The 56,736-nt window shown below is 40.5% G+C and overlaps 1 protein-coding gene and 2 pseudogenes across 4 annotated transcripts; 2 read left to right on the forward strand and 1 right to left on the reverse strand.

Moving 5' to 3' along the window:
• Positions 1–616: 616 nt before the first annotated feature.
• LOC308339981 (small ribosomal subunit protein mS31-like) lies at positions 617–36,313 on the reverse strand. Of its 2 annotated transcripts, XM_080799099.1 has the most exons (8): positions 36,038–36,313; positions 30,963–31,247; positions 27,209–27,493; positions 17,776–17,934; positions 16,842–16,979; positions 12,946–13,025; positions 8,857–9,000; positions 617–925 (listed from the first exon to the last, which is right to left on the reverse strand). In XM_080799099.1, exons 1-8 carry the CDS (start codon positions 36,151–36,153, stop codon positions 696–698), a joined length of 1,437 nt encoding a protein of 478 aa, XP_080655225.1. In that variant the 5' UTR covers positions 36,154–36,313; the 3' UTR covers positions 617–695. The 2 variants fall into 2 exon arrangements, with proteins under 2 accessions (XP_080655225.1, XP_080655224.1); XM_080799098.1 differs by lacking the exon at positions 27,209–27,493 and having other exon boundaries at positions 36,038–36,286.
• LOC308339806 (ubiquitin-ribosomal protein eS31 fusion protein-like) lies at positions 27,675–28,497 on the forward strand (annotated as a pseudogene). Its single transcript has 2 exons — positions 27,675–27,695; positions 28,055–28,497. The product of its transcript is annotated as a ubiquitin-ribosomal protein eS31 fusion protein-like (transcript).
• Positions 31,429–32,251, forward strand: LOC308339807 (ubiquitin-ribosomal protein eS31 fusion protein-like; annotated as a pseudogene). Its single transcript has 2 exons — positions 31,429–31,449; positions 31,809–32,251. The product of its transcript is annotated as a ubiquitin-ribosomal protein eS31 fusion protein-like (transcript).
• Positions 36,314–56,736: the final 20,423 nt, after the last annotated feature.

The following is a 56,736-nucleotide window of genomic DNA, read 5'->3' on the forward strand; positions in this document are numbered from 1 at the left end:
GGTTAGAATAAGCCACTTATCTCTACAAGGTTACTTCTTGTTCATGACCTAGACTTCGATAAGGGTAATTAATTTAGGGTGAAATATATAAAGATATATAAATAAAAATATGTGTGTGTAAATATACATAGTCAGTGCATATAAACCTGTCTATAAACCATCTCAACTGTTAGAGCACTCTGATGTCATCAGATATGTGGCTAATAATTGTATTTCAAAGAAGCATAGTCACTGAAAAGAAAAAGAAGTTGTCTTAAACTTGTAGTAATTCTAAGATATTCTTCTTGTTACGAATTACCAGTTGATGGAGCGCCTGGGTGGCTCAGTTGTTAAGTGTCTGGTGCCTTTGGCTCAGGTCATGATCCCAGAGTCCTGGGATCCAGGCCTGCACTGGGCTCCCTGCTTCTCCCTCTCCCACTTCCCCTGCACTCTCTCACTGTTTCTCTGTCAAATCAATAAAAATAAAATCTTAAAAAAAAAAAAAAGAATTACTAGTTGAATCTGTAAATACTGACAACTTTTCTCGATGCAAGAATATTCTTCAGTTACCACTATATACTTTAAAGCATTTTAACATTTATACCATTCAAATCAAATGTAATAATTAACACAATATAGGAAAACTTCTAGTAAAATTATTTTATTTAGTTTTAATATCCATCACCAACAGCTTGAAATAAGAATTTCCATGGTCTTCAATTAAGCCGTATCCCACTTTCTTTTAGAATGTCTTGTTTTTCATTAAAATAATTTCTAAACCACTCTATGTGTTCAATCTTCTGTTTAACACTCAGGTATGGGTTTTTGGAAAGGCCACAGGTCACCAGCTCCATGAAGTGGCGAATTGGTCCTTGTTTTGGAAAATCTTTCAGGTGTTTATCCAGAAATAGATGTTCATGAAATTCTGAACCATCATCATCAAATCCTAGGAAATGAGATAAAATACAATTTTGAAGTAAAATCTCTATTGTAAAATCAGCACTAATGACTATTACAGTTAAAGCCATCAACTTTGGAGTTAGACCTATGTTTGCCCACCAATTTAACAACTGTGTGACTGGGCAAATTAATTAACTTCTCTGAGCATCAGTCTTCAGGTATAAAATGAGGATTAAAATAGAACCTTCTTCATGGGGTTTCTGTAAAGATTACACAGATACAAAGCTTATAAAACTCTTATATAATGCCTAGCACATTATAAATGTTCACTATAAATGTTCACATTATGATTCATATTATAAATGTCCAAAGCATAGGAGCAGTTACTGCTAATAAAAACTTCAATTCTACAGCAACCACTAAGAAAACTACACAAACTACACAGAAAAAATTATGTAAATAAAACAAAATAGAATCTTAAAACATGTTCAAGCAGCTCACAGGGACCCCCCCCAAAATGTAACGAGAAATAGAGAAAATGAAAAGAAAACAAGTAATAAAATTGGAGACTTAAGTCCTAACAAATCAATAATTACCTCAGATGTAAATGGTCTAAATACACCAACCAAAAGACAAAGATTGGAGAGTGAATATAAAATCATGCATCCAACGATATGCTTTCTATATGAAACTCGCTTCAAACACAAAATCAGAAGGTTGAAAATAAAAGGATGGAGAAAAATACATCTTGTTAACATTAATTTTTTAAAAAAGCAAGCATGAGTGGTTATATGATTATCAGACAAAACAGACTTCAGAGCAAAACAAACAAAATAATTACTAGGGAGAAAGAAAAACATCTGAATTAGAAAATTAGCCAAGATAAAGAAGAACTGAAGAACATCAACAAACATTATCAAACTGACATCTACAGAACACTCCACCAAACTACTTCAGAATACAAAATCTTTTCAGGAGTTCATGGAGCATTCACCTAGCTGGACCACATCTTGGGTCACAAACTGCAACACATTTAAAATAACTGGAGTAATACACAGTACATGCTCAGATCATAATGGGATCAAACTAGAAATCAGTAACAGAAAGACAATAGGAAACAGTTAAAGATCAAGCAATATACTTAAAAAACACTCGGAATTGAATGAAAAAGAAAACACAACAAATTAAAATTTGTGGGACACGGCCAATGCTACGAGGGATACATACAGCACTGCATGAATACAGATGAAGAGGAAAAGTCTCAATCAATAACCTAAGTTCCCACCTCAAGAACTAGCAAAAGAGCAAAATAACTCTAAAGCAAGCAAAGGAAGGAAATAATAAAGATAACATCCAACATCAATAAAATTGAGAATACAAAAATAGAGAAAAATCAACAAAACCAATACTAGTTCCTATCAAAATCTCAGTAAAGTTTTACCAACAAATTTATTCTAAAATTTATATGGAGAGGCATAAGTCCTAGAATATTATAACAATCTTGAAAGAAGAATAAAATGGGAGCGATAATGCTAAGATTTACTGAAATAGCTACAATAATCAAAAGTGTGGTATTGGCAGAGGGACAGACACACAGACTGATGGGACAAAAGGGAGGGCCCAGAAATAGACCCTGTTATGGACTGAATCGTTATCTCCTCAAAATTGATAGGTTGAGGTCCTAATCCCCAATGTGACTATATTTAGAGACAGGACCTTTAAGAAGGTAATGAAGGTTAAATGAAGTTTTAACAGTGGAGCCCGGATCCATCCTATCGGGGCTTGATCTCACAACCCTGAGATCAGGACCTGAGCCACAATCAAAAGTCGGATGCTTAACCGACTGAGCCACCCAGGTGCCTCAATGCAACCAAAGATTTAATAAAGGTCTGGTGTCTAGAATATATTAAATATATAAAAAAAAAAACAACCTCCCAAAGCTCTATAGTAAGAAAACCAAACAATCCAATTAGAGAATGGGTAAAAAACAAGAACAGACATTTCACTGAAAAAGATAAATAGATGGCAAACACACATAAGAAAAATGTGGTCAACCTCTCGACCCACTAGGGAAATGCAGATTAAAACCACAATGAGCTATCAATACACATCTATCAGAATGTAAACACATCTAAAAGAAAAACAGCGACAACATCAAATGGTGGTGAGAATGAGAAGCCAGATGGTTCACACATTGCTGGTGAGAATATAAAATGGCATAGCCACTCTAGAAAACAGTTTGGAAGCTTCTTTAAAAAAATTAAACATGCAGGGGATCCCTGGGTGGCTCAGTTGGTTAAGTGTCTGACTTCAGCTCAGGTCATCTTGGGGCCCTGGGATGAAGCATTGTGTCAGGTTCCTCCCCAGCCCTGGGCAGGGAGTCTACTTCTTCCTTTCTCTCTTCCTCTGTCCTTCCACCTGGCTCATGCTGCACTCTCTCTTTCTCTCTCTCTCAAATGAACAAATAAGTAAAATCTTTAAAAACAAAAACAAAAACAAAAAAACCCACACAGAACTAAACATGTAGGGCGCCCCGCTGGCTCAGTTGGTAGAGCATGTGATCTTGATCTTGGGGTTGTGAGTTTGAGCCCCATGCTGGGGCTCAATAAATAAATAAACTTTAAGAAAATAAAAAATAAAATAAAAACTAAACATGCAGCTACTGTATGATGAAACAATTTCACTCCTGGGTATTTACCCCAAGGAAATAGAAATTTACATTCATACAAAACTCTGTACAAAAATATTCATAGTACCTTTTTTCATAATAGCCCCAAACTGGTTAACAACCCAGATGTCTTTTACCAGGTGAATGGTTAAACAAACTATACAGCACATTCAAATCATGGACTACTACTCAATTAAAAAACAAACAAAAAAACCTCAACCAACCAAACAACAAAAAACAAGGCACAAACATCTGATACATGCAACAATTGGCTAAATTTCCAGGTAATTAATCAGGCTGAGTGAAAAAAAGTTAATTCCCAAAGGTTACACACTCTATGATTCTATTTGTATATATTTCTTGCAATGATAAAATTACAAAAATAGCGAATGAATTTAGTGATTGCCAGGGATCCAGGACTAAGAAGGGGAGGCAGTGGAAGGCAAGCAGGTGTGGCTTAGAAGGGCTCTAAGAGGGCTCTGAGATGATGGAACCGTGTATCTTGACCGTGGTGGTGGTCTCCTGAGTCTACACATGTGATAAAATTGCACAGAACTAAATACACATGTATAAAGGAATACTTGTAAAGCTGGTGACATCTATACACGGATGGAGAATTGTATCAATGTCAATTGCTTGGCTGTACTACGGTTCGGTTTTGCAGGAAGTTAACTATTGGGAGAAAATGGGTAGAGGCTATCTAGGATATTTATTATCTCTTCAGTGGCATGTGAATCTACAATTATCTCAAAATATAAGGCTTAAAAGCTTTCTACTCACTTGGAGTTAGTTTATATTTACTGAAAGAGATTTTAAAAAATTTATTTGGATACTTAAAGATCTATACACTATTTTTATTTATTTTAAAAGATTTTATTTATTTATTGGACACAGAAAGAGAGATCACAAGCAGGCAGAGAGAGAGGAAGGGAAGCAGACTCCCCGCTGAGCAGAGAGCCTGATGAGGAGCTTGATCCCAGGACCCCCAGATCATGACCTGAGCCAAAGGCAGAGGCTTAACCCACTGAGCCACCCAGGTGCCCCTATACGTTATTTTTATTAAAACTGAAGTAAATAAAAAATAAATCAAGGTGGTAGACAGATAAATGGCCACATATCGTATCACTCTCATGCTTCTAGACATTCCCCTTCACAATGTGATTTTGTCATTCTTTGCATAAATGGAGTCTGTTTCTCAAACCCTTGAATTCAGGGTTGGCAAGTGAACTGCTTTGGTCAACGGTATATTACTCAACACAGTGCAAACACAGGCTTGAAAAGTACCTACACATCAATCCTTGCTCTTCCTTGCTGTTATGAACTCTACTACAGTCGTGTGAAGAAGTCCAAGTTAGTCTTTGAGATGATGCGTGACATATAATCCAGTTATCTCTACCTCCGCTGACAAGAGCCAGCACCCACAATCAGACATGTGAGACAAGCCACTCTAGAGAGAACTACCTGCAGCTAAGCTGCCAGAACTAACCAGAAAACCCATAAATTCAGGAGCAGTTGTAAGTTAGTTATTGTTTTACTAATTTTGGTGGTAGCATGTTATGTACCAAAAACTGATACATTTCCAAACTTATTGTACTTAACATTTTTTTGGTGGCATGTATATGGCTAAAGAATATTCAAGAGCAAGACTCTGTTAACTGCGTAGTAGTAAAAACATGATTAAATTTAAGGTCAAAGTTAAGGCTAAAATAAAAATGCTTTTATCATCAATCCAATATATAATAACTACTACAAAATCTAAGTGGGAATAATGCCATCTAACTGCTCTTACAAATCTCTATGCTGGCAAACAAAACAGAAGGGACAAACCAGTTCTTAAAAATAACAACAACAACAACAACAACCTGGAAAAAAGCTACTTCAAAATGGAAAATAATTTATATGTTTTATGTGGTAAAACAACACACTGAAATCTTTTATATAAATGAAAAACACAACACTGGAAAGTAAAGCTGTCAACACAGGACACGTCATTTTGTCATTTTCAGTATTATGTTCAGAAACTGGCATGGCCCACCCCTGAAAACAAAACACTTTTCCCTCAAAGTATCAGAGTAAATCTTCATGAAGCTAACTATTAGTAGAGAGAGCATGACATTTTATTAATCTTAAAATTTAAAAATAAGAAATACAGAAGAATATTATTAAACTGTTTAGGCTTCAAATTCTAATGCCACTCTCTTAAAGTATTCTCAGGTTCCAAACTGTATACTGAGGGGAATGATCAAAGTGAGAAAGTTTCCACAGTTCTTTTCCTGTTTTTCATTCCAATAACAATTGCCTCAAGGAGCTGGAAATGAGATACCTCCCTTTCCCACCCTGAAGCATCAATAATATGTACAAGTGTATATGGAAACTTGTCACATTTATCTCCCTAACCTGACCAAAAGACATGTTTGGTTTTTTTTTTTCTTTTTGTAAAAATTAAACTTGCTCAAAACCCAGGTCAAATTTAAGATAAATTTCTTTGGAGTTTGGACATTCAAGATTTTGACGAACTGAAGTGTTTTATTTTTGATGACAATGTATGCTAACCCTTACTTTCCTGTTATCCTATTTGGTGGTTCCTAGAATATACACATCCTCACTAACAGTTTAAGATTTAAGATCCTTGCAGGATAGTAAAACCCTCTCATAATATTGTTATAGGAACAGAGATGATGATGGTTGATGATGCTTTACTTGTATAACCTCACTTGATTTTCAGAAGAATCCCATAAAATAAATTTTATTTTTATTCCCATCATTTTATAGACAGGGGAAGTGAGGCTTAGTGAGATTAAGCATACAACTCACTCAAAACTTGAACCCCTAACCACTGTCTCACCTAAATAAAGTCACATGTTCAGGCACCTGGGTGGCTCAGTTGGTTGAGTCTGCCTTCCACTCTGGTCATGATCCCAGAGTCCTGGGATCAAGCCCCGAATTGGGCTCCCTGCTCAGAAGATAATCTGCTTCTCCCTCTGCCCCTCACCCCGTTCATGCTCTCTCTCTCTTCTCTCTCATAAATAAATAAATAAAATCTTAAAAGAAAAAAGTCACGTTATTCTACCTCAACATTTTGTTTTAGAACCATATTTTTAATTACGATGACTCAGAACACCCATGTTTCATCAAATAAGGAAATTTTCCCTTAATATCACCCACTGCATCCTGCTAATTTTTTTCTTTTAAAATTCTGTGTTCATACAGAAGGGACATGAACTAACATTTATTTACATGTATTATACACTAAGAACTGTGCTGAGCAACTCAAATAACTTTGCCTTAGTTCTTACATTCTTCCAATGAGGTACCTTTAATTTTACAGATGAGGAAACTGATCTGGTTTTTTAACCTCAGGAGGTTAAATTGTTTTCTCAAAGGCAAATGCCTAATCACTGAGAGAGCTAGATCTGTACTCTGGTTTGCACAACTGAAAAGTCCTTGGGCTTTTTTTTTTCACCCTTCCCTGATACCTACCAGAGTATGGGAAGCATAATACTTTTTTTTAAAACTTTTTTTTAAAGATTTTATTTATTTATCTACTTGAGAAAGAGCAAGAGTGAGTGACTACAAGCGGGGAGAGCAGCAGAGGCAGAGGGAGAAGCAGGCTCCCCGCTGATCAGGGAGCCTGATGTGGGTCTCGATCCCAGGATCCTGGGATCGTGACCTGAGCTGAAGGCAGATGTTTAACTGACTGAGTCACCCAGGTGCCCCTGGAAAGCATAATACTTTGAGAAATATACATTTTATATTTAACAGGTGAAAACACAGCAACATAGCATCCTTTATGACTGCATATACCATACAAATCCACAAAATATTCAGAATTTATTAAAGGAATTATCAGTCTCTAAAAAGTTTTCCTACACAAAGTAATAATTTATGAGGATATAAGACAAAATATTTCTGATACTTAAGCTTCCATTCCACTTATTAATCCAAACAAATGAAAGATTATAAAAAAATAAAATGTTACAATGACAGCATACTACTACAAAGGTTAAAATATGGACTACATTTTCCTAAGACTTACGGCGATGTTTACAATTCCTAGCTAACTGTACCATAAAAGTAAGTGAATCTCTTCTAATTGAAAATACACCTTAAAAAAAAAGCATAAGAAATAAACTGCATAGTAATACTGTTTTCCTTTTGAGTGAGGGAAAAGTAATATCTCCAGAATAATCTTCAGGAAAGTAGATAATATAGCGTCTAGCAGTTCGAAGAACCTAGGTATGGAGCCAGAGTTCCAAAAAATCTTGAAGTCTTCTAACATTTTTGCTTTGAGTAGCATTTAAGCACAAGAACCTTACATCTCATTAGTGCAATAGTTTTATGAGTAAAAGACAACCAGCATAAAACTTAAAGAGTTGTAATGTTCTCTAAAACTGAAATATCATCTCATACCCAAGATTTAATGTATGAGAAGATTTTCCAGGTAATCTCCTGCTTAGCAATTAGGAAACTGTCATCATTTGTAGTCAACACCTTCACGTCACATAGAAATTCATGACACGGGGCACCTGGGTAGGTCAGTCATTAGGCATCCGCCTTCAGTTCAGGTCATAATCCCAGGGTCCTGGGTTCGAGCCCCGCATCAGGCTCCCTGCTCGGCAGGAAACCTGCTTCTCCCTCTCCCACTCCCCCTGCTTATGTTCCCTCTCTCACTGTGTCTCTGTCAAATAAATAAAATCTTCAAAAAAAAAAAAAAAAAGAAAAGAAATTAATGATACATTTCTACCATATGATTTTACTTGCTTTTTAAATTTATATTATTTTTTTAAAACAGACTCCATGCCCAACGCAGAGCCCAACACAGGGCTTAAGACCTGAGCTGAGATCAAGAGTTGGACGCTTAAGGGCGCCTGGGTGGCTCAGTCCGTTAAGTGTCTGCCTTTGGCTCAGGTCATGATCCCAGGTCCTGGGATGGGAGTCCCACATAAGGCTCCCTGCTCAGCAGGGAGTCTGCTTCTCCCTCTGCCCCTCCCCTCCCACTCGTGCTCTCTCTCAAATAAGTAAGTAAAATCTTCCAAAAAAAAAAAGAAAAAAGAGTTGGACCCTTAACCAACTGAGCTTCCCTGGTGCCCCTAGTTTTACTTCTTTATTTTTCTTATCAAAAACCCAGAACTAAGTGAAATTCTAACTTAAAAAAAAAAAAAAACAAAACACTGTCAAATTTCTTTTCAGATACCACAGAGATATTTATACAAAGTTTTGAAATTCATGTAAATACCAAACTCTATGACTGAACACCAACCAGATTTAATCTCCATACGGAATTTTATAAACCTCTGAAATTAACTTACGGGCTTCATTGTTAATTGGAAACTCCCACAGCTTCCCCTCTTTCGTCCACTGGATCATCTCTGCAAAACCATTCTGAAGGGGCTGTTCATTTACCATGGCTAACTGCTTTGCAAATTCCACTTCCCAAAGTGAAGGTGCTGTCTCTACAATAACATTTCAAAATAATCACAAGTCAATATATACATCTTTATTTTTTAAAATGTTATAATCAACTCTAAATTAGTAATACATTTCAGCATTTCAGGCCCTGAGGATTAAAATAAACAGTATATAATGAAAGGTCACTCACTGAGAGCTAAAGCTAAAGGAAGATGACAAAAAAGCCTACAGCAACAATTCCTGCAAGCTTTAGCATTTACTACACTGCTAGGCAAGCAAGCCCTAAAGTCTCACCACCCCCTCTACTGGAAAGGAAAAGGAATGTGTATTTTGTTTAAGAATGTTTTCATTAATGTGAGTATTTTTTTTAAAGATTTATTTATTTATTTTAGGGGCCCCTGGGTGGCTCAGTTGGTTAAGCATCTGCCTTCAGCTCAGGTCATGATCCCAGGATTCTGAGATCAAGCCCCACATTGGGCTCTCTGCTCACTGGGGAGCCTGCTTCTCCCTCTCCCACTCCCCCTGCTTGTGTTCCCTCTCTCACTGTGTCTCTCTCTCTCCGTCAAATAAATAAATAAAATCTTTGGAAAAAAAATAAATATTTATTTATTTGAGAGAGAAAGAGAGGGAGAGACCACGTATGCAAGAGAAGGAAGCGGGGAGGAAGAGAATCTTAAGCAGACTCTCCCTGAACACAGAGCCGGCCAACCAGGGCTGGATCTCACGGCCCTAAGAACATGACCTGAGCCAAAATCAAGAGCTGGATGCTTAAATGACTGAGCCACCAAGGTGTCCCATGAATGTCAGTATTTTTTATATAACATGTGACTTTAATATTTAAAGTCCAGCCTGTTTATCTTTAGTCTGTCAAGATAAGTCACAATGTACTACTATTAATGACCAAAGAAATTAAATTAACATAATACTGACGATACTACTACTGGATAAGGAGCACTTACTCTGCTAATGCTTTTTATGCATTAGTTCATCTCATCCTCACAACCAACTCTATGAGTAAGTTCATATAAGGTTAGCTTATGACCACCATCATATCACATTTCAATCATTTATTTGCTCTGGAAATTGAAGACATCTTTCAAGAAAGGATCATATTTCCACCAGTCACTGCTGGTGGGAATGTAAAATGGTACAACCTCTTTGAAAAATAGTTTGGCAGTTTCTTAAAAAGTTAAAAATACACTTAGCATACAATTTCACTCCTAGATATTTACCCAAAACAAAACTATGTCTACACACAGACTTGTATGTAACAGTTCATGTACGACCACACCTAGGCTTAATTAGCCACATTTACAGAATAATCATAACAACAAAATAATTATCAGTCACATTTTATAGATTTATTCAGTAGACAATGATCAGCCCACATCTTTTCTGTGATCACAATCATCACCACCATCATCACTGTCATTGCTAACGGCTGCAACTATGTCCTGAATGTCAACTGTGGTTTTGGCACTGTGCCTGACAGACACTTAATTACATTACTTCATTTAATCCTTGAGAGGTATGCACTAGCCCTATTTTATAGATGGAGAACGAGAAACCCAGAAAAGTTAGTATGACAGAATCTGAATTTGAATAATCCACATCTATCAAATACCAAAATTCCTTCCATTAAGCTATATTGCCTCTCAGTTCTAAATTACTGCAGGGTAAGTAGAAAGGTCTACGACTACATCCTTTACAGCAGTGGAACAAACCTGGAGGGAAGCAAAATGTGGGAATCATGGGACAGAAGAATTCATTCATTCTGTCAATAAATAATTACTGAATGCCAACTATACATCAGGCATTATTTTAAGTGGTAGAGAGACAGCAGTGTACGCGGTGGGTATTGTACTTAACTGGAACAAAAGACATTCTTTAGACTCAATCAAGTATAACTTATTAAAACAGTACCTTCATTGAATTTTTAAAAAAAATTTTACTTACTTATTCTTACTTAATCTAGAGAGAGAGAGAGCAGGGGGAGTAACAGAGGGAGAGAGACAAGCAAACTCCCTGCAACTTGGGACACATCAGGCTCCATCCCACAACCTTGAAATCATGACCAGAGCTGAAGAGTGGGATGCTTAACCAACTGAACTACCCAGGCGTCCCCTAAGGTAAATGTTAATAAATTTACCTTATGAGAGTACAATCATTTTATATTTTTTATAGAACACATAAAACTTCAGTGCTTCCTTGCCAGCTAATTTCAGTTTTAAGAAACAGGATTTCTGATTTAAAAAAGCAAGCTGGCTCCTTCAAGAATCCAAGTGCCTCTCCTGGCTGTTCATTAGGTGGACAACCGCAGCTGCCCTGACAATAAATGCCCCCCCCCCCCTTTTTTTTTTTAAGATTTTATTTATTTGACAGACAGAGATCACAAGTAGGCAAAGAGGCAGGCAGAGAGAGAGGAGGAAGCAGGCTCCCTGCTGAGCAGAGAGCCCAATACGGGGCTCGATCCCAGGACCCTGGGATCATGACCTGAGCTGAAGGCAGAGGCTTTAACCCACTGAGCCACCCAGGCGCCCCAATAAATGCCCTTTTGATGCAAGTGTAATAGCTGCCACATCAACAGGAGACAGGTGATCTATTCTCCATGACTGCACATTTTATTTTGCTTTTTTCAAGTAGCTTGTTAGAATCATCTAAGTGTGTGTGTATGTGTGTGTGCATTTTGTATTTCCCTTTTTTTTTTTTAAGGAAGTCTCAACACCCAACTTGCGGCTTGAAACCACGATCCCAAGATCCAGTTACATGCTCTGAGAACTAAGCCAGCCAGATGCCCCTTGTATTTCCTGTCCATCATACAGGACAGAAAGCAGTTTTCGCAATAAGAGCAGGCAAGTTGTTCTCTTAGTTTTTCCTTTAGTTTAAAAGAACAAACACTGATTGAATTAACTCCTTTCCTCTATGGATTGATACTTCACATCTCAATTTGTTCAAAAAAAGCATTTATTAAAAAAATTTTTTTAAAGCATTTATGATTTAAGGTAGTTAATTCCTATGATTCGTCAGCCACTGGCTAGGTGTTGCTGGGTATACAAAAATTAGTGAAACCCAGCCCCTAATATCTAGCAGTTTACTGAATAGTGGGAAAAATCAGATGTTTATATAAGTAACTATGATAGATTAAATGAGCCATTGGAGGCAGGCCATGGAACTTAAATATCAATTACAAAATTATCAAGCCCAAAAGCTAACTTATAATCTTTGGAAATGAAAGCCACTTGTAAGCTGAAGACCATTTGTATTGAGCTTCCCGTTTATCTGAATTTATCAGTAAACCATACTTAATGTCAAGCAAGAGGACACTCTTACATCTCTTTTAATTAGACTTAAATGGTGATTATGAAAGATTTGACCTCTTACCCAAAGGGATAAGTACATGGAAAAAGGATGGTGTGTTTAAAAAAAAAACAAACATGACCACCACAAATCTGCTAAATATATTTCCTGAATGCTCTTCTTCCCAGCTCCTAAACAATCACTAAGTCACTTCATTAAGTTACTTCTACAAACGCTCTCTCCTTTTTTTTTTTTTTTTAATATTGTATTTATTTATTTGAGACTAAGGCAGAGGCTCAATGACTGAACCACCCAGAGTCCCACCCCCCCACCATCTCCTCTTCTAGACAGCAAGCTGCCTTAGGGCAGAAACCATAGTTTATCTTTTGTAATAGCATAGTTGCAAACAGAGGGTGATAGTTAATGTTCTAACCCAAATCAGTAGCCAACTGCCAGCTCTGGATTCAAGAAGGTAGTAGTACTTACCTCCCACTGTCTCACCGAATGCAACATTTCAAGGGAGGAATCTGGCCAAGACTAGCAATGGCAACAATTACATTCATAAGCAGGATCCAGGCCAATGACAGGACGGTTTATTAAAATACCTCACATTGAGCAATCAAAATATTAAGGACTTTTTTTTTTGAAAGATGGAATGTTTCTACACCTGAGAAATCATGTTCTTAACAAACCTGTTTCAGGTACCTCTTCAGTAACTGCCTTAAGGTCAAAAATATTAAGTCTCTTCCCTTTGAGCATATTTTTCCTAAGACTGAAAAAGAAAAAACAATTTAACTTAATATTTTTACAATAGCCAACAAAAAATTGAGAAAACTATTTTATTATTATCATTTTTAAAGATTTTATTTATTTATTTGACAGAGAGAGAGACACAGTGAGAGAGGGAACAGAAGCAGGGAGAGTGGGAGAGGGAGAAGCAGGCTTCCTTTCCCCCCAAGCAGGGAGCCCAATGTGGGGCTCGATCCCAGGACCCTGGGATCATGACCTGAGCCGAAGCAGATGCTCGATGATTGAGCCACCCAGGCCCCCTTAAGAAAACTATTTTATATGAAATACTCAATGTAGAAATTAAAAATAATTCCACTGGGGTGCCGGGTGGCTTATCATGAAACCAGGGTCCTGGGAAGAGCTCTGCAGCAGGCTCCCTGCTCAGCGGGAAGCTTGCTTCTCCCCCTCCCACATCCCCTGCCTGTGTTTCCTCTCTCAATGTGCCCCTCTCTGTCAAATAAATAAATAAAATCCTTAAAAATAAATAAATAAATAAGTAAAAATTCCACTGACCCACAACAGACATTTTAACTAAATTGCTGCATCGTAAGAATGGATAACTAAAAACTGGAACAAGTGTACTTGAATTTTTGCATCATGATACAATAAAGCAGTTTAAGTAGTTTAATTTCCAAAATATCTAACTGAAAAGATTAATTTTCCATAATTTTATGTGATCCATTTCATATTAAGGCTTTAGAAAACTCAACATTAGAAAGTTATTAAAATATGCTAAATTAAAAGTTGTTAAAGTCAACAGTTGTCTTAGTTTAAGGGCAGAAAACACTGCATGTTTAATTACAAACTATAATTATAAAAGATGGCACAGATAAATCAAAACATTCCCACTTGGGGCGCCTGGGTGGCTCAGTGGGTTAAGCCGCTGCCTTCGGCTCAGGTCATGATCTCAGGGTCCTGGGATCGAGTCCCATATCGGGCTCTCTGCTCAGCAGGGAGCCTGCTTCCCTCTCTCTCTCTCTTTGCCTGCCTATCTGCCTACTTGTGATCTCTCTCTGTCAAATAAATAAATAAATAAATCTTTAAAAAAAAAAAAAAACAAAAAAACATTCCCACTTATAAAGCAATCATTCTGTAATTTTAACATAATGATTAACTTTCTTTACATAACATTTTAAATTAACTATTAAAATTAATGTCAGAGAGTTAATAGGTAACTTTTCCTTGTATATTTTAATCAACTGCTTTATGCATCAATTCACATTCATACTTGAATAAATTTACTGGGAGATTAAAAACCAGTTCAAAACTGGATAATTAGTTTTAAAATAATTTTGAATTTTTGGGGCACCTGGGTGGCTCAGTCAGTTAAGTGTCTGCCTTTGGCTCAGGTCATGATCTCAGGGTCCTGGGATTGAGTCCCCCCTACATTGGGCTCCCTGCTCAGTGAAGAGCCTGCTTCTCTATCTCAAATAATAAATAAAATAAATAAAATCTTTAAAATTCTTTTCTGAATTGAATTTTTTAATGAAATCACATTAACTGAAAAAATTCAACTACCATATTAAAATTAGATAAAGTAATCTCAAATCACTTAAGTTTTCCTTTAACAGATCCCCAAGTATTCTTAAACAAAGGTATTTATGCTCCCCAACTATTTTCAGTGTTTTTGCGTCCCTCTCCCCACCTGCACGCCCTCACTTTGCATCAGGTTAACAGGCAGATGGATTAAGGTAACTCACAGCAAAGAGGGAATGATTTGGTAAAGTATGGAATTTTAGAATGTACTAAAGAAGAAGGGAAGGGAACAGACATTTGCTGTGCATCTACTATATATAGCTGGCACATTCCTCTCCTATTTCTCAAGAAAGCCATTTTTTTTTTTTAAGATTTTATTTATTTATTTGACAGAGACCACAGGTAGGCTGAGAGGCAGGCAGAGAGAGAGGAAGGGAAGCAGGCTCCCTGCTGAGCAGAGAGCCCGATGTGGGGCTCGATCCCAGGACCCTGGGATCACGACGTGAGCCGAAGGCAGAAGCTTTAACCCAGTGAGCCACCCAGGCGCCCCTCAAGAAAGCCATTTAAGTCAGGCTTCAGTTTCAGCATTTTATAGATGAGGACACAGACCGACAAGGCTGTAAAAGTTGCCTCAGTCCCAGAATTAGTCAGTGGCATAATGCCAAGATTCTGAGGCAGGCCAGAATGACTCCAAAGCCAGTGCTCTGTGCCTCACCCCTCTCAGATGTCTCTTCCTGAATGAATTAGCCCAGGGTATATCTGTGGTGATTAGTCTAGGCCTGGATTGTCTCAGGCTGTCCCATGACAGAGCAGGGTAAAAACCTGGTATCCCATCACTCCTCTCCCTTACTCTAGAGTCCTTCAGTCAGTTTAACACAGTCATTATATGCACATAAACAAATGTCCAACTTTTTAGCTTCTCCCTTACCACTTTCTAATTTCTAAGAATTTTTTTTTGACAGACACACACGTGTGTTGGCAGCAGCAGGGGGGTGGGGTGGCTGGAAGGAGGAAGAAGAGAGAGGGAGAGGGAGTGAAAGAATCCTAAGCAGGCTCATCTCACAACCCTGAGATCATGACCTGAGCTGAAATAAAAAGTCAGACACGTAACCAACTGAGCCACCCAGGTGCCCTGCCACCTTCTAATTTTCAATGATGGCTAATATCATTAAGAATCAAACTATGATATAGCATTCTGATGTAGTTTCGTGGAATCATTTCAAAGATGACTGATTGAAACAAGACCGAAATTATTAAATATATATATATATATATATATATATTTTTTTTTTTTTTTAAAGTAAGCTCTATGCCCAACACAGGGCTTGAACTCACAATCCCCAGAAATTAAGAGTTGCACGCTCTACTGACTGAGCCAGCCAGGCACCCCTGAAATTAAATATTTTGAGGAATCTTAAGTAACACTCCAAGTATACATTATACTCTATTCAACATGTCATAAGCATAAAATCACTTTAAGTTAGTAATTCAGAGAATCTCTCTAAATCATTGTACCTTCTTGAACTTGCTTTGTTAACAGCTGACTATCTTTTACAATCTTCCTGTACAAATCAGTAGTTTAACTTCTGATTAACTTGCTGGGATTATACTTAAAAGAAAATCCAAAGAATACATAACATGTCAAAAACACTCCAACTGTAAGCTCCCCCTTCTATCAAGATCAGTTAGTTTTTGTTAGAGCATACTAAATATCTGGTTTCCCCTCCCCGACTATTACTTCATGGGCTTGAAGGAGAGAAAACAGAAACTTTCAGTAAATACAGACAGCTTTTTATTCTAAAATAATTACATAAGGCATGGCTTAGCATCTTTAAGTCTGCAAATCACCAAATTCAAATTGCCACAAATAATCTACCACCTTAAGGTATTATAATGGATCTTTCTTTCTTTTTTTTGATGGTGGATTATTTCTCTAAGGTATGAATAATGATAATTATATAGAGATAGAAAAACTATATAAATATTGCTATGTACATATCAGAATGAAAAATAATGCTTCTCACAAATGCTCATTTGTTCAGAATTCAATCGGCTCCACTTATCTTAAATCAGGAGACCTCTACTCATCATGGATAAATAGGAGGCAGGGCTCGATGTGATTAATGGTATAGAAAAGCATAAGACTACTAAACCCAGAACATCGTTTCCTCTATAGGAAATGGTACATGCAGGGTGAGAAGAGAGATATAAATGCATCCATAATGCTCAAATACCTATCAGCAATAACATGCACAGAATAAAGTAAATCTACAGAGAAACAAATAAAACCAGCAAAACCAAACAGACTGCAAAGCCTGAGTACCTTTTCTTAAGATCATCAGTCTTCTGTCCCATGTAATTGTCAGTTCCTTCATCAAATTGAATTTGATGCACTGCTCTTGTACTAACTCTAGCTGTGGCAGATTTGGCAACTTTCATATCTGATATTATGTTACTGACACTGAAATAAGAAAAAGGTCAAGTGTATCAGAAACTGTAGCTACAGGATAGTAATAAACTTTCTTATACATGAGATTCCTATTATTTAAGTCATATTTCACTTCCACGCACTATAACAGCACAAAGCATTATGTTTAAATGAAAGATTATATGTCATATGTTAATTCACATCCCACAGACCACTAAGATTTATATTTCTTTTTGAAACACAACTTTTGAAGGTATTCCTCAGAAATGTTCATTTAAAACATAAAAGTGTCACTTTTATGTGACACTATTTTAAAAAAAGTGTCATTTATGAAAAAGTATCAGACATCTGAAGTAGTGTATCAACTTCAGTCAGTTATTTAATAATAAAATAAAATAATGAGATGAGAGGCAGAGTGAGGAGGTGTCAGCTAAAACATAAGGATAAAAGCAAAAGTGAAGGAAACAGGCCTGAAGATGATCATACTGTACATAAGACCAGAAAATTATTTAACAGGAAAAAATTAATATTCTCAGAGAAACTGTCTTATTCTTTTACTTGTTTTTAATCACGATACTGAATTTATCATTTCTTTTTCAGGGACAAGAGATCGTGTAACTTCGCGAAAGAAAAATTTAAACCATTCCATTGATCTTTGAAAGACTGCAATCTTACTTAACATGTCAGTTTAAAAAAAATTACTAATATTCCACCTATAAGAAATATTTCATGTATAAATTGATATACTGTGCACATTACTCAACAGTCACATGAAAAGAATTTATTTTGAAAAACCAGCATTACCAACAGAACTATTTGATTCACTAACCTAATTTTAGTTCTTTCTCCATCTTTCTGTGCCTTTGAGACTTCCTCATGCTGCTGGAGTTGCCTGAGCAGCTCTGACTTGGTTGTCTGCTTATCAAAAGGGAGAAAATCTGCAACAGCAGATGCCGCTGCTTCCAACTCAGGACTCACGGACTTGGTTCTAACAAAGAAAATGAAAAACAAGAAAAAAAAAGGCATTACTTATTATGCCGTTAGTTTAGTGGAAAGTAAAATGATTCTTTTCCAGAGAAAACTTTTTTCGTCATTCAAAAAAATCCATTTCTGACAAAATCAATTATTTTTAAATATTTGGCTTTTTTTTAAGTAGGCACCACACCCAGCCTGGGGCTCAAACTCAAGACCCTGAGAGCCAGAGAGCCAAGATCAAGAGTCACATGCTCAATCCACAGAGCTACCCATGTGCCCTCGGTATTGCTTTTTTGTTTTTTGTTTTTAAGATTTTGTTTATTTATTTGACAGGAAGATACAGTGAGAGACAGAACACAGTCAGGAGTAGTGGGAGAGGGAGAAGCAGGCTTCCTGTCAAGCAAGGAGCCCGATGAAGGGCTCGATCCCAGGACGCTCAGATCATGACCTGAGCCAAAGGCAGATACCTAACGACCAAGCCACCCAGGAGCCCCGGTACTGGTTTTATATAAACTTTAAAATGTCACAAGCTGAAGTTAATGGATACTTGTTGAAGCACAATACTAACTCAGAACAACACATTAAAGTAATATATTAAAATATAAATTAAGCACAATACTAACTCAGAATATATTAAATTAAATATATATTTTATATATATTATATATTTATATAATGGTTAAAGTAGAGGGGTGAGGAAAAAAAAGAGTGGCGGTTATAGTTTACTGGATTTTTAGATGCCAATTTATTTCAGAAACTATATATATTGCAAGCCAATATTAAAGTAGCTAAATCTATTCACATATCATGATAAATCCATATGATGGAATAGTACTCAGCTCATGCTATTAACATGAATGAAACAATGAAAAGTTGGATTAAAAAAAAAGGGTGCTCTGTAATAGTCCATTTATACAACTTCTAGAACAGGCAAAATTAACCTACACTGAAAAAAATCAGCATAGTGATTGCCTCAGGACAGAAGGCTACTGACGGGAAGAAGGAAATGAGAAATGCTGTGTCTTGATAAGCTCGTGGATTTGCCAAAATCCTACAGCTAAGATGTGTATGCTTCAAAGTATGTAAATTTTACCTGGGGAAAAAAGAACCATAAATCATTATCATGATCTAGTAGGAGATGGAAAGTAGGTGAAGATATAGACAACATAAGAATGGCAAAAATATTGCTTACTGAAACTGTGTGACAGGTACAAAGGGGTTCATTACAGGATTTTATGTTTTAAACTTTCCATAAGAAAAAGCTTTAAACAAAGCTCTTCCTCAGTAAATTAGGATAAGTTAATGGAAAAATGTGCCAGACATAAAAAAACATTGTCTACATTATTACATATTAACTCACTAAGAACTGCTCTCTCAGTGAGCGGGATCCAAGTTAATGTTTTACTTTCTACATAATGATCGGTTGTTTAATATGTAAATCAAAATTCCCAAATCCCTAAGTTGCTGGATAAAGATTTAAGGACTTTACCTGAGATATGAGAACTCTAAAACCTGACTATACCAAGGAAGAAAAACAGAATAAAAAAGGGAATATTACAATTAATATTACTATTAGTTAAAAAGAAATGAGCTACTTACAAAACTGTTACCTATGAATAAGGTCTGAAATTTATCCCAAATCACTTTTCCTAAACTACTTGAGAGGTTTGTTTTCAAATTTTAATATACATATTTGATCAGAGTGTACAAAGAATATAAACGAGTATTCATTTTCTAGAACCATGAATTTTATCACAACGGTGTTCTTTATAATCATAGTTTCTGGTTTTATAATTTGAAATGTTCTAGTTAATAAAAATTGTCAGGGAGCTTCTATCATTGAAATAAGATGATCTTTACATACTGAGATCCTTCTACCCAGATTTTTAACAAGAGAACTTGCTAAAATAACCACCTGTTCTATCCTATAACTCACACTATTTCAGGAAAACATACTTTATACCATTCTGTACTTCCTGAATTTATTTAAAATGAATTGTATGACATATACAATTTCAGAAAAGAAATTCTTGTAAGGAGTAGGATCCTGTTAAGGGGACACAAAAATTAACACAATTTTTGGCAATCTGATGACACATTTTCAATAGCCTAAGCAGCACCTGGCTAGCTCAGTCAGTTTAGTGCCCGGCTCTTGATTTTGGCTCAGTCATGATCGCAGGGTTTTGAGAAGGAGCCCCAGGGCACGCTCATTCTCTCTCACCCTCTGCCCCTCCCCAACTCGCATGAGCATGCTCTCTCACTCTCACCAGGAAAAAAAAAGTCCCAAACATATGCAAATCCTTTTACCTAGAAATTCCACCTCCAGGAGTATTAGCTAAAGAAAATAAGCAGATACATACATGTAATTTGAGGGATACTACACACTCCAAATTCAAGGCTTAAGCAGTTCTATCCCTAGTACCTGAAAGCAAATCATCTTTCAGATACCTGCATGGCTTTATGCATAACTTTATTTCAGGCCTTTTTTTTTGAGAGAGAGAGTGAGTGAGCACATGAAGGGGGTGAGAGGCAGAGGGAGGAGGAAGAGAATCTCAAGCAGGCTCCATGCTCAGTGCAGAGCCTGATGGAGAGCTCTGTCTTACAACCCCAAGGTCATGCATGACCTGAGCTGAAATCAAGAGCCAGTCGTCGCCCAGCCAACTGAGCCACTCAGGAGCCCTTATATTTCAGGCCTTTGCTTAATCATTATTCTCCCACGATCCCTTTTAAAAAATAGCCCCTCTCCAGCCTATCTTATTTTTCTTCACATTTCATCACCTGACATATTGTATGTCTATGTGATGTGAGTATATATACTCTCTCCCACCCCGACTCCCCCAATATTCCGTAAGGAGCAGAGACTTTTTTTTTTTTGATGCTGTTTTGTTCACTCCTCTCCTCCATCTCATTGGACACTGCCTGAGATATAATGACAATCTAAAGTTGTTGAATGAAGTTCATCATAGCATTATTTTATACCAATGAAAAACTAGAATAATCTAAATTTCAATCCGTGGATTCATTAATAAGTAACTGAAACCTTATTGGATGATCAGAGCAGATAGTTGCTTAGTTAAGAGAAAGTTAAAGTACGAGCTAGAAATTTTGGTTATTGCTGTACTCACCAGGGGTCTTGTTAGGTTCCACAACCCATTCAGACTCACAAGACTACCACAAACGTGTTTGGTCCAGTCTATTCAGAAAGATAAAGGACAGAACCACAGCAGACTGGCAGGGCAGCCTCATGTGTCCCTCTCAGTGGCAATCCTTGCAGCACTCATGTGGATGACACCGCACATGCCATCCAAAAGTTAGGAGACCCACATCATGCAGGTGCAGGAGCTTCTTCACTTAGTGCCCCGTGGGAACTGGTTCTCTCTCGTAACAAGGCCACAGAGTTTCCATGGTCCCCACAACGGACATGCAGTTACAAGAGCAACTGCACAAGGAAGCCCTAGGTACATATGGTGAACCATAAGGTACCGATAGTCTCCCAAACCAGATGCGATCAATTAGGGGTCAATTTCATCATGGTAATGTTCCCTTTAGTACAACAGACATCAACAGTTATCAGGTTAACAGGTGTGGCAGATAATACTTTTAGGAAATAGAGATACCTGTATTTCTGGTGCTACAGACTCTTCCAAAACCTTGCCACATTCCCATAGAGAGAAGGACTCCATGTTCCCTCCCCTTGAAACCAGAGCAAACTGACTGCCTCGATGAACACAACGATAGAGATGATGCACAGTGACTTGCAAGCCTAGGTCATGTAAGATGACGCAGCTTTGGTTTGGCTCTCTTGAGATGTCTGTCCCTGGAACTCAACTAGGAGGTTATGGAGAGGCCTTGACTCAGTGTTCTGGCAAAAAGCCCCAAATACAGTCTTAACCAGGAGCTAGCACCAGCCACTGGTAAGTACGTGAGCGAAACTTCCCCTTGCACTGGCCCTCACTAGTGCCAAGTGGGGCCGACACAGCTACCTCCACCACGCTCTGCTCAAGCCGTGGGATGGTTTGTTGCGCCATAACACGTAACTGGAAGATTTTGGTATCTAGAAGTTGGGCGCTACTGTAACAAAAAACCTAAAATGTATGGGAAACCTTTGGGTATTAGGCAGTGGGTGGAAACAGGAAAGACCTTGAGGCAAGTATATATGAGAGACTAGGGCCTCAAAGCCACTGTGAGGGAGAACTTTAGGAAAATCAACATTACTGGAAGCTGCAGGAAAGGGGACTTCTCTTTAGCAACACTGTTGTTTGTAGTAACATGGAAAACAGGAAATACACCCAGGGAATTGGGTAAGCCAGTCTAAGGAGACTTTCAATGTAGAAGGTGCCTCTTGGCTTCTTAGTTGCGGATGATAAAATTCAAGAACACAGAGATGAGAAAAAACTGTACCATATAAAGGAACCAAGATTTGCTGGAATCAAAAATAAAACATTTTGGGGCACCTGGGTGGCTCAGTTGGTTAAGCAACTGCCTTCGGCTCAGGTCATGATCCTGGAGTTCCAGGATCAATTCCCACATCAGGCCCTCTGCTCATCAGGGAGCCAGCTTCTCCCTCTGCCCCTCGCCCCTTTCATGCTCTCTCTCTCTCAAATAAATAAAATCTTTAAAAATAAATAAATAAATAAATAAAACATTTTTCCTTCTTAGCTCCTCCAGGAAGGAAATGATGCTAAAATTCGGAAATGGCTTCTGATATGATCTCACTGATATGTGGAATTTAAGAAAGGCTGAGGATCATAGGGGAAGAGAGGAAAAAATGAAACAAGATGAAACCAGAGAGGGAGACAAACCATAAGAGACTCTTAATCACAGGAAACAAAACTAAGGGTTGCTGGAGGAGAGGGGATGGAGGGATGGGGTTACTGGGTGATGGATATTGGGGAGGGCATGTGTTGTAATAAGCACTGGGTATTATATTAACATTGATGAATCACAGGCCTGTACCCCTGAAACAAATAGTACATTATCTGTTAATTAATTAAATTTAAATAAAATTAAAAAAAGAAAAAAGAAATAGCTTCTGAAGAGAGATCAAATTCAGTGCAGTGTCAGGAAAACACTGTTTAATGATAAAGCCATGGGTATCAATACAAAACTCCTTGTTAAAATCTTAGATTTTTTTCCAAAGATTTTATTTTTAAGTAATCTCTGCACCCAACATGGGGCTCAAATTCACAACCCTGAGATCAAGAATTGCATGCTCAGGAAATTTGGGTGGCTCAGACAGTTAAGCACCTGCCTTCAACTCAGGTCACGATCCCAGGGTCCTGGGATTGAGCCCATATGAACCCTGCATCAGGGTCCCTGCTCAACAGGGAGCCTGCTTCTCCCTCTCCTGCTCCCTCTGCTTGTGCTCTCTCATTTTATCAAATAAATAAATAAAATCTCAAAAAAAAAATTTCATGCTTTACCAACTAAGCCAGAATTTCATGCTCTACCAATTAAGCCAGTCAGGCTCCCCAAGATCTTAGAAAGATTTAAAATGGTGCCTTAGGGAGACTATGAACAGACAACAGAATTCTAAGAAACTAACGGGTATGGTCCCACAGGCTTGCACAGGGAGCTCAATGCAGAATACGACTTAGGTTCTCAAACAATGCCCACAGGGAAACACAGCACCGCAGGGAAGCACCACAGGGAAACACAGCCATTAGTCAGTGACCGTGCAAACTACTAAGTCAAGGTGGTTCCCAGTGTTAACACTGGACCACTGCATTCCTTTTGATGACATATTTTTGTGAAGATGCTTTTCTGGCAGTTGCTATGATAAAAAGCAAGTACCACCCCCTCCCCTCCAATCAATATGAAACAGGAAAGTATCCAATCTTATCCAGTATGAGTCCTAGGTTATACCATAAAAACAACACAAATTCTTTCTGGCTCACTTTCTCTTGAGACACTTGCCTTTGGAACCCAGATGCCACGCAGTGAGAAAGCCCAGGCTGCACAGTCCTGCGCTAAGGTCTCAGCTAACAGCTAGCTTCAACTGTCAGAGCTATGAATGAGCAAACCTTTAACCGATTCCAGCCCCTGGACTTCCAAGTCTTCCAAGGGAGGACAGCACAGAGCAGAGATTAGCCTTTTCCACTATGTCCTGTCCAAACTGCTTGACCCACAGAAGCCATGAGCCTTAAAAATGGTTGTTTTATGCCACTAAATTTTGGAGTAATTGCTATGCAGCCACACTAACTTTATCAACAGCTGTTTAATATATAATACAAATAAAAAACTAGAATCAGGTCATACATGGAGCCATGACAGTCATCATGAATCAAAGATGATTAACCCAAATCTGTGCATCTGGGATCCCTTAAAAAAAGAAGGTGGGGAACAAAATCATTAGATACATTAAAAACAATTTTTTAATTAAGTAAACTCTATGCCCAATGTGGGGTTCAAACTCAGGGCCCCAAGATCAAGCACTACATGCTCTGCTGACTAAGCCAGCCAAGGGCTCCTAAAAGATACATTTTCATTTTATTTAAAAAAAAGATTAATTTATTTATTTTACAGAGAGAGAGCAAATGGGGGGAAGCAGAGGAAGAGGAACAAGCAGACTCCACGCTGAGCATACAGCCCGATGCGGGACTTGATCTCACAACCCCGAGATCATGACCTTAGCCAAAACTAAGAGTCTGAGACTCAATGAACCGCGCCACCTGGGAACCCCTAAAAGATAAATTTTTAAAACAAATGTATCTCATTCACCAATATTTTGTTGCAGGACCAAAGCCCTTCTTTGAACAGAAGTTCCAACATGTATCTTTTATATATGCACTGCACTATAGTACATCCTCCAAGAGTTCCGATTTTGGTTTCTTTAAAGTGGAAACTCAGATTAAGAACTTAAAAAGGCTTACAAAGCATTCTGAGTGCAGAATTTTCTTACATTTTTCTGCTTGTCTCATTCATACCTAATTGGAAAGGAATTTAAAAAAATTTTTTCTGAGTCTTTGCAAAACATTCAACTTATTTTAACCATTTCTATAATAAATAATTAAATTATATAATTGTAATAAAAAACCACAATGGGTCACAAACAGGTCTGGAAGCTTAAAAAAAAAAAAACCCTCTCACTAAAGATAGATATATATATGTGCATGTGTGTGTGTCTATATCATCTAATTCTATATGCTTTTACTATTTTTGTTTATTTTGTTTCTAAAAAGGAGGAGGAAGATGGGGCACCTGGCTGGTTCAGTCAGTAAAGCATCTGACTCAGTCTCAGGGTTGTGGGTTTGAAGTCCACATTGGGTACAGAGATTACTTGACAATGAATAAATAAATAGAGGAGAGGGGGTACCTATGACGGGCATGCACTGAATTAGCTTATTCTCTACCACCCAATTACGCATTCCAGGGATGGTTTTGATACAATGGGATACAATACAGAAACCAAGAAGTTTCATAAAAATATTAAGTCATTCTGGAAAGTAGAAATCTACATTAGTAGGCGCTTGGGTGGCTCAGTCATTAAGCATCTGCCTTTGGCTCAGGTCATGATCCTGAGGTCCTGGGATAGAGCCCCACATTGGGCTCCCTGCTCAGCGGGAAGCCTGCTTTTCCCTCTCCCACTCCCCCTGCTTGTGTTCCCTCTATTGCTATGTCTCTCTCTGTTAAAAATCTTTAACTAAAAAAAAAATCTACATTAGCTGCTGATTCTGCTAAGAGATGTCAAAGATGGGGTTGTTTAAGCCACATACTTTATCACTATTTGAATCGATGATATCTGTGTAAGACTCACCATTATTTAAGTATCATTAAAACAAAACATTGCCATTTAAACTACAACATAATGCTAAAACATTATTAGAATCAGTGAAATAGGGGCGCCTGGGTGGCTCAGTAGTTAAGCATCTGCCTTTGGCTCAGGTCATGATCCCAGCGTCCCAGACACTGGGATCCAGCCCTATATCTGGTTCCCTGCTCAGCAGGAAGCCTGCTTCTCCCTCTTCAGCTTCCTCATGGCTATGTTCCTTCTCTTGCTATCTCTGTCATAAATAAATAAAATCTTAAAAAAAGAAAATAAAAGAATCAGTACTCTTTTCACAAGCACAAGTAATTACAATATTTTGAGGAAACCACATAAGCTGAGAGCACTGATAATTACTGGTCAAAGGAAGTCATATAAAACAGTTGTAATCAACATGCTTAAATTCTATCCTCAGTGGAATTTTTAAAATGGAAATTTCAGGGGTGCCTGGGTGGCTCAGTGGGTTAAAGCCTCTGCCTTCGGCTCAGGTCATGATCCCAGGGTCCTGGAATCGAGCCCCACATCAGGCTCTCTGCTCAGTGGGAAGCCTGCTTCCCTTCCTCTCTCTGCCTGCCTCTCTGCCTAACTGTGATCTCTGTCTGTCAAATAAATAAATAAAATCTTAAAAAAAAAAATGGAAATTTCAAACCCAGTCCTTCAGAGACATGAGGCTACCTCCAAATCAGGATATAAACAATTTGGTAATTAACAGTTTAAAGAGGCAATTAAGTTGCAGTTAATAACACTGATGAACATGTAAGAAAACATGTGGAATTCTCAATTAGATCTTGACTCTTTTCCTCTCTAAATTGTATGCAGATGTCCCCTTCCTATTTAAAGATTTTTTTTTTCCAATTTTAAAAATTTTTAAGTAGGCCACCCCACCCCCCACCCAGAGTGGAGGCCAACACTGGGCTTGAACTCGTTTTTAGTATATGTGCTGCCGAAGCGAGCACTGGGCTTGAACTCGTGACCTGGAGATCAAGACCTGAGCTGAGATCAAAAGTCAGATGCTTAACCAACTGAGCCACCCAGGCTCCCCTTAAAGATTTTATTTTATTTTTTAAAAGATTTTATTTATTTATTTGACAGAGAGAGAGTGAGAGAGGGAATATAAGCAGGGGAAGCAGGAGAGGGAGAACCAGGCTTCCCGAGGAGCAGGAAGCCTGATGTGGGGCTCAATCCCAGGACGCTGGGATCATGACCTGAGCCAAAGGCAGACACCCAGCACCTGAGCCACCGCCCCAAAGATTTTAAAGTAACCTCTAAACCCAATATGGGACTTGAACTCACAACCTCAAGATCAGGGGTCACATGCTCAACACACTGAGCCAGCCAGGTGCCTCTCCCCTTCCTATTTAAATATAGAAGGCTAACAGTATCTTTCATGTGCTACAGTCTCTGTGTTTACAGATTAAGTTTTCATGTAGCATCTCCCAGGTCCTCTAATTTCAATTTTTGTTCCTAAAAGAAAGAGTTTCAAAGATTACTTTCAATGTAATTGAAATTCAGTTCAATTTACCTCTTCTTTGGGGCATCTTCCAGAGTTTTTTGAAGCCTGCCAATTGTAGCTTCCACACTCTTGAGTTGTCTTCTGCTTGAGGGCTTTGTTGTTTGTACATTTACTGTGCTTAACTCAATTTTCATGCCCTTAATAATATCTAACAAGTCTTTTTTTGTATTCTCCTTTACACTCTCTTGGCTCTCTGTTTCTTTGGAAATCCCATGCGTTGGAGCAGACTGCTCATCTTTCTTGCTATAAATCACACTGTTAGTGCCAAAGTATCTTTGGACATTATTTTTTGTCCTAGAAAGAAGCATTAAAGAAAAAAAAAATGAAAAATACAATCCAAAATAATAAAGCAAGGATTCAAAACACTGCTTTTACATGTTTTTAAACTTTTCTAATTCAAATCCTTCCCTTTTGTTTTTATTATTATTGTCAGCAACCGTAACAAGAACAACGTAACATTTATTAAATATATACTATGTGCTTAGTCTGGTGCAAAGTATTTATTACATTTCCTCATACCCGCAACAACTCCGTATTTCCCCCATTCTACAGATAAGGAAAATAGAAACCAGAGAAGCGAAGTGATTTACCCAAGTTCATGTAGCGCAGGGCTCACTAAGGCCTAAGATACACTGGTGAGTCACAAACGGGTTACAGGTGTGCTGAGACTGACTGATCACCTGGTCCTTGGGGTAGCTGGGTGAAGCCTGGGGCTGCTGGAGCTCCTATCTGTTGCCTCCCTCCGTTTACCTCAAAGTTTGACACAAGATCATTTTCTATGCATTCTGTGACATTTAAAAAAGGTGATAACTTTGTGATCCACCATCTGTGGTGGAAATATCACCAAGATGAAAGATTTTCATAAAAACCTTATGGGGAAAGACCACTTTCCAGGATGAACCCTCAGATACAATAGAAACTGTAAAGGCCAAGATTCGGGATAAGGAAGGAATTCCTCCTGACCAGCAGAGACTGATCTTTGTTGGCAAGCACCTGGAAGATGGACGTACTCTGTCTGACACAACATTTAAAAGGAGTCCACTCCTCATCTTTGGCTGAGACTTCATGGTGGTGCTAAGAAAAGGAAGAAGTCTTATACCACTCTCAAGAAATTCTTCTTGAGAATTCCTCATGAGGGAAAGAAGGTTAAGTTAGCTGTCCTGAAATACTATAAAGTGGAATCAGAAGTGCCCTTCAGATGGATGTGGTGCTGGAGTTTCATGGCTAGCCACTCTGACAGACATTACTGTGACAAATGCTGTCTGACCTATTGCTTCAACAAACTGGAAAACAAGTAATTGTATATGCGTTGATAAAAGACATGAACTATGGGGTGCCCGGGTGGCTCAGTGGGTTAAAGCCTCTGCCTTCAGCTCAGGTCATGATCCCAGGGTCTTGGGATGGAGTCCCACATTTGGGCTTCCTGCTCAACAGGGAGCCTGCTTCCCCCTCTCTCTGTCTCTGCCTGCCTCTCTGCCTACTTGTGATCTCTCTCTGTCAAACAAATAAATAAAATCTTAAAAAAAAAAAAAGACACGAACTAACATTTAAAAAAAAAAAAAGGATTCCACAGGCTGCCTGGGTGGCTCAGTCAGTTAAGTGTCTGCCTTTGGCTCAGGTCATGACCCCAGGGTCCTGGGATTGAGTCCCACATCAGGCTCCTTGCTGGGGAGTCCACTTCTCCCTCTGCATGCCGCTCCCCCTGCTTGTGCCCTCTCTCTGCCTTTCTCTCAAATAAGTAAAAATAAAACCTTAAAAAAAAAAGGTTGCAAAAACCGTGACAGAGTTAATAAATTGCAATTTACTATTCTCAAACCCCAAACTGACTGACTACCAAGTCCTTGTTCTTAGCATAATACTACCTCTTTAAAAGGTATAAAAATAAAGAAATTTCTTTTTTTTTTTTTTAAGATTTTACTCATTTATTTGACAGAGACGTCACAAGCAGGCAGAGAGAGGGGGGGAGGCAGGCTCCCTGCTGAGCAGAGCGCCCCGATGCGGGGCTTGATCCCAGGACCCTGAGATCATGACCTGAGCTGAAGGCAGAGGCTTAACCCACTGAGCCACCCAGGCGCCCCCAGAAATTTCTATTAATAAAGAAAAGTTACTTTCTTTAAAAAACATGTCTGAGTATTATTCTAATGTCTGGGTGTTATTCTAATCTGATCAACTTTCTCATTGAGCTACATGTCATTTAACCAATCACCATTTGTAAACTAAGCTGAAATGGAACAGTAAAAAGGATATTCAATGGCTACTTTCCGCTTTTTCATTAAATACATTTGTGAAAAAGAATGACACAAATGATTACATCTATTTCAAATTCATGCAAAAGATTTGCCAAATCTAAGTCACCCAAATATCTGATTTTATTTTGTGGTGTTAAAAACCTTTTGATACTTGATATTGACGAACTTTTTTTCTTTTTTAGAGATTCATTTATATATTTGAGAGAGAGAGCGTGTGAGCAAGAACGCAAGCACCAACAGAAGGGGCAGAGGGAGAAAGAATCCCAAGGAAGCTGAGCATGGAGCCCGATGTGAGGCTCATTCTCAGGACCCTGAGATCATGACCTGAGCTGAAACTGAGTCAGACATTTAACCAACTGCACCACCCAGGTGTCCTGATATTGAAGAAATTAAAAAGCTAGGGCACCTGGGTGGCTCAGTCAGTTAAGCATCTGCCTTCCGCTCAGGCCACGGTTCTGGGATCCAGCCCCACGTCCTCCACGTGGGGCTCCCTGCTCAGGGGAGAGCCTGCTTCTCCCTCTCCCTCTCCCCCTGCTCGTGGGTGTACTCTCTCACACTCTCTATCCCAAATAAATAAATCTTTAAAAAAAAAGAAAGAAAGAAAATATTTTTAAAAACGTAAAAAGCTAATGAATGTGTTAGATTAGAAAGGTAAAATGTACAAAAAGTCATTCATTAAATACAATGAATATCTACTCTGTGCTGGATACTATACTATGCATTGACGATAGGATACAATAGTAAATAAGAATCTCATGGTCCCTATCTTTCTGAAGCTAACAGGCTAGAACACTGTTTTTTTTTTTTTTTTTTTTTTTTTTTTTTTTTTTTTTTTTTTAAAGATTTTATTTATTTATTTGTCAGAGAGAGAGAGAGAGAGAGAGAGAGAGCGAGCACAGGCAGACAGAGTGGCAGAGTGAGAAGGAGGCTCCCTGCGGAGCAAGGAGCCCGATGTGGGACTCGATCCCAGGACGCTGGGATCATGACCTGAGCCGAAGGCAGCCGCTTAACCAACTGAGCCACCCAGGCTCCCCTTAAAGATTTTATTTTATTTTTTAAAAGATTTTATTTATTTATTTGACAGAGAGAGAGTGAGAGAGGGAATATAAGCAGGGGAAGCAGGAGAGGGAGAACCAGGCTTCCCGAGGAGCAGGAAGCCTGATGTGGGGCTCAATCCCAGGACGCTGGGATCATGACCTGAGCCAAAGGCAGACACCCAGCACCTGAGCCACCGCCCCAAAGATTTTAAAGTAACCTCTAAACCCAATATGGGACTTGAACTCACAACCTCAAGATCAGGGGTCACATGCTCAACACACTGAGCCAGCCAGGTGCCTCTCCCCTTCCTATTTAAATATAGAAGGCTAACAGTATCTTTCATGTGCTACAGTCTCTGTGTTTACAGATTAAGTTTTCATGTAGCATCTCCCAGGTCCTCTAATTTCAATTTTTGTTCCTAAAAGAAAGAGTTTCAAAGATTACTTTCAATGTAATTGAAATTCAGTTCAATTTACCTCTTCTTTGGGGCATCTTCCAGAGTTTTTTGAAGCCTGCCAATTGTAGCTTCCACACTCTTGAGTTGTCTTCTGCTTGAGGGCTTTGTTGTTTGTACATTTACTGTGCTTAACTCAATTTTCATGCCCTTAATAATATCTAACAAGTCTTTTTTTGTATTCTCCTTTACACTCTCTTGGCTCTCTGTTTCTTTGGAAATCCCATGCGTTGGAGCAGACTGCTCATCTTTCTTGCTATAAATCACACTGTTAGTGCCAAAGTATCTTTGGACATTATTTTTTGTCCTAGAAAGAAGCATTAAAGAAAAAAAAAATGAAAAATACAATCCAAAATAATAAAGCAAGGATTCAAAACACTGCTTTTACATGTTTTTAAACTTTTCTAATTCAAATCCTTCCCTTTTGTTTTTATTATTATTGTCAGCAACCGTAACAAGAACAACGTAACATTTATTAAATATATACTATGTGCTTAGTCTGGTGCAAAGTATTTATTACATTTCCTCATACCCGCAACAACTCCGTATTTCCCCCATTCTACAGATAAGGAAAATAGAAACCAGAGAAGCGAAGTGATTTACCCAAGTTCATGTAGCGCAGGGCTCACTAAGGCCTAAGATACACTGGTGAGTCACAAACGGGTTACAGGTGTGCTGAGACTGACTGATCACCTGGTCCTTGGGGTAGCTGGGTGAAGCCTGGGGCTGCTGGAGCTCCTATCTGTTGCCTCCCTCCGTTTACCTCAAAGTTTGACACAAGATCATTTTCTATGCATTCTGTGACATTTAAAAAAGGTGATAACTTTGTGATCCACCATCTGTGGTGGAAATATCACCAAGATGAAAGATTTTCATAAAAACCTTATGGGGAAAGACCACTTTCCAGGATGAACCCTCAGATACAATAGAAACTGTAAAGGCCAAGATTCGGGATAAGGAAGGAATTCCTCCTGACCAGCAGAGACTGATCTTTGTTGGCAAGCACCTGGAAGATGGACGTACTCTGTCTGACACAACATTTAAAAGGAGTCCACTCCTCATCTTTGGCTGAGACTTCATGGTGGTGCTAAGAAAAGGAAGAAGTCTTATACCACTCTCAAGAAATTCTTCTTGAGAATTCCTCATGAGGGAAAGAAGGTTAAGTTAGCTGTCCTGAAATACTATAAAGTGGAATCAGAAGTGCCCTTCAGATGGATGTGGTGCTGGAGTTTCATGGCTAGCCACTCTGACAGACATTACTGTGACAAATGCTGTCTGACCTATTGCTTCAACAAACTGGAAAACAAGTAATTGTATATGCGTTGATAAAAGACATGAACTATGGGGTGCCCGGGTGGCTCAGTGGGTTAAAGCCTCTGCCTTCAGCTCAGGTCATGATCCCAGGGTCTTGGGATGGAGTCCCACATTTGGGCTTCCTGCTCAACAGGGAGCCTGCTTCCCCCTCTCTCTGTCTCTGCCTGCCTCTCTGCCTACTTGTGATCTCTCTCTGTCAAACAAATAAATAAAATCTTAAAAAAAAAAAAAGACACGAACTAACATTTAAAAAAAAAAAAAGGATTCCACAGGCTGCCTGGGTGGCTCAGTCAGTTAAGTGTCTGCCTTTGGCTCAGGTCATGACCCCAGGGTCCTGGGATTGAGTCCCACATCAGGCTCCTTGCTGGGGAGTCCACTTCTCCCTCTGCATGCCGCTCCCCCTGCTTGTGCCCTCTCTCTGCCTTTCTCTCAAATAAGTAAAAATAAAACCTTAAAAAAAAAAGGTTGCAAAAACCGTGACAGAGTTAATAAATTGCAATTTACTATTCTCAAACCCCAAACTGACTGACTACCAAGTCCTTGTTCTTAGCATAATACTACCTCTTTAAAAGGTATAAAAATAAAGAAATTTCTTTTTTTTTTTTTTAAGATTTTACTCATTTATTTGACAGAGACGTCACAAGCAGGCAGAGAGAGGGGGGGAGGCAGGCTCCCTGCTGAGCAGAGCGCCCCGATGCGGGGCTTGATCCCAGGACCCTGAGATCATGACCTGAGCTGAAGGCAGAGGCTTAACCCACTGAGCCACCCAGGCGCCCCCAGAAATTTCTATTAATAAAGAAAAGTTACTTTCTTTAAAAAACATGTCTGAGTATTATTCTAATGTCTGGGTGTTATTCTAATCTGATCAACTTTCTCATTGAGCTACATGTCATTTAACCAATCACCATTTGTAAACTAAGCTGAAATGGAACAGTAAAAAGGATATTCAATGGCTACTTTCCGCTTTTTCATTAAATACATTTGTGAAAAAGAATGACACAAATGATTACATCTATTTCAAATTCATGCAAAAGATTTGCCAAATCTAAGTCACCCAAATATCTGATTTTATTTTGTGGTGTTAAAAACCTTTTGATACTTGATATTGACGAACTTTTTTTCTTTTTTAGAGATTCATTTATATATTTGAGAGAGAGAGCGTGTGAGCAAGAACGCAAGCACCAACAGAAGGGGCAGAGGGAGAAAGAATCCCAAGGAAGCTGAGCATGGAGCCCGATGTGAGGCTCATTCTCAGGACCCTGAGATCATGACCTGAGCTGAAACTGAGTCAGACATTTAACCAACTGCACCACCCAGGTGTCCTGATATTGAAGAAATTAAAAAGCTAGGGCACCTGGGTGGCTCAGTCAGTTAAGCATCTGCCTTCCGCTCAGGCCACGGTTCTGGGATCCAGCCCCACGTCCTCCACGTGGGGCTCCCTGCTCAGGGGAGAGCCTGCTTCTCCCTCTCCCTCTCCCCCTGCTCGTGGGTGTACTCTCTCACACTCTCTATCCCAAATAAATAAATCTTTAAAAAAAAAGAAAGAAAGAAAATATTTTTAAAAACATAAAAAGCTAATGAATGTGTTAGATTAGAAAGGTAAAATGTACAAAAAGTCATTCATTAAATACAATGAATATCTACTCTGTGCTGGATACTATACTATGCATTGACGATAGGATACAATAGTAAATAAGAATCTCATGGTCCCTATCTTTCTGAAGCTAACAGGCTAGAACACTGTTTCTTAAACTTCAATATGCGTAAGAATTACCTAGGGGTCCCACCAAGGAATCCTTATTCAGTAGCTTTGAGGAGGGACTCAAAGTGTTTGCATTTCTAACAAATTTCCAAGTAATACTGATACTGCCCATCAGAGGACCGCGTATCTGAGGAGCTACGTGACACACGTCCTTTAATCCTTACAATTTTACAGGACAGGTTTTACTACTTCTGTTTTACATAAGCAACTGATGCTTAAAGAGGCTAAATCAGTGGTTCTTAACCTTTAGGGATCATCTGAATTACGTAGGGAGCTTATTTAAAATACATTCCTGAGATTCTTGGTTGCTAAGTTTGGTATGCTGCACAAGGACCTGCATTTAACCAAGATGCCAGGTGCTTCTGATACAACTCATCTCAAGACCGCACATCAGACCCTGGGCTACATATTATATCAAGTTCTCAAAGCTAGCCAATAGCAGTACCAGACTAGGGACCCTTTAATGAAAGAAAAAAATGGCTACTTCCAAGAATTCTGAAACAGACTATTTGATTTGCTTATAAAAATATCAAAGGCTATCAACTCGAGGCACTAAACAATTAGAATGCAAAACCAATTACATAATTAATATCTTTATAATCAGTACACAGGATCTTCATCATATCATTCAATATACGGTACGATTCAGTTTAGGAAAATATTATTTCACATGTTAAAGTTAAATATTAAAGGTATTATAACAAAGGTGGCAATCAGGAGACTCTCACATATAACCTCCCATCTTTCAATGTTTCCTTCCAAGACTACTACAGGGCCACAGAAAGTAATCTATGTTTAGTACAGGAAAATCACGTATGGGCAGTAACTCCATAACACTAAAATAATAAAACTTTGGTCATAACCTCCCACCAGGGCTTGTTTCCACTGAGAGCATTTCATCAGCACTTCAAATACAACACATCCAAAATCACCTTCAAGAGCTCCCCTCTAATACTGACTATCCATTTTTCACCCTTCTGTACTGAAGGGGCTTCTTACCATAACAGATATTTTGAATTCTAAAAACTATGACATATTTTAAAAGCTTTCTCAAAGCTGCTCCTCAATCTTCTATTAACATTAACAGTACACCTGTCTTGTAGGGTAGCCTGCTTAAATCTTTTCTCTACCTTACCCTTATTTCATGTCACATCATATCAGTTCTACCTGATTTTTCTCCTCCATCCAGCTACTTCTTCCCATCTCCATTGCTACTAACCTGCTTTGAGCTACACTTAATCATAGTGGCCCTGGCCCCAAATCGTTCTGCTTGGATTATATGCAGCAGAATTAAGTTTCCATAATGATGAGGGTTCTTAGAGAATAAACAGCAAGACGAAAGACGCATAACTACTTTTCTTGCCTGGCTAGCTCCAACCCTTGGTCCCCCTTTAGATTTTATCAGACTTCTTTTCCAGAAAGGATACCCTGAACCTCTCCTGCAATAGTTAGCTGTCCCGACTTGCTCACCCAGCCATGACTGGAATTAATAAAGCATTCTGTGCTACCCACACCATCTCAGCCTCACTCCGCTAAACTTGAATTGCATGCTTGGTGAACTATAAGCTTCGTGGTGGCAGAACTGGTGTTATTCGGGGTTTAACGCCAGTATCGGTACAGTGTAGGTACTTTAAATGTCGAATCAAAGAATAAATGGAGGCAGGAATGAGACCGTTATAGTCTTGGGGAGGGGGGGGGGAAGGTGAGACAACTTTGCTTCTGGAGCCCGGACTGAACGAGGGGAGGCGTGGCAAGAGGTAGGCGGCGCGGTGTAGAGCAGAGCGCTCGGGACAGGAGCCAACCTTGTAACCGTAGCTCTGTTTCTCACTCACGTTATGACCTTGGGCAAGTCATTTTAGCTTTCTGGGATTTCCCTTTCCTCAGCTTTAAAGCAACGGCCTCTGAGATCCCGCGGGCTGGAACATCCACCCCAGGAAGCGGAGAATGACCACCGAATGCCCCGGAGGGAGCCCGGAGGTTGCCTTAACACCCGTAAGGCCAACAGCGCCGAAATGCGGTACCTGACCGTTCCGTGCGGAGCACCGAGTAGCACAATCGTAGCCTCTGAGCCTCCAGAGTATAAAGGGAAGCGGGAGACGGGCCTTAGGGGTAGGATCGCGGAGACCCTCGGAAACATTGCCAAGAGACAAACCAAACCGGCAGCATAAACGATCAGGCCGTCCCTCTGCCAAACACGTCCCTCGCTCTCTCTTTCCGTTCTCCAGCCTGGTGCGTTCCGTCCCTTCACGTTCCGGTGGGCAACAGGGGCCGGTAACTGAGTTCCGGGCTCGTCCGCGGCCGGGCCCCGTCAGCCGCGTACCGACGGTGCTAGTGTCCTAGGTGGAGTGGATGCCTGAGTTCAGCTAAGATGCGCTGGTTCAGGCATCAGGACCCGCACGGGAGAGGAAGAGAGTGGAAGGAGTGATCTAGTGTGCAATACTACTTTGGGGGGCGGGGAAGAGGCGGAGAACTGACCCTACTGGGCGGCGTCTGGGGGAGAAGATGCACAGCGTTCATCACATTCTCAGAATGGTCCGTGGCCACAATGTTACAAAAGAAAAATTACCCTAGAACGTAGAAATTAGTATTTCTTTTCAGTCTCTGTTCTTGATGTAGCGTCAAAACATGAGACATGTATGTTTCTTCGCCCGCCCCCCACCCCGAAATTGTTTCAGAGAGAAAAATCTGCAAGAGAAAGGCGTGGTTTCTTCCTGCCCTTGAGGAAGGCAGTGAAGGATGAATGAGGGGTGGCCAAACCTCGAAGTGCTTGAGCATAAACCCCGGGGAGAAGGCCGGCTGATAAATCACATGCGAACCTCTGGACTGGACTTGCATGGTGGCCGCTGAAGGCTGACATCAATTTTCCCCCTACCATTTCAAGAGACAATCAAGATAGGTGGCGAGTTTTTTGTAAACGGAAATACAGAAAAGCGTATGAGTCATAAACATGTTGAGGAAAATGTGCTTCATGAATTAGTAGGGACTGAAATTTACTCTTTCTTCCTTCCTTTCTTCTTCTTTTTTAAAATTTTAAAATAGATTTTTGAAAGATTTATTTATTTATTTTAGAAAGACTGAAAGAGAGTACAAGCAGAGGGAGAGAATGTCCAAGCTGACTCCTGCTGAGTGCACAGCCAGAGGTGGGCCGCCATCCCAGGACCTATGAGATCAGGACCTGAGTCGAAACCAAGAGTCCACGCTCAAAAGACTGAGCCACCCAGGCGGCCCAGACTCTCAACTACTGCTTTCCAAAAGAGGCCTTTAATGATTACCCTAGTTAAAATAGCCTCCTGCACCACCCAGTCACACTTTCTGGCAGGGATTGCGGTTGTCTACCAATCCCCATTTGCCTCTTCCTCTGGAGTTTTCACTCTATGTGGCCACAGCAGAAATGACATTTCCCAGCCTTCCTTGCAGACAGGTACCTCTACATTTTACCAACAGAATGTGAATAGAAGCGATGTACCCATAAAAAAATGGGCACAAATTCCCCTAAAACTTTTCCTCTTTCCTCCTAGTTGGCATACAGACAAGATTATAGGAGTCGAAGCAGCTAGGAGATGGAGAGATGAAGCCTTTCAGAGATAAAGGTGAGAGCCACCCTGCCTCTGTCCCTTGCTGCCTCCTCCAGACTCTCACAAAGGAAGGGGGGAGGGAACACTTCCTTCTTGTTTAAATGTATTTCTTAGTTTCTCTGTGACAAGTAGTCTAGGTTATATCTTAACTAAGGTACCCTCTATGTCAAAACCTTGTTTCATTTTCTACAGAGTATCATTAACGGAAATTTATCTCATATTTATGTGCTTTTGTTATCTCACTCTGACAGAATGTGTGTTCCGTGAAGGAATGGACTTTGTCTTATTCACTGCTGCAGTTCTAGTTCCTAGAACCATGCCTGTCATACGATAGATGCTCAAAAATATTTGGTGAATACATTAATTATTTCCAAGTACAAAATAGGTGCAGAGAGTTTAGGAAATTTGCCCAACTTCTTGCAGCTAATCAATGGCAGAGCTAGATTCAAACTCAGAACCACTTAACTCTGATATTCTTGTTCATCTTGGAGTACCTGAGGGTTTATGATTTTACTTATGCATAAAGTCACATGGAGGTGGTCACTAAACACATAACTGAGTAGGTCAAAAGATCTGAATCCGAGATTCTAGCAAGCACCCCAGGTGATTCTGGTGCAGGTGGTCTTCAGATAGAATTTTGAGATATACTACAATGACAGTATGGCTTATTTAGCTATTCGTAGCTCTACATTCACTTAGGATGCACTTAAAGAAAAAGTGTTATAATTGGTGTACTATTAAAAGTGATGATCAGACTATTAACTTCTGACGAACGTCAAAGTCATAATGCTCAGCGAACAGAGCCAGATGTAAGAGACCATACACTGTATGATTCTGCTTCCATAACAGTGTGAAGAAGACAGAGCTAAAGGGAAGAAATCAGATCAAAAGTTACCAGGAAGTGGGGATGGAAGGAGGTGATTGGGTACGACAGAACATGAGGGAACTTTTTAAACTTATTGAAATACTCAGGGCGCCTGGGTGGCTCAGTGGGTTAAGCCTCTGTCTTCGACTCAGGTCATGACCCCAGGGTCCTGGGATTAAGCCCCACATGGGGCTCTCTGCTCAGTGGGGAGCCTGCCCCCCCCCCCACCACCTGCCTCTCTGCCTGCTTGTGATTTTTGGCTGTCAAATAAATAAATAAAATCTTAAAAAAAAAACTTATTGAAATACTCTATATCTTGATTCTGGTGGGGGTCATGGCCTTTCACACTTACCAAAACTCAAGACGTGTACACCTAAAATGTGTGAATTTTACTGTATGTAAATAATATATCTCAGCAAAACTGATTTGAACAAAAAAGTTAATTAAAGCAGTTAGAAATCTGCAATTATAAAATTGGTCACAAATTAAACCACAGGAGAATTTTAATATATCCTAAGAAAAAGAAAAGAAAAAACCTGTCCTGTGAAAAAGTATAATTTGTGCAATGGTTCAAAGCAATTATTTATAAAAGCAACAAAAATGTAGCCTGAAAGTAGAAAATGTTTTTCCTCCTTCTTCTATTCTGCCGTGGACTCACTAATCATTTTCTTCTCATTGCCCCCTGAAATGCACTTTCTAGAACAATGTGCCTTTGGCAAGAGGCAGCAAATCAACTGAAATAAGTCCTGATACACATCAGGGACTTTGTCCTAAATGTCTCATGAAATTCTACACTAATTAACTTGACAGCTTTCCATGAGCGGAAAAGGCAAAAATTATTTTATATTCCAGTTACCGATTGCTGTGTAACACACCACCCCAAAACTTAGTGGCTTAAAACAACAGTTTATTCTCTCTCACAGTTCTGTGGTTCACTGGGTGCAGCTGGGCGGTTCCCCGTTGGGGTTAGTCATGTGGCTACAGTCAGATAACAGCTAGTCTGGATTGGACGTCCCAGATGTTATTCTCATTCACATATTTAATGGCACAGCTGGGATGGCTGGAAGACACAGGGCCTGGCCGAGTAATATTCTCTCTCTCTCTCTCTATTGCTTCCTCTCTCTCTGCATGGCCTCTGAAGGGTAGCAAAATATGCCACCTTAAAATATACCACTTGGGTCATAAAGATCATTTTGAGCTGTGGACATTTAAGATGCAAATACAAGTGGAGCTCTCTGCCCTCCCCCTATTTGCCTAAATGCAGGACATAAACTTTTGAAGGTGTTCCCCCTCCCTTCTCTACCAGGAAAGACAAGTTAAGCACTGGCTACAACTCTAGAAATGTCAGCCCAGAAATGGCACTAAAGGGATCCACATAAATAACTTTACTAACTAGCCCTTAGTTTACATTAGTTCCCCCCATATATTTGCCTTTTCACGATTTGCTGCCCTAGAAACTGAAAGTCCTTTGCCCTGGTCTTGTGACTTCCCTGAAAATTCACCACTGTTTTCTTAAGATGCTATAAAAGCCCAAATTCTAACCATCTCTTTGAATTACTCATCTCCGAGTGCTCTCAGACACAGAGATATGTCTGTGTGGCATATGCATTAATGAACTTCTATTTGTTTTTCTCTTGTTAACCTGTCTTCTGTTAGTCTAATTTACAGGGTCCCAGCCATTGAACCTAAGATGGGTGGAAGGAAAAGAGATCTTTTTCCTGCCCTGCACCTCTCTACCTGCCTAGCTGGGGCTTCCTTACAACGTAACATCTTAGAGTATTTGAGTTTTTTACATAGAGACCAACTTACCTTATAGCCTTATATACAGTGAGTGTTCCATGAGGCCCAGTGTAACGCTGCACAGCTTTTTAGGACCTAGCATTGGAAATCACATAGTATCACTGCTGTGGTATTCCACTGGTAAAAAATGAGCCATAAGGCCAGCCCAGATTCTAAGGAAAGGAACTGTACCTCCCCCGGACACTAGGAGGAGTGGCTCCTAGGGCCCACCTTTGGAGACTTGCTACCACCTCTCAGCAAACTTTTAATTACATCCATTCACCGTACCAGCCACTCTGCTGTCTTGTTTTGTCTTTTTTTTTTTTTTTTAAATTTCCAACTATCTTGATAATCGTGTAAGAACTTATATCAGTTTATATAAAATATTACAAAGAAGTATCACATACATTATTTAATTTGGTCATTGTGATACTAATAGAGGAAGACAGGACAAGGATTTTCATTTTTATTTTTTAAAGATTTTATTTATTTATTTGAGAGAGAGAGCACGCAGAGGGAGAGGGAGAAGCAAACTCCCCACTGAGTGGGGAGCCCGGTGCAGGGCTCAATCCCAGGATCAGGACCTGAGCCGACGGCAGATGCCCAACTAGCTGAGCCACCCAAGTGTCCCAGAGCAAGGATTTTTATCCCCATTGTACTAACAAGAAAATGAGCCTCAGAGAAGTTCACTGAGTCACCCGAAGTCACATGACTAGTAAGTGCTAGCCCACAGCCTGCTGACTCCTAATCAGGGCTTTTCACTGGCTCTCATGCCGGCTCAATGGCACGTTTGTGTTTCACTGGCATCATTCCAGCCTGAATGTCAAAGTTCACTTGACAACATCCAAGTGCTGGTGTCGGCAAAACCATGCCTCTGAGGTTAGTGTGGTTGGACAAATTAAGAAAAAGCAAACAAAACTTTAGGGAGCTGTTCACTGGAGAGATTTTAATGAGCCTGTGTTTCAGATGAAGATTATAGGTATTGATCGTACTGTTTAAAAAAAAAAGGGCTTCTTCAAGCTGATTTTGATTTTGTTTATAAAATATGAGATAACCCTGTTGAATAAAGTAGCAATAAATTGGAGGGTGCCTGGGTGGCTCTGTCAGGTAAGTGTCTGCCTTCAACTCAGGTCATGATCTCAACATCCTGGAATCACCACTCCACACCACCCCGCTTCTCCCTCTGCCCCTCCCCTCTCATTTGTGCTCTCTCTCCCTCTCTCTCTCTCTTTTTTTTTCTCTCTCTCTCAAATAAATAAATAAAATCTTTAAAAAGGAAAGTAGCAATAAATTTGCCATCATGCAGTAACGTTAGAGATGATGCCAAGCAAACCTTTTTTTTTTTTTTTTAATTTATTTGACAGAGAGAGAGAGACAGCAAGAGAGGGAACACAGCAGGGGGAGTGGGAGAGCGAGAAGCAGGTCTCCTGCAGAACAGGGAGCCTGATGCAGGGCTCGATTCCAGGATCTTGGGGTCATGATCTGAGCTGAAGGCAGACGCTTAATGACTGAGCCACCCAGGTGCCCCTGATACCAAGGTAACCTAAATTAATACATAGACAAGTCATGAATGTTCAAAGGATCATTGAAGAAAATATTCAGGTCTCAAATATTTTTATTTATTTATTTATTATTTATTTAGAGAGCAGCGGGAGGGGTAGAGGGAGAGGGAGAAGAATCCCCACTGAACAGGAACCCAGGACCCTGAGATCATGACCCGAGCTAAAATCAACAGTCAGACACTTAATGTACTGAGTCACCCAGGTGCCCCAGGTCTCAAATATTTATACTGATGACATTGTTTAGCATTGCTTCACAATGCCAGGCAGATGTCGAAGTCAACAAAAAAGGAGGATTTGCTGCTGTATGTCAGAGAGTTAACTTCATGGATCTTCTTACCTCCTTAACACCTGGAGACAGACTGACACAGGGTCCAGTACTATAAGCAGACAAAACTATTTGAAGTTTGCCATGTGACATAGACCACCCACAAAATTCACATAATTAAAGAAAAATAAACTCTAACATGTGTTTTTAAACTATTTATACTTTTTCCAAGAAATCGAAAGCAAAGAAATGAAGAATAAAACAATCACACTAAAACTTCGTAGCTCAGGGGGCACCTGGCTGGCGCAGTTGGTAGAGCACACAACTCCTGATCTCGGGGTTGCAAGTTTGAGCCCCATGTTGGGTGTTGAGATTACTTAAAAATAAAATCTTAAACAACAACAACAACATGGGGCGCCTGGGTGGCTCAGTCATTAGGTGTCTGCCTTCAGCTCAGGTCGTGATCCCAGGGTCCTGGGATCGAGCCCCGCTTCAGCTCCCTGCTCAGCAGGAAGCCTGCTTCTCCCTCTCCCACTCTCTCTGCTTGTGTTCCTTCTCTCGCTGTGTCTCTCTCTGTCAAATAAATAAATAAAATCTTAAAAAAAAAAGAAGAGTTTGCTACTCTTTCAGTAAAAATTGAAAGATGAATGGTAATATCCTTTGAAAGTTTAAAAATTACAGGAGCTGTAAGGGAGACAACTTTGTTTTTGTAATGAAACTTCTATGTTTAAATAATTGTAGACATACAGAAAAGTTGCAAAAGTTGTACAAATATTTCCCAGACTACCCAAATGTTAATGTTTATCACATTTGTTTTTATCTTTCATTCTCTTACCTGTTATTTTTTCCCAGAACACTTGAAAATAAGTTGCAGAGGGGCACATGGGTGGCTCAATGGTTAAGCCTCTGCCATGGGCTCAGGTCATGATCCCAGGGTCCTGGGTTCAAGCCAAGCATCGGGCTCCTGCTCAGCGGGAGTCTGCTTCTCCCTCTCCTGCTCCCCCTGCTTGTGTTCCCTCTCTTGCTGTATCTCTCTCTGTGTCAATAAATAAATAACTAAATAATATAAAATCTTTAAAAAAGAAAAAAAGAAAAAAGTTTGCAGAGATAATTCACTTTACCTCTAAATCATGTGGGGTGTATTTCCTCAAAAAGGGACATTATCAGGGCGCCTGGGTGGCTCAGTGGGTTAAAGCCTCCGCCTTCGGCTCAGGTCATAATCCCAGGGTCCTGGGATGGAGCCCCACATCGGGCTTTCTGCTTAGTGGGGAGCCTGCTTCCTCCTCTCTCTGCCTCTGCCTGCCTCTCTGCCTACTTGTGATCTCTGTCTGTCGAATGGATGAATAAAGTCTTTAAAAAAAAAAGGGACTTTATCTTACATAAGTACAGTGCAATTATAAAATTAGGAAATTAACATCAATATAATACTATAATTCAATCTGCAGACCTTATTCAAATTCCACCAACTGTCACAACGATGTCCTTTATAGCAAAAGCGAAAGAAACTGTTTTCCTCATCCAGGACCCGATCAGAGATCACAGGTTGCATTTAATTCCATGCCTCTTCATCTCCTTTGAGTGGAGTTCCTCAGTGCATCCTCGTCCTTCATGACCTTGACTTCTTTTTAAATTAAAGTATAGTTGACACACAATGTTACATTAGTTTCAGGTGTTTGATCTTGAGGTTTTTGAAGAGTTCAGGTGAGTTATTTTGTAGCGCACTCTTATTTTTTTTCCTGTTTCCTAGTGATTAGATTGAAGTTATTAGTTTTTTTAAATCAGGAGAAACGCAGAACTGAAGTTATATTTTTCACTGTGTTCCACGTCAAGGGGCATTTGTGTTTGTCAGTCCCATTACTAGTGGTGTTAAAAATGAACAGCTAGGTAAGCAAAATAAGTCAATCAGAGAAAGTTAATTATCATATAATCTCACTGATATGTGGAATTTAAGAAATAAGGCAGAGGATCATAGGGAAAGGGAGGAAAAAATGAAACAAGACAAAACCAGAGAGACTTCATAAGTCCCAAACTGTAAGAGACTCTTACAAACCATAAGAGACTCTTAATCATAGGAAACAAACAGGGTTGCTGGGGGCAGGGGGAAGGGATGGGGTAACTGGGCGATGGACATTGGAGAGGGTATGTGATGTAACAAATACTAGGTATTCTATAAGACTGATGAATCACAGACCTGTACCCCTGAAATAAATAAAACATTATATGTTAATTAATTGAATTTAAATTTAAAAAAGAAAAAAATGAACAGCTAGTTTAAGAGATACATAGGGCAAGGTCTAGAAGGGTCCTAGGCGGAGGAACTTCTGTCCCTTTGACTTGGGATGGACCCATCCTCCTGGCGCAGAGATGTGTTTGCCAAACTTGAAGCTTCTGCAGAAAACCATTTTGGTTGAGGATGTTAAACAATCTAGAAGGCTAAGAAGCACTCTCCTTTATAAGGCTGTCTTCTGATTTTAAACATAGCACTCCTAGAGAATACCAAAGCCAATTTTTTCAGCAATTACTACTTCTGGACCTAAACCTTCATCATTCAACTTTTACTAGAAATTCCAGGAAGAGTGTATTGTTATTGTTGTTAAGAATTTTTTTTAAGGATTTATTTATTTATTTATTTGAGAGAGAGAGAGAGAGAGAGCACACATAGAGAGGCAGAGGGAGAGGGAGAGAGGCAGACACCTCATTGAGCGTGGAGCCCGACACAGGACTCAATCCCAGGACCCTGAGATCATGACCCGAGCCAAAATCATGGGTCAGAGCTTAACCGACTAAGCCACCCAGGCACCCCTGTTGTAAGAATTTTAATATAGTTCTGGAGTGGCTGGGTGGCTCAGTGGGTTAAGCCTCTGCCTTTGGCTCAGGTCATGATCTCAGGGTCCTGGGATGGAGCCCCCATATGGCTCTCTGCTCAGCAGGGAGCCTGCTTCCCACTCTCACTCTGCCTGCCTCAGTGCCTGCTTGTGATCTCTCTTTCTCTGTGTCAAATAAATAAGTAAAATATTAAAAAAAAGAATTTTAATATAGTTCCACATGCAGATGCTGAAGAAAATGAAAGAATTTTAAAAATTAAGGAGAACATAGTTTCTAGCCAGCTCATGGTGCTGCAGATCTCTGGAATCTGTGATTTGAAGGCAGAAATCTAGAAGTAAAAATGTTATTGATGTCACATTCAGTTGTATTTTAAAGCAACATGTACATTTAGTCTTGGATGTTGGGAAGAGTTTTTCAAATATTCCGAATTATAACACATCTTTGGACAAGGCCAGTCTGAGAGTTTAGGAAGGGTCATATCCTGAGCTATAGAAAGGCATTCTTGGTTCTGTGCAATAAGATGGACAGACAGGAAGAACCAGGGTTGAGAATTACACCTTCCTCAGGTGTCACAGCAGTGCAGTAGGGAAAGGATTGGCCTCGCTACGAAAATGAGGGATTTGAAGCCTTTGCTGACAGCTTTCTAGAGTATAATATGATAATTATGTTTATTACCATAACACACATGCACACACCTCCAATTATATATATATGTGTGTGTGTGTGTGTACATATATATATATATGTATATATATATATATACTGCTCTGATTCCAAAGCATTCTATGAATTAATGATCGTTTGAAATTTTTTCACTAGTGAGTTAGAAATGGAATTCAATGACTAGTGGCGCACTAAACTGAAAGATGATGTTGGGTGTATATTATAATTATATAAGTGTATATTATAATTATATAAAAATATTGAAAATGGGTGAAATTACACAAAGTTACAGAAGAGCAGCAAAGATGATAAAATAGCAGTTTAGTTAACGGTAAAAGTGAATTCTTTTCCATTTAATGCACTTCCTGTAATACTGAATCTACCCACATTCATTTCGTACATTATTTAACTACCATGCTAATTCTAAGAAACACCATAGAGCTAAGTAAATAATACATCTTGGGAAAAGTTAGAAATATTCTGCCGATCTGCCATTGCCGCCAATCTGTTCATGCTAGGACCACAACAGGGCAAATAGAGAAGCCCCTTTGCTGTGAGGGCAGGTCAGTGGAACACAAATGTCACTGCCCAGGTGAGTTTTTCTGGTTCTGTGGCTGCTTGCTTATGCATTCATTGAAGTTTTTGCTGCTTGTTTTATTCCATTTTCCATCACACTTGCTCTGTCTATATACACTTCTTATGCAATCACATTTAATTTATATTATGCATTACTTTTCAGTCACTAGCATCACCTGTATATGTGATTCATTTTCCAATAAATATGTTGCTTTGTTGTTTACTATATACCAGTATTCACTGATACCAATACATTTACTTTTAGCTATAGAGTTTATATATATATGTGTGTGTGTGTATATATATATATATTTATTTATTTATTTAAGATTTTATTTATTTATTTGAGAGAGAGTGAATGAGAGAGAGAGAGAATGAGCTGGGAAGGGAGGGGCAGTGGGAGAGGGATAAGCACACTCTCTACTAAGCAGGGAGCCCAATGTGGGGCTCGATCCTAGGACTCTGTCTGGGATCATGACCTGAGCTGAAGGCAAATGCTTAACCGACTGAGCCTCCCAGGCGTGTGTGTATATATATATACACACACATATATTTGCCTTCAGCTATCTCGTTTACTTCTCCGCATGAAATCAGGATTATCCAATCCAAGGTCATCGCGTGTCAGGGCAGACAGAGGACACCACGCAAGAAGGAAGTCCACAAACAGTCAATATTTGGAAATCCAACCAGCCAGGCTGCCAGTGGCATTGGTACACCGAGGTTTGTTCTTTGTGAAATATGCCTGCAGAATAAGCCCACTTCTCCAGCACTTTTAGTTAGTCATTTCAATTTACACATGACCTCATCAGTAAAAGTATCAAATTATTACGAACGTTCTTCTCCAGGCAACGTACTGGCTGAAGGTGCAGAGAGGAAGAAGGAGGCTAGGCTAGCTGAGCTCACTTAGGGCATAGTTTGTCACCAGGTTTCCCGATTTGGGTAGGGAATGGGTGGGTGTGTGGCAGAATGTCAGAGGTAATATTTCCCTTCCTTTTTCACAGGTGCGCTAACACCTGTTGTGTTTCCACACCATCCACAGTTGGAAATGTTTATCTTTCTCGGTAGATATAGATGTATTTCAGGCTAATCCAGGCTATAAATCAAGCCAAACAAGAGTATCAAACCCAGCCTAAAATAGACGTGGATACCTGGTATTAGTATAAATATGTTACATGTATTATGTGAAAATACAGTTTCGGTCCCCTTGGAATATGAAGATGAGTAAGACTTCATCCCTGCTTCCAGGGTCTGGTGATCAGATCAGGGTCACAGGTTAACAGGTGATGCAACAAGAGATACAAGGCAATGTGGTCAAAGGGTCATGGTCACGTACTCCTGTGGGGGCACGGGTGGAGGAGTCTCTTGGATCACAGGGTAGCCTTCGCACTAGGTCCTCAGTGCCCCAAACCAAAGGGCAGCGTCAGGTGTGTGGGGGCCAGGGTTGGGGGGAGGGTAGGGAGACCTGTGGCAGCAGCCTGTGTGGGAGATGGGGGCCAGAAGAGGAAGTGGCTTTGTGCCCTTCAGATCAGACTGTCTAGGTGCTCACTTCTCAGCCTCAATGTAAAATGACTCATTCTCAGAAGATTGACATGTAAAATGGCTTTGGATTTTAAGTTTCTCAAAGAGCAGGATCACGTCATTCTAATGTGAGCTGCACAGTGTAAGACACAGCAAATAATTTCTGGAGCTGACAGAGATGTTTCCAGGCAGAACTGTCCTCAGCCCCAATCCTCAAGTACCTGAAAGGTCCCCGGTTGCCCCACCCCCACTCCCTCCCTTTTCACCCTCATGCTGCCCCTGGGGGCCTGCCTCTGTGCTGCCTGCCCTTCTCAAAGCTTCCCAGCTTTGGGCCTCCCCAGGCCTAGCACCCTGGCCAGATCCTCCCTGGAAATTAGGCTTCTCCTCCCCTCAACTGCCTGTCAAACTGCCTCTCTCTCTCCTCTCTGCACCAGGAGGAGGGCTGAATACTTCAACCGACTTACACTAGTGTGCGAAGGCCCAAATTGCTGTCTTATTTAACACTTATTTAACAAACCATGGCAAGAAAATCTGATTTTTAGAAGAAGAGCCTTTAAATTCCATTAAGCAAGACTGCAGCTCCAGTTGGGATTGTTTTGTTTTCCCTTTCCTGGCCCTCTCAAGTTAGGTCCCCGTGAAACCGCTTTTCTGTGAGAGTTAACACCCCTTTGCCCCTGGGATGTATTTGTAGGGCTCAGGTGCCCTCTGCAGGCAGAGATAATTTCATGGTACATAAAACATTTATACCATGGTGTGGGGAGGGGGGCGGCATGTGGTGCTCCAGTGTTGTGTGTGGGTGTATGTGTGGTATGTAGTATGTGTGTGGGAGTGAGGGCGTTGGGGGATATATGTATGCTGTGTGTGTGTGTGTGTGTGGTTTGTGTGTGTATGTGGTATGTAGTATATGTGTGGTATAGTGTATGTGGTGTGTGTGTGTGGTACGTAGGGTATGCGTGGTGTAGTGTGTGGTCTCTGTGGGGTGTGTGTGATCTGTGTGTGGTTGTGTATGTGGTATGCAGTGTATTGTGGTATAGTGTGTGTGCTGTGTAGTCTGTGTGTGTGTGGTCTGTGTGTGTGTGGTGTGTAATATATGTGTGGTATAGTATGTGTGGTATGTGTGTATGTGTTATGTAGGGTATGTGTGGTATAGTGTGTGGTCTCTGTGTGGGGTGTGTGTGATCTGTGTGTGGTGTGTGTATGTGGTATGCAGTGTATGTGTGGTGTAGTGTGTGTATGTGGTATATAGTGTGTGTGGTATAGTGTGTGTGGGGTGTGTGGTTTGTATGTGTATGTATGTGGTATGTAGGGTATGTGTGATGGTGTGTGATGGTGTGTGTGTGTTGTGATGGTGTGTGTATGTGGTATGTAGTGTATGTGTGGTATAGTGTGTGTATAGTCTGTGTGTGTGGTGTGTGTGTGTATGTATGTGGTATGTGGGGTATGTGTGATGGCATGTGTGGTATGTGTGTGATGGCGTGTGTGGTATGTGTGTGTATGCATGTGCGTCCCTGCTAAAAAGACTACAGATGATTGGAACCTGAGCTGGGGGTTCCCTCATTCCTCTGCCCCTCATTCTAGACCCCCAGTCCAAGACACCATTGTCCTGGGCTTTGGCTATTTCCATGGTCAACTAAGTGGCCCCCTTCCTGTCATTCCCACTCTCCCGCAATTTCTTCCCTATCCAGCCACCAAAGCTCTCATTAATAACGTAATTCAGACCATCTTTTTCATCTGCTTGGAATCCTCAACTGGCTCCCCATTGTACTTCAGAAATTTTCCCCCAGAGGGTAAGATTTCATTTTATTGTTACATCAGTCTCACAAATAAACCAACACAGCGAGAAACACCGAGCAGGTAAAGTGCAGTGCCGGGGCCTGGCAACAGGAGAGAGGAATCCAGTCTGTCTCCCGGGCCGCAGCCTGGAAAGGTCATTCTAGCATACAAGACCAAGGGCAGCTGACAAACAAAGCGACTCACTCTATAGACATTCTGAGGCGAGGAGTAGAAAAACTTCCCAGGTGGGTTCTGTGCAGGGCGAGGAAATGGACCTAAATGCCCTCCATGCCCAGTGCTTGACTGTGGCTCCCACCTCCATCCCCCTCACCTCCCCTCACTGCAGTTCCAGCCACTTGCGTCTGCTTTCTGTTCTTCACAAACACACCACAGCTTTGCTCTAGGACTTTCAGCTTTGGCATGGAATCTCCTCTTTCCTGGACTAGTCTTCTGAAAGACTGTCCCATGATTGCCTCCCTCACCTCTTTCTCACTTAGCTCATCAGCCAGCTTCTCAGCTGCACCACAACTGGTGAAGCCAACCTTCCCACTCCTTCCTGTAGCCCAGTTGCTTTGCCTTGCTCGCACTCATCACCCTCTGAAGCAATCTCCTTTCATCCCCTCAATAGGCTCAGGGAGCGCCTCCAGTAGGCACTAAATTGCATGCCCTTGGGCTATAACGAGATACAAACAGTTAAGCTCCCTGCCTCTTGGAGCTTACAGATCTTGTCAAACCTTTTGTTTACTTATTTATTGTCAGCCTCCCTCCCTAGAATATAAGCTGTCTGAGACCAGGGACCTTGGTCATCCTTGTTCCCTGCTTTATTCTCAGAGTCTCAAACTGCCTAGCATTGAACATCATTGCCCAGCAATGAACATCATTCATGGTCAATTTTTATTAAATGAATAAAATGTTTATATTCTTATTAGGGTACATAGATAACATTTTAAATTCCTTTCATTGTGATAAAGTCAATTCATTCAATTAGTATTTACTATAAAAATAAGGCAAACAAAAAACCCCCCAAATTACTAATTATTCCAATGATCTATCATAACAATAGTTAGCACTGATTGACCACTTACCATGCGTCAGGGACTATAATAAGTTATTTATATACGTTACCTCATCTTACCTTCACCAAATTCCATGACACAGGTAGAATTATTCTTCCCTTTTTAAGATGAGGAATTTGGGGCTTAAAGAAGTTGTCCACCATCATAAAGCCATCAAATGGGAGAGCTGGTCTTCAAGGACAGGACAGTCGGGCTCCAGAGTCCGTGCTTTCAACCTCCCCTCCATGCTACCTATCCACCTGTCCACATTCATATCAGAAAGTAAGTCTACTCATCAACTCCTTACCACCTTCTGAAAAAACTCAACACTCTTAGCAGGGTCTGTGGGACCCGTGGAGGCCAGCCCTGCTCCTTGCTAATTTCTTCTCCTATTATCCTCACCTTTGATCCTGCACTGAACCACTGGGGCTTCTAGACTGTCAAGCTTCTTTCTCCTTTCTTCTCATGCAGTTGCACAGTTTGTTTCCCCCTTTCAAACTCCTACTCACAATTGCTTCTCATACTTCAAGACTCAGCCATTACCTCCTCCCCTTGTGCTTCCTGGTTCCTTGGGCTTGGTCCTGTGCCCTTTCCCTGTTGCTCCCCAGCATCCCAGACATGCCTCTGCAGTACTCAGTGAACTCCTTTCCTCGTTGCAGCCCCTCTATTTGGGAAACAAGGCTTTATATTTCATCTCCAATTTTCCAGTGTTTAGCACAAAACTTGGGAAGGAGATGTTGACTACTGCTTTGAATGATGGATATGCATTTGGGAATTGGTTGAATGCCATGTTTTAGTATTTTGCACACAGAGGGTAAAGAATCCTATTATAAAGAGAAGGTTAGAATGTGGCATACAGAAGTCTTCATTGGTGAGGTCACCTGGGCATTGGGGGTAGTGGGGATGGGGATGGTACACAGAGCATCAGTTGGTAGAACCGTCTCTTTCCCTCATTCTCATCCCCAGAAGACTTATTCGAACTGCCCAGCTGGAAAAATAGGTGTTCGGATTTTCCCCTCAAGCCATCTGACTCCAGACCTGCAATCATCTCTAGGCTGCGTTGCCTCAAATATACTGGACCTTCCAAAGAACGGATGTATCCCTTTATTCGTATTCCCTTTCAGTGATTGTATCACTGAATACTCAATTTTCTAAAAGCACTTTTTAAATGTTAAGAAATGGCTAAGTGTCTTGGGATGGGTGCACAGAAAGATCAAGTCGTTTACCCAAGTTCTCGCACTACTACTAATAGAGCAATTTGCTTCTAGACACTGTACTCTTAACCGATAGACTGTCTTGTCTTCAGAACAACTCGATCACTCAGTTACTCATTCTACAAATATTTATTGAGTGCCACAGCACGCTAGCTATTGTTCTACATCAGCAATGTTCGATAAAACTTTTAGTGAGGGGTGTCTGGGTAGCTCAGTCAGTTAACCATTGGACTCCTGATCTCAGCTCAGGTCTTGATCTCAGGGTTGTGAATTCAAGCCCCGAGTTGGGCTCCATGGAGCCTACTTAAAACAAACAAACAGACAAACAAATAAACAAAAACTTTCAGTGATACCGAAATCTTCCATACCTGTCCTGCCCCATATGGGAGCCGCTAGCCATATGTGGGTATTAAGTACTTAAATGTGTCTAGGACAACGGAAGCAATGAATTTACTTTATTTCCTTGTAAGTTCAAGTTAAGCAGCCACATGTAGTGATGGGCTACCAAAATGTATCATTCCAGACGCCAGGGAAACAGTTAAAAGCAAAGATCCTCGATCTTGCCCAGTTTACATTTTGGGATGAAGACAGAGGTGAGAGGAAAAGAGAAAGACAGTAAATAAGAGACATAATACATAAGTGAATTATATAGCATGTGCTACGCTACAGAAAATTAAAAAGTACAGCACAGTCAATAGAGGCTAGTTTGCATTTTGAAATAGAGTGGTCACACCAGTCATAAAACTTTCTCATCCTTTGGTCAGGATAATTTGGTCTGATTCAATTCCTACTCCAATTTCTCTCCTCTCTTCCCTTTCCTCTTGTGAGTTCAGCTCCTCCAAGATGGGGCAGGAAGGGGACAGGAAAGTCAGGCTTGCCTTTTGCACTGGCCTTGCTCTGGGTCCATCTGATGCTGGTGGTCTCTGTCCAGATGAGGCTCTTCAGAGACTATGCTGTGGGGTTCTCTAGGGCAGAGTGTGCAGGTTTGCCCTGGCTCCCTCCATGCTGGAGCGCCCCTCTCAGACAAGGGCAGTGGCTTCTGCTGCGGTTAGCCTACCCCCAAATCCCTCTTCAGGCAATAGATCGTCTCCTTTGGCTCCTTGGGCAGCCCCCGGGCTCCTCCCTTCCTGTCACGTGGGGCCATGGGACCGGCTGAGAGCCCTGATGTCCTTCACCAGACCACTAGACCTTCAAACCAGCAGAGTAAGCCTTTCCACCTTCAGAAATCTCTGAGAAACAGGCATCAGTCCTTAGGTCCATGGGACCTCTGCACTCTGGCTGCCCCCAATACACACACCAAGCCCTCCCAAGACCCCCTTATCCTGCTTGACTCTGCTTGTACGCTTAACTGCACCATGGAGGGCATGGACTTGGCATCTCACAGTCTGCCGGCTGGGAGGAGAGCCAAACATATTCCTCTCAATGTAAAAAAAGTATATTATTGACGTGTAGTTGACATACAATGTTATATTAGTTCCAGGCACACAACATAGAGATTTGACAATGCTGTACATCACACAACACTCACGATGGTAAGTGTGGTCACCATCTGTCACCGTACGTTATCACCACCTTATTGACTATAGTTCCTGTGCTGTACTTTTCATCTCCGTGACTTATTCATTTTATGAAACTGGAAGTTTTTTTGTTTTTTTCTTAAAGATTTTTGTTTATTTATTTGGCAGACAGAGATCGCAAATAGGCAGAGAGGCAGGCAGGGAGAGAGAGAGGGGAGGAAGCAGGCTCCTTGCTGAGCAGAGAGCCCGATGCGGGGCTCTACCCAAGACCCTGGGATCATGACCCGAGCTGAAGGCAGAGGCTTTAACCCACTGAGCCTCCCAGGCGCCCCAAAACTGGAAGTTTTTAACCTCTCAATCCCCTTCACCTATTTCTCTCACCTCCCCCCACCCTCACCTCTTCAATCTTTTGGTGGCCTGAATGATTTTGTGAATGGGGGGGATAGGCATCTCAACAAGAACCCTGCACTCTCCCTGACCCTCACAATTCGCCTATGTCTAATGACAAACATGTCCCTGCCACCTAGTCAGTTTCTCTCCCACTGCAGACTGTGACGGTGGAGCCTGGATGAGGAGGGCTGGGCTGATGGATGAGAAGGCAGCAGGTTGTGCTGCCTCTGTTTAAGCCTACAAGGAGGTGTGGTTATCCACTCGCGGCAGCTCTTTCTGGAACGTATGGGACTTACCGCCTCTTTCCTTTGAGTCTTAGCACCAGTTTAGGACGAGAGGAATCAACCTCCTCTTACGCTTTCTGGTATTAAATCATAATGGTAATTGTTAACAGCAGCATCTGGGTGACTCAGTCGATTAAGGGTCTGGCTCTTGGTCTCAGCTCAGGTCTTGATCTCAGGGTTGTGAGTTCAAGCCCTGTGTTGGCCTCCATGCTAGGTGTGGAGCCTATTTTATTTATTTTTTTAAAAAATTTTATTTATTTATTTGACAGAAAGAGACACAGTGAGAGAGGGAACACAAGCAGGGAGAGCGGGAGAGAGAGAAGCAGGCTTCCAGCTGAGCAGAGAGCCCGATGTGGAGCTCGATCCCAGGACCCTGGGATCAGGACCCGAGCCGAAGGCAGATGCTTAACAACTGAGCCACCCAGGCACCCTGGAGCCCACTTTTTAAAAAAAGCTTAAAAAGATAAAAACAAGTGCAATTTTTAACCATATATTAAATGATCCGTCTATGTAACATCCGTAAATACAAACACTTCCTTTTTTGGTTGTCTTGTTTGGTTCACTAAAAGGGATCCTTCCCAAGAGGATAAACTTCAAATCTTCCATTGGCCACAGTGACCAAAATATATATGAGAAAAAGAAAGATCTAAGAACTGTAGGGTTGAGGTAGTCTAGCCTCATAGTTGCCAAGACAACTGTTTTGTAGTGACCAAAGGAGGAACTGTTCCTCCTGATATTATGGAGAAGCTATACATTAAGTTCTCCCTCCCCCAAATGGCAATTGTTCAAGCTGAATTAAGTGCTTATTGACTCTGAAAATTTGAAGGGATCTATCTGACTGGTGTCAGATGTGAACATAAGAGATGAAAAGAACCTAAACAAGAAAATTTATTCATATATTTCTGATAAGTTTGCACTTCTAAGAAAATAGGACCAATTATAAGTAGATTTTGCAGCTTCTAATGATCACAAAAGAAAAAAGAAGGCAAAGAGAATGGGCCTTTAGAATTCTTATTAAAAATATTTATAAAATGCTTGTAACGCTTACTGTGATTAATCTGATAAGTGTAAAAGATCTGCAAAGTTGGTAATGTTTTGATCTGTTTTATCGTTGGACAGATTATTGTTCATTCTGGCTCCTAAGCCATATTTTATAACCATTTTCAAAGATGGTTTTGATGTTGCATCTAAATGAAAACGTCATTGAAAAATGGGGATGTGGCTTTAAGAGTTAGTAATGGAATACTTTTGTATCTAAAGCACGTTAGCTTTTAGAAAAGTATCCATTGCAAATAGGCCTAGTTGTGGGGAAAGAAGACCATAGACACCTACAACGTTCACGCTGGTGAATTGTAGGATGATGATGTAATCCAACAAATTGATTGCAATGATTCATTTTTTAAAAAGATTTTATTTATTTGAGAGAGAGAGTACAGAAGCAGGGGGAAGGGGCGGAGGGAGAGGTAGAGGAAGACTCCATGCTGAGCCGGGAGCCCGACATGGGGCTTAATTCCAGGACCCCACGATCATGACCTGAGCCAAAGGCAGATGCTTTACCAACCCAGCCATCCAATCGCCTTCAATGATTCATCTTTTTAAAAAGAGTTTATTTATTTATTTTAGAGAGAGTGTGCAACCATGACAGTGGTGGGGGGGGGCAGAGGGGGAAGAAGAGAATCTCAGGCAGACAGTTGTGGGAGAGAAGACCACAGATACCTACAATGTCCATACTGATAAATTGTAAGAAAGTGGTGCAATCTGACAAATTTATTGCAATGACTCATTCTTTTTTAAGGTTTTATTTACTTATTTATTTATTTGAGAGAGAGAGCGAGCGAGCATGTGTGCACCACAGTGGTGGGGGATGGGGGGTGGGTAGGTGAGGGGCAGTAGGTGAGGGAAAGAACCTCAAGCAGACTCCGTACTGAGCACAGAGCCTGAAGTAGGGCTCCACCTCATGATCCTGAGATCATGACCTGAGCTGAAATTAAGAGCTGGACACTTAGCTGACTGAGCCGCCCAGACATCTCTCACAACGATTCCTTTTGACAGCACCCCACTGTGGGCAAAGCTGGGGCCAGAGGAGGAATAAGTCAGAGTTCTTGTGCCTTAGCAAGGGACACAGAGTAGAATCTACTATAGGGGCACTGAGGGCTCAGCGGGTGGCTCCTCCCACCCATCTAGCAGAATTTTCCAGTGCTCTCAGCTTTATACCCACACCTCCCCTGCACAGAGCCAGACTTCTATGGTTCCCCAAATGAGTTGTACCTTTGTACATGCAGTCTTCTCAGTTAAAAAAAAAAAAAAAAAAAAAGCCCAATTAGAATCATTTGCCAACACCGACCCCCACCCCCGCCCCAGCAAACCCAGACTTAATTCCAGTTTCAACGTACCCCAGGAATGTGATTTTTTGTTTGTTTGTTTGTTTTTTAAATTTATTTATTTGTTAGAGAGAGAGAGAGCGAGCACAGGCAGACAGAGTGGCAGGCAGAGGCAGAGGGAGAAGCAGGCTCCCCGCCAAGCAAGGAGCCCGATGTGGGACTTGATCCCAGGACGCTGGGATCATGACCTGAGCCGAAGGCAGCCGCTTAACCAACTGAGCCACCCAGGCGTCCCAGGAAGGTGATGTTTTAACAGTCAATATGAAATTTCCTGATCAGCCCTAGTGAGGTTATCTCCATGATAAATCCTGCCATTCTCTTTCCCCATAAAGAAGCTGACCTGGCCTGAAACAACCCTTTCTTTTCTTTTGCAAATAACTTCTAGGTCCATCCTCCTTCCTCTGAAAACCTTCCATTTTGCACAGCTCCTTTCAGCTTCCCTCTACTTGCTGGATGGGATGCTGCCCGATTCATGAA

Source organism: Martes martes (assembly GCF_963455335.1).
Source record: "Martes martes genome assembly, chromosome: 3".
Classification (NCBI taxonomy): Eukaryota; Metazoa; Chordata; class Mammalia; order Carnivora; family Mustelidae; genus Martes; species Martes martes.

Bases quoted from the DNA above. Each gene is read 5' to 3' on its own strand.
- LOC308339981 (XM_080799099.1), bottom strand. From the start codon at position 36,153: ATGTTTCCGAGGGTCTCCGCGATCCTACCCCTAAGGCCCGTCTCCCGC. The intron at 13,026-16,841 runs GTACTCAGGCTT...TTTCTTTTTCAG, and splicing joins ACTGATGATCTTAAGAAAAG to TCTTAGGAAAAATATGCTCA. The intron at 9,001-12,945 runs GTTTGTTAAGAA...ATGTTATTGTAG, and splicing joins TGAAGAGGTACCTGAAACAG to AGACAGCACCTTCACTTTGG.